We start from the raw sequence: 56,151 nt of genomic DNA, 5'->3' as shown, positions 1-56,151 counted from the left end.
AGGTGTATTTGGCCGCTTACTCAGCATCCGTGTCTCAATGTAACTGAGAAAATGCACAGTGGAGAATGCAGGCGTCGATCCTGCTACCTCTCGCATGCTAAGCAAGCGCTCTACCATTTGAGCTAATTCCCCTTGGTATGTATCTCTCTTCTGCAGCATCTAACACAGATGCTCTGTTGTCATTTGTAACATTCAGAAGTTGTATTTGGCCCCTTACTCAACATCCGTGTCTCAATGTAACTGAGAAAATGTACATTGGAGAATGCAGGCGTCGATCCAGCTACCTCTCGCATGCTAAGCGAGCGCTCTACCATTTGAGCTAATTCCCCTTGCTACGTATCTTTCTTCTACAGTATCTAACACACATGCTCTGTTGTCATTTGTAACATCTTTAAAAGGTGTATTTGGCCCCTTACTCAGCATCCGGGTCTCAATGTAACTGAGAAAATGTACATTGGAGAATGCAGGCGTCGATCCTGCTACCTCTCGCATGCTAAGCAAGCGCTCTACCATTTGAGCTAATTCCCCTTGCTTCATAGCTCTCTTCTGCAGTATCTAACACACATGCTCTGTTATTTGTAACACCTTTAAAAGGTGTATTTGGCCCCTTACTCAGCATCCGGGTCTCAATGTAACTGAGAAAATGTACATTGGAGAATGCAGGCGTCGATCCAGCTACTTCTCGCATGCTAAGCGAACACTCTACCATTTGAGCTAATTCCCCTTGCAATGTATCTCTCTTCTGCAGTATCTAACACAGATGCTCTGTTGTAATTTTTAACATTTAGAAGGTGTATTTGGCCCCTTACTTAACATCCGTGTCTCAATGTAACTGAGAAAATGTACATTGGAGAATGCAGGCGTCGATCCAGCTACCTCTCGCATGCTAAGCGAGCGCTCTACCATTTGAGCTAATTCCCCTTGCTCACTACATCAGTTTTGCAGTATCTAACAAACATGCTCTGGAGTCCTTAAAGTACTTCAAAATAGTATTTGGCCACTAACTCAACATCCGTGTCTCAATGTAACTGAGAAAATGTACATTGGAGAATGCAGGCGTCGATCCAGCTACCTCTCGCATGCTAAGCAAGCGCTCTACCATTTGAGCTAATTCCCCTTGCTACGTATCTTTCTTCTACAGTATCTAACACACATGCTCTGTTGTCATTTGTAACATCTTTAAAAGGTGTATTTGGCCGCTTACTCAGCATCCGTGTCTCAATGTAACTGAGAAAATGCACATTGGAGAATGCAGGCGTCGATCCTGCTACCTCTCGCATGCTAAGCAAGCGCTCTACCATTTGAGCTAATTCCCCTTGGTATGTATCTCTCTTCTGCAGCATCTAACACAGATGCTCTGTTGTCATTTGTAACATTCAGAAGTTGTATTTGGCCCCTTACTCAACATCCGTGTCTCAATGTAACTGAGAAAATGTACATTGGAGAATGCAGGCGTCGATCCAGCTACCTCTCGCATGCTAAGCGAGCGCTCTACCATTTGAGCTAATTCCCCTTGCTACGTATCTTTCTTCTACAGTATCTAACACACATGCTCTGTTGTCATTTGTAACATCTTTAAAAGGTGTATTTGGCCGCTTACTCAGCATCCGTGTCTCAATGTAACTGAGAAAATGCACATTGGAGAATGCAGGTGTCGATCCTGCTACCTCTCGCATGCTAAGCAAGCGCTCTACCATTTGAGCTAATTCCCCTTGCAATGTATCTCTCTTCTGCAGTATCTAACACAGATGCTCTGTTGTAATTTTTAACATATTTAGAAGGTGTATTTGACCCCTTACTTAACATCCGTGTCTCAATGTAACTGAGAAAATGTACATTGGAGAATGCAGGCGTCGATCCAGCTACCTCTCCCATGCTAAGCGAGCGCTTACCATTTGAGCTAATTCCCCTTGCTCACTACATCAGTTTTGCAGTATCTAACAAACATGCTCTGGAGTCCTTAAAGTACTTCAAAATAGTATTTGGCCACTAACTCAACATCCGTGTCTCAATGTAACTGAGAAAATGTACATTGGAGAATGCAGGCGTCGATCCAGCTACCTCTCGCATGCTAAGCAAGTGCTCTACCATTTGAGCTAATTCCCCTTGCTACGTATCTTTCTTCTACAGTATCTAACACACATGCTCTGTTGTCATTTGTAACATCTTTAAAAGGTGTATTTGGCCGCTTACTCAGCATCCGTGTCTCAATGTAACTGAGAAAATGCACATTGGAGAATGCAGGCGTCGATCCAGCTACTTCTCGCATGCTAAGCGAACACTCTACCATTTGAGCTAATTCCCCTTGCAATGTATCTCTCTTCTGCAGCATCTAACACAGATGCTCTGTTGTCATTTGTAACATTCAGAAGTTGTATTTGGCCCCTTACTCAACATCCGTGTCTCAATGTAACTGAGAAAATGTACATTGGAGAATGCAGGCGTCGATCCAGCTACCTCTCGCATGCTAAGCAAGCGCTCTACCATTTGAGCTAATTCCCCTTGCTACGTATCTTTCTTCTACAGTATCTAACACACATGCTCTGTTGTCATTTGTAACATCTTTAAAAGGTGTATTTGGCCGCTTACTCAGCATCCGTGTCTCAATGTAACTGAGAAAATGCACATTGGAGAATGCAGGCGTCGATGCAGCTACCTCTCGCATGCTCAGCAAGCGCTCTACCATTTGAGCTAATTCCCCTTGCTACGTATCTTTCTTCTACAGTATCTAACACACATGCTCTGTTGTCATTTGTAACATTCAGAAGTTGTATTTGGCCCCTTACTCAACATCCGTGTCTCAATGTAACTGAGAAAATGTACATTGGAGAATGCAGGCGTCGATGCAGCTACCTCTCGCATGCTAAGCGAACACTCTACCATTTGAGCTAATTCCCCTTGCTCACTACATCAGTTTTGCAGTATCTAACAAACATGCTCTGGAGTCCTTAAAGTACTTCAAAATAGTATTTGGCCACTAACTCAACATCCGTGTCTCAATGTAACTGAGAAAATGTACATTGGAGAATGCAGGCGTCGATCCAGCTACCTCTCGCATGCTAAGCGAGCGCTCTACTATTTGAGCTAATTCCCCTTGCTATGTATCTTTCTTCTGCAGTATCTAACACAGATGCTCTGTTGTCATTTGTAACATCTTTAAAAGGTGTATTTGGCCCCTTACTCAGCATCCGTGTCTCAATGTAACTGAGAAAATGTACATTGGAGAATGCAGGCGTCGATCCTGCTACCTCTCGCATGCTAAGCGAGCGCTCTACCATTTGAGCTAATTCCCCTTGCTACGCATCACTCTTCTGCAGTATCTAACACAGATGCTCTGTTGTCATTTGTAACATATTTAGAAGGTGTATTTGGCCCCTTACTCAACATCCGTGTCTCAATGTAACTGAGAAAATGTACATTGGAGAATGCAGGCGTCGATCCAGCTACCTCTCGCATGCTGAGCGAGCGCTCTACCATTTGAGCTAACTCCCCTTGCTTCAAAGGTCTCTTCTGCAGTATCTAACACACATGCTCTGTTGTCATTTGTAACATCTTTAAAAGGTGTATTTGGACCCTTACTCAGCATCCGGGTCTCAATGTAACTGAGAAAATGTACATTGGAGAATGCAGGCGTCGATCCAGCTACCTCTCGCATGCTAAGCGAGCGCTCTACCGTTTGAGCTAATTCCCCTTGCTCACTACATCAGTTTTGCAGTATCTAACAAACATGCTCTGGAGTCCTTAAAGTACTTCAAAATAGTATTTGGCCACTTACTCAACATCCGTGTCTCAATGTAACTGAGAAAATGTACATTGGAGAATGCAGGCGTCGATCCAGCTACCTCTCGCATGCTAAGCGAGCACTCTACCATTTGAGCTAATTCCCCTTGCTCGCTACATTAGTCCTGCAGTATCTAACAAACATGCTCTGGAGTCATTTGTAAATGCTTTCAAAAGAGTATTTGGCCACTTACTCAACATCCGTGTCTCAAAGTAAATGAAAAAACGTACATTGGAGAATGCAGGCGTCGATGCAGCTACCTCTCGCATGCTCAGCAAGCGCTCTACCATTTGAGCTAATTCCCCTTGCTACGTATCTTTCTTCTACAGTATCTAACACACATGCTCTGTTGTCATTTGTAACATTCAGAAGTTGTATTTGGCCCCTTACTCAACATCCGTGTCTCAATGTAACTGAGAAAATGTACATTGGAGAATGCAGGCGTCGATCCAGCTACCTCTCGCATGCTGAGCGAGCGCTCTACCATTTGAGCTAACTCCCCTTGCTTCAAAGGTCTCTTCTGCAGTATCTAACACACATGCTCTGTTGTCATTTGTAACATCTTTAAAAGGTGTATTTGGACCCTTACTCAGCATCCGGGTCTCAATGTAACTGAGAAAATGTACATTGGAGAATGCAGGCGTCGATCCAGCTACCTCTCGCATGCTAAGCGAGCGCTCTACCGTTTGAGCTAATTCCCCTTGCTCACTACATCAGTTTTGCAGTATCTAACAAACATGCTCTGGAGTCCTTAAAGTACTTCAAAATAGTATTTGGCCACTTACTCAACATCCGTGTCTCAATGTAACTGAGAAAATGTACATTGGAGAATGCAGGCGTCGATCCAGCTACCTCTCGCATGCTAAGCGAGCACTCTACCATTTGAGCTAATTCCCCTTGCTCGCTACATTAGTCCTGCAGTATCTAACAAACATGCTCTGGAGTCATTTGTAAATGCTTTCAAAAGAGTATTTGGCCACTTACTCAACATCCGTGTCTCAAAGTAAATGAAAAAACGTACATTGGAGAATGCAGGCGTCGATCCAGCTACCTCTCGCATGCTAAGCGAGCGCTCTACCATTTGAGCTAATTCCCCTTGCTAAGTATCTTTCTTCTGCAGTATCTAACACACATGCTCTGTTATTTGTAACTAGAAGGTGTACTTGGCCCCTTACTGAACATCTGCGTCTCAATGTAACTGAGAAAATTTACATTGGAGAATGCAGGCGTCGATCCAGCTACCTCTCACATGCTAAGCGAGCGCTCTACCATTTGAGCTAATTCCCCTTGCTACGTATCTTTCTTCTGCAGTATCTAACACACATGCTCTGTTATTTGTAAACTAAAAGGTGTATTTGGCCCCTTACTCAACATCCGTGTCTCAATGTAACTGAGAAAATGTACATTGGAGAATGCAGGCGTCGATCCAGCTACCTCTCGCATGCTAAGCGAGCACTCTACCATTTGAGCTAATTCCCCTTGCTCGCTACATTAGTCTTGCAGTATCTAACAAACATGCTCTGGAGTCATTTGTAAATGCTTTCAAAAGAGTATTTGGCCACTTACTCAACATCCGTGTCTCAAAGTAAATGAAAAAACGTACATTGGAGAATGCAGGCGTCGATCCAGCTACCTCTCGCATGCTAAGCGAGCGCTCTACCATTTGAGCTAATTCCCCTTGCTACGTATCTTTCTTCTGCAGTATCTAACACACATGCTCTGTTATTTGTAAACTAAAAGGTGTATTTGGCCCCTTACTCAACATCCGTGTCTCAATGTAACTGAGAAAATGTACATTGGAGAATGCAGGCGTCGATCCAGTTACCTCTCGCATGCTAAGCGAGCGCTCTACCATTTGAGATACTTCCCCTTGCTTGCTACAGCAGTTTTGCACTATCACTTCTGCAGTAACTAACACACGCTATAGAGTCATTTGTAACATCTTTCAGGAGAGTATTTGGAACATCTTTCAGGAGAGTATTTGGCCCCTTACTCAGCATCCGTGTCTCAATATAACTGACAAAATATACATTGGAGAATGCAGGCGTCGATCCCGCTACCTCTCGCATGCTAAGTTAGCGCTCTACCATTTGAGAGCGCTTCCCCTTCCCCTTGCTCTCTACATCACCTCTGCAGTATCTATCACACATGCTATGGAGTTATTCGTAACTGAAAAGAGTATTTGGGCCCTTATTCAACATCCACAACTGAAGAAAAAAGCTCTTTGGAGAATGCGGGTATCGATCCCGCTACCTCTCGCATGCTAAGCGAGCGCTCTACCATTTGAGCTAATTCCCCTTGCTCACTATGTCACTTCTGCAGTATCTAACACACATGCTCTGGAGTCATTAAGCGCTTCCAAATGAGCATTTGGTCACACCTTCAACATCTGTGTCTCAAGATAACTGGCAAAATCTGCATTGGAGAATGCAGGTATCGATCCCGCTACTTCTGGCATGCTAAGCGAGCGCTCTACCATTTGACCTAATTCCCCTTGCTCTCTAGGTGTCTTCTGCAGTACCTAACACATATGCTCTGGAGTCAGTAAGCCAGTATTAGGCCCTTGTGTCTCAATGTAACTGACAAAAAGTGCATTGGAGAATGCGGGCATCGACCCCGCTACCTCTCGCATGCTAAGCGAGCGATCTACCATTTGAGAGCGCTACCCCTTCCACTTGCTCTCTACATCACCTCTGCAGTATCTAGCACACATGCTATGGAGTTATTCGTAACTGAAAAGAGTATTTGGCCCCTTATTCAACATCCACAACTGAAGAAAAAAAAAGCATTGGAGAATGCGGGCATCGATCCCGCTACCTCTCGCATGCTAAGCGAGCGCTCTACCATTTGAGCTAATTCCCCTTGCTTGCCACACCACTTCTGTAGTATCTAACAGACATGCTCTGGAGTCATTTGTAAATGCTGTCAAATGAGCACTTGGCCACACCTTCAACATCTGCGTCTCAAGATAACTGGCAAAATGTGCATTGGAGCATGCGTGCATCGATCCCACTAGCGCTCTACCTTTTGAGCTAATTCCCCTTGCTTTATATGTTTCTTCTGCAGTATGTAACAAGCTCTGAGTCAGTAAGCCGCCATGTGAGCAGTTGGCCCTTGTGTCTCAATGTAACTGACAAAAAGTGCATTGGAGAATGCGGGCATCGATCCCGCTACCTCTCGCATGCTAAGCGAGCGCTCTACCATTTGAGCTAATTCCCCTTACTCTCTATGTCTCTTCTGGAGTCGTTCACAGCCTTTCACACTCAACATACCTCGAGACCTGCGAGAGAAGCAATATGCAACAGTAGAAAACATTCGATCAAGTCACATGTCACAACTACTCCTCAAGTCAATTTTAAAGCACTTTTGTCTTGTGCTCGTGTAACCATGTAAACTAGGGCATGCTGTTGTGCGCATGATTTCGCCGGCCTGTGCCTTTAAGAGCCTGCTGCCCCCACCCTTCGCTTTACACTGCTGCTGCTCTGCTCCTGGAGCACGCCGTACTCTCCGTGGCTCGGATTAGTTAGGACCATTGTTTGAAATGTTTAAACTACCACAAAGGGGATTGATCATTTACAACAGTTTCAAAGTAACCCTGCTGAGAATTTAGTAAAGTCTCTACTCACCGGTGAGTTGGTCAAACCTTGTTGTTCGCGCGATAGTACCGTTTGTTTATGTCACTCATTCATACACTATTGCAGATTGACTCTCAATAAACTACTGGACTCTTTTGTTTTACCTTTCGACATCCCTGAACACATCAGTGAGTCAAAAGCAATCTGTGATTTCATGGAGTTTGCCTGTGTTTTGTGTGTATTTTGCTTGTGTTTAGTGTTGCGGGCATCATTATCCCCACAGCTAAAGTTAAAGCTAGCTTTAGCCTAATGAAATCATGGTCAGTACAGCCAGTAACGTCCTCATATATTTGATGGCAAAGCCGAATGGTCCACAACATGGTATTGTATTATACTAAGTAATACTTTACATTTGACTTTTTTTCTTCTAACCATTTATCACATTTTTTTTTTACTTTTTGAACATAATGCCAATACAGCTTTGGATTTTTGATTTGGCTTCAAGCTACTTATTTATAACCCTGTTTTGCAACATTATTTTGGAACTTTTTTTTTTAAATTAAATTTTAGTGCACTTTATATTTGGAATTCTAACATTTCGAAATTTAATTAAGATGCTATTAATCTTAATTCTGCTACAAATTGTAGTTTTTATTGCTGTTTATTTTATGACAGCGGTAAACTGTTTAAACTAAGGCTGACCAATTTTGTTTATTTTACTAATTGCAATTTCTTTGGCCTTGTTTTAGGTCCGTTTTTTTCCCTCCTCTGGATGTCAACAATTCTATGGCGAGCTACCCAACCACTGCTACAACTCTGTACTTTTGAACTGATATACAACAAATGGAAAAACCCTTAAACATTCAACTGAACTTTCAAAGCTTTGAATTGCAATTGTTTTTTTCGCACTGCTGTAATATCTTTTTTCATTTGTTTGTCAATTATATCTGATTTATAGCAAATTTCCTATTATAAATTCAACATATACAGCTTTATAGATAGTATATACATCGCTCTATACTTATTTACAGCTTTATAGACTCACTCGATTTTTGTAATTCTCATTTTGTATGATACTACTTGAAAATGTTTTCAATATATTTTTATGAAACTTGTTTCTGTTGTCCTGTGCAATTATTCACTCCATGGTTCCATAGTTGTACCAATTCTGTGCACCTCACATTAAAAAACAACTTAGCGGTAGTCAGTCCTATTAGCCATCGCCCACTAGCATTACATATACCGACCGTCAGGAGGAGCCTCATTGTGCGCATTAGTTTGAGTCCAGTGTTTAATTTTTTTGTTTGTTTAATAATCAACTGTGGAATGTGTTGCGCAATCCAGTTTGAACATATTACACTCAATTTTGATCTCTGCCGTAACAAACACTAATTCCGATAAAGAAATTCTTGATTTATTGCGTTGAGTATGGTGTTGGAAACCATGTTGACAATTTCTGATTCAAAAGTATTTTTTACAAAAACAAATCGATGACTTTGAAGAGCATTTCAAGCTCTAAAATCGCTTGTTGGCTCAACTCGGCAACTGTTTTCGGAGCGTGTGTGTTTACTAAGCTTCTGTTTAGCGTGCTTGCTCGGTCACCAAATTTTCCTCGTCATCTTAACGGTGACCGTTTTGACAATCTAAGAATATTATTTCCACAAACGTCAGTCTTGTCAACCCCAAAGCATTTACAGACGACGTGGACCCGCGCCTTGCTATGAACCCCCGCTGGACCATCCTAAAGGTTGAAGCTGCGTTGCCATATTAGCGCATCCCTCTGGGAACTTATTCTTGAAAAAAATAATTTTGGGTTGACTTCCGCTTTAAGTGTGAAAGTGCACACGATTCAGCAATATCCCATTTTGCTGGGCTCTGTATTAGAGACATAGGTGAATAATTTCAGTCTCTTCTGTTAAGCCCTTAGTGTGTTTTAGCGACCAATAAATTACTCTTTCAGCTGGTTTAATACGTTGCGTCTGTCCAAGGCAATTTAACCAAAATGTACATAAAAACGTTCAAGATATTCCAAACGGCCACAGTACTAATACTGTACAGGGTAGATAGATAACTAAAATGTGTGTAATAAACTATACATCAGTTCTGCTTTCTCTAGGTGTCAGTACTCCACCTCTGTGCTACTGCTAACATTTAGATAAATAGGCTAGCATTACACTTGTGTCGTGTTATGAGAACAACACAATAGCAAGACTGGCACAAATCGCAACAAAAACCAGCAGAAAATTATCTTGGGCCTGAAACTTACCTTGATCGACGGCACTGAAAATAAGTGGCAGCATCAACAGGTTGACGAGTTTGCCGCCGTGGCTGAAGACTCCTGCTCGTCTGCTGGTGGAGTGGGAGCACAATGTGTACTGTGAAGAACTCACTTGCTAAATTGTTTTTTTTTTTAACTTAAACAGGGACGTGGATTGGATCTGTGAGGACACTGCCTTTTAAGTGGCACTTTTAACATTTATCTTTTGCACTTTCCCTGATGCACACTGCGTGCGCTGTTCTGGTCGCCATAGCGCATGCGCAATCAAAGTCGTGACGAATAAGGTCGTTTTTACTTTTTACAAAGAGGTGTTTTTGCAAAAAATTTTGAAAAAATATATGGATAGGTTTGCTTCTAAATTGTATTCCCTCGAAATCATTTGAGAAATGTTGTGGAATAGATACTTAATTAAGGTGTGATTTTTGTGTTTTTAATCCCCACTCCGTCAATTTTTTTCATTCGAATTTTGTGGATTTAGAATATTTTTTTTTTAAATTTAAAATAAATACGGCTGGCATAGCTGTACATCTTGTTGTACATCTCACGTTGTTTCCCTCAAATAAATGTTGGTTTCCATATTGTATGATCCTTAGTTTGTTTGAATTGTAATGATCAACAAGTCTTTTGAGCATGACTATACCTGATATATTCAAGAATATTTTTGTTAACTATCTGAAGTAAAATGCACATCAGTGTTTCACGATTGGGTTAAGCCTTCCAAGCAGGCCAATATACAGTAACGGAATAAATTGCTTTCCTGGTGCTAGACAGAGATTTCAAACAGAAAACATTGCTAAAGAAAAAGCAATTCTAAGAATTCTACAAACACCAAATTAGCTACAGAACACATTCCTCTCTTTAAAAAAAAGAAAGAAAAGGTTTGTCCAATATGTTGTGCGTCATTAAGTCAGCAATTCTGACTTGTGCGTGAGTGATTGTTCATGCTGCACAATCCAGTCTGATGACTGAGATCAGTCGAGAGAAGTGAAAGAGGACCATTAGTATGTCTGATACTAGTTATATCCTCATAAAGTAGGGAAACATGTATTAGGAATACTGTCTGATACTAGTTATATCCTCATAAAGTAGGGAAACATGTATTAGGAATACTGTATATTTGAATTCTCTGTATGAACATGTGCAGTACTCATTTATACTGTCAGAATAATTACTATCATGTGAATAAAACAGATGAGCCATTGTTCCTTTTATAGGAAAATTTTAATAGTTATTCAATGTTCTACATTTTACAGTAAATATACAATTACAAACTTGGCTTAGTTATAGTACGAAGATCACTAACTGATCTTACAAAAAATAACCCAACATAAAAAAACATTAAAATAAAAAACAAAACAAAACAAAACAGATTTACACTTCATATCACAAGCCTGACGCAGGTCCTTCACTCTGGACCAAATAGCTAACAAACAATTCACTTCTCTCAACGCTTATCAGACGTTGGGCTTCGGTTTCCAAACACAATCTTACGGTAAATACCATAGCATGTGCAAACTGGGTACCAAACAAAAACTTCCAAAAGTTGGATTGTTCCTAATACTTGATCCGAGAGGGATGGATGCAAGTATGCTTTCTTTCTTTCTTTTTTTGGAAGACAAGGAATTCCACTTTTTGCATCACATTTAGTGTCAAATTGAACCGAGTTTTATCGCTGACAAGTTGAAATTAAAATGCTGCAGCAGAACATCCAAGATACTACTCACTGTGATAGTAGTGTAATTTGTATTCAAGAATAAAATAAGACTTAGCAACTGCAAGGCAAAACAAAGAAGAAAGAAGTGGTGAAAATGGAAGGAGAGAGATTCTCTGAATGGTTTGGTCGCACTTTCACTGTCAAAGTGGGGGATGGGGGGTGGGGGAAATCGTCAGGGAAAAGAGACCAGTAAACTGTTTTTCCATACAACGCTCAGGACAGAATAAAGAAGGGAAGTACAACTACACTTCCCCCGAAACACATCTAAGTGTTTAACTGTCCATTTTTAATTTAAGTGCAAATTGAAATCAACGAGAGGCAAGGAATGGAATCTAATGAGGAAGCATCGCCATGGAAAACAACTGCTTTGAGCTAATTGTTTTGGGTAATGATCTAAATCAGCAAAGCAGATCTGCCTCGCGAGCTTCCACATTAAAAGAGGCAATGTGTAAGCACCACAACAATTTTTTGTCTTAAAACTTTTTTTTTTTTTTTTTAATATATATATATATAATGGCAACAAGGCCAATCATCTAACTACTGTTCATCACTTGTTAACTGTCACTGGTGACACCGGCTGTCTTCATTTGTTCTGTGGTGTATTTATTAAAAATACTAAAACATGGTGAATTTAGTACAAAGTATGAGTGCCACACACCACAAAGTTTACTTTTTTTTTTTTCTCATGACCGTTCTCGTAAAATTACAAATTCTCTTTTTGTAAGTATCTTTCTGTATTCAGCTTTTTTCAACACAAAAATTAAGACTTGTGAGATTTGTGCGGTTTTTTTTCCCTTCTCACTGTGGCCATGTGAGCATTTCATTGTGACAATTTGAGAGGTGATGGTTCGAACGAAAGAAAGAGTGGTCATGGAAGGGATGTGGCAGCATTTTGCCTCCCTTTTATGCAAGAGAATAATTTTTCTGTTGTTTAAACGGGGTGACAAAATGGCCACTCAATTCATTTGTGGCATGGATTTAAAAAAAATAAAAAAAATTAAAAAAAAGACAGACGGCAAGAAAACCAGCAAGACAGGTAAAAATTTTGACAGGCAATATGCATCAACAACGGTGTGAGAAAAGAGGACAGTCATAAGAAAACAAGATTCACAAGAAGCAAGACTTAACAAGAGTTCACCAGTTACTTAGGAGAAGAAAAAGTTACCCGACAACAGTGACGTATGGCACAAAAGCGCGTGGAGGCTGAGGACCGAGCCGTCGGCCCGTCAAACCAATCATGCGCGTTCACCTCAGTCAATCGCCCCTCCACACAGTCGAGGCGCGAATTAACAAAGGAAGCGACATGGAGGCTTTCAACGACAGTATGTCGCAGGTGAGTTAAAACCTCGCCTCCGGAGTCACAGCCTCATTTACGCACCCCGTCTCCTCCCCCTTAGATACTGTCGAGGACAAATACACAGTAGAGGAGATGGAGTTCAAATAAAATATCAAAAGCACAAGCAATAGCTGCCACACGGATGCAACCATGCTTAGCTAGAAATGCGTTACTGTACCACTTGCTGTATAAATATACTGCATTTTTCTTTTTTAACTTTAAACCGATGCTATAGTTTGACACCTGAATATTACGCATACCCATTATTCGGAATTAACCAGAGTGAACAAGTGAAGAAATACTGTAGGTTAAAAAAAAAAAAATCTGTAAAACAAAGTTACTTGAGTCGCAAAAAAAAAATTAAAAAAAAATCCCCAAATCTATTTTTTTCCTGTTGGATTAAAATGTTCTTGTTTTAATTGCTTTTTTTTTTGCAAACACCTAAATTACAATTATAAACAAAACAAAAAAGAAAAGAAAAACATAAGGCATTTTTTTTTGACAGCAGCTTTATGTAATATTTCTTAAGAATTCACGCTGTAGTGTACAAACATTTGTGGACTAAGAATACCTCAAATACTCAACGTTGTCTTATTTTAATTACAATATAGTGTCTTACACACTCTTGCAGTAAAAAGCCTATAGGTACCTGGTTACTTAGCATTGAATTATAGTGCTATCATTTCTTTATTTTGTCTAATTTTATTCAATAGCTCCTCACAAAGTGATTCAATACCCAAATTGTTGATATGTCCTTCTCGTCTTATTAATGGTCGCTATTAAGGCTGCACACTTTTTTTTTTTTTTTTTTTTTAAAGATAACGTCCTTTTTTCTCAATTAAATTTAAAATAGAATGATAATCACTGTTTACAATCATGAAGCATTTTCTCTTATTTTATTGCATTATCAAGCCACCTCATCGACTAACCTTTGTAAATGCTCTTTAATACGTTTTTCCTCTACAAGTTGAAGCTGTTAAATTATTTTTGTGCACGTGTGAATCCTGAAAATGCCACGGACCAAAATTTTACACCCTCTGCCTGCCTTTCCTCAAGGTAAGAACCAATAACCAAAGAATTTATTGACAAAAGTCAAATTGTCACAGTCCAATGAAAAGCGTGCATGCAATAAGTGTTTTTTGTTTTATTAAATCTTTTTTTTTTTTGTTTAAAACAAATGGGATTCTTTTTTTGTGCAGATTATGTACGCGCTTGTCACTAGACGGCAATGCTTTATTACATTTTAAAGGTTAGACTACACCAATCTTTTTACTACAAGCAATTCTTCCCCAAAATGATCCTACCTAGGACACATTTTGAGTTACACTCCATGAGCCTCTTTGGGCTTACATATTTGTGCAAGTCAGACGCTCTTGCAGAATTCAGCACTGGCTACAGTGAATGTAATGTAGCTACCTTTAAAAGACAAGTACTTAAAAACAGAGGCGGCGTTTGAAATGAATTAAAATCATGAGAAGTTCTTTTTAAGTCTGATTTGCGCTAGAGTCACTTTCAGTGGTAGCGTTGCTCTTTTTAAAATCAAAAGCCGTAGATGATGTCGAATGATCCGAGTATGGTTTTGCTATTGCTGGGTGTTTGGTTATTGGTCCTCGTTTGGGCGCGTTGGTGAGAAAATATGTACTCTTAGTGCAAAACAGCCAGATATTTGCGCAGTCCTTTGCAGGTAAAATTCCCCAAACCCAAAAATGTCTCGCACTGTGAATGGCCACTTGCCAACACAATCCCTTTAGACTCCCTTTGTCCGCCTTGGGTTTCCTTGTGTTGATCAGTAACGTAACAACTCGCAGTACTGTGCATTAAGTGCCACAAGGCGGTCGTGTTTTCCCCCCAAACAGGAGCCCGTGTTAGTGACTGTGTTGCATGACCACCCTTGCTGTTTACACAGTTATTGTAAATATTTTAGCCTCTGCTGACCGTATTGACCGACATCAAACCATTTAACGACAACAATAACTAAATGTGACCAAAAAATGCTCTCTAGCGCTATTAATCGACAGTGTCGCAACATACTGGGCTGCATATAGTTTGTATGCATGAAGTAGGCGATGTTTTTTGCGTACACTACAAACGATGCTTGTACACTGCTGAAAGCGGTACGCGACGCACGTGGAGACGTACAGACGAGGCGACACACTCACAACAAGACGGTGAGGCGTTGGAAGACAAGCGAGGTTGGACTGAAAGTGAGACAAAGTTGATGAGGAAAAATGGTGAAAAGGAACTTCTGGTGGAAACACAAAAGTCAAAAACAATGGGGAAATTGGATGGAAAAGGCAAAGGAATAGAAAACAATTTCAAAACCTGCATGCAACTAAATGAAATTGGGCATTTAAAGCCTGTGCTGATCTCTAGTTTCTAGAAAATTTGGCAGCATAGGTCAATAGGTCTAGTATTTGCAATGACTGAGGGAAATTATATTGAGGAATAAGTGCGCTATACTTTCCAGCCAACTGAGTAGCAGGCAGGACGACATACATCCACGTTAAGACCCCCACCCACCCCACACTAACACTCACAGGAACAACACTTGTGATTGGTCTGCGTCCTTCTGGAGTTTCAACGACAAACAGAAAAAGAAAGGTGGGGGCGAAAAGAAATCCTAAAAATTATAATAATTAAAAAAAAAACATCTAAACACCGTATTGACTGGTTGGCAAATGAACTGATTAAAAAAATAAAAAAAAAAAAAGCAAATAAAAGCAGCTTTTGTAAAAATGTTAGAGAATGATATTAAAGTGGCTGTTGCACTTTAGTTTTGTTCTGCAGACATGGTGCCGAGTTCCCAGGGTTACCGGGAGTCTGGGTCAGATTTGAGCAGTTGCATATGATGGCGGACTCCAGATCTGGAGAAGGCAAAAAAAAAAAAAAAGAAAAAGCAGGTACAGGTTGGTGATGCATTTAATATCAACGCATTACATTTCGGAGGAATGAACGTGGGGAGGCGAAATGTGACGCAGCTTGGTTGCCAAGGAGACTAAAGGGGATCCACGGAAGGAATGCGCGTGGAAAGGGAAAGTGGGCAAAGAAGAGAGGGTGGGTGAACACTTACATCAAGTGGTTGACTCTACCAGTGAGGTGGAACATAGCTGTACCCAGGTGTGCCCTGGGGCCTGTAGGTGGGCACAGTAACGGGGTGTGCTCCAATAGGGGCATGCTGGGGCGTTGTCAGCAGTGTCCCTTCAGAAAAATAAGACAGAATGTCAAAAGGGCTCTTGAACTTTGCCGGTATGGTTACACTTATTCAGTACCAGACGTTTTCAGACCTTCTGTGAAATGGCGTAAATATCTCATAGGGATAGAATGACTTCTAATGAAAGTGTTGTGTTAATGCTTGCGTTAGTTTGACCTCTGCAACAGATTCACAATCGGTGGTAGACTAATGCCCCACAATGGCTACGGTATTGATACAATTCTGATCCTACTATAATGTAACAGATGAAGTCAAGTAATAAAAAAAATAGCAACAACAATAACAGTAAACAGTAGGTCCCATCAAGCGCTGTAATTGCAGTTAAAATCTTGAGAAAAGATACTCTATTGCTGCAGCGCAAAGCAAGGAGAAGCTCTCCTCATCGTTCCCAAATAAGGAGAAAATTACATGGTGATAGTGAACTACAACAGCACAATCACGCTGTCAATTATCCAGCCTTACACTTTTCAGTCGCTAATCAAAGCTGCTGACCACTGGCATAAATCAACGAGTACATTCACAGCTTTGCCTTTTATCTTGAAAAAAGGCCTCTAAGTTATATATAGAAATATGCATAGATTTAGATATAGTGTACTACACATGTCCATGTGTCTCAAGCGTGGTCCCACCTGCACTCATGGCCATGGTTGTCCCGGCTACCATCCCCATGGCGGCCATGCCGTTGTTACGAGGAGTGGGTACAGGGACGGGGGCCGGGTAGAGAGCCGTGGAGGGAATGCTGTTTGGTTGTACCACAGTGGTGTGATGGATCACATGTGGCTGGGCTGCATACACCGGTTGGGTATAATATGCACCCTGGGGAGGAAGATAAGAAATTAGACAGTCAATATGGCACTACAAGGACTTACACTTTACCAGGGCTAGCAACTAAATTAACACAAAAATGTAAACATCCAAACATGTTTATATTTATCATTCACAGAAAAATACTTTGGACCAAGCATTTTACATGTTCTTCCCTTACCTGTGTGTACAGGTTCTGCTGTGGGTAGGCACTGCGGATGGGGTACATAGCTGTAGGGTATGGTGTCGGGGTTGGGGTATAGGGAGGAGGTGCTCCATTTGACTGAGTCGGTGACACTTTGTATGGGGTGCCCGCTGCAGTGTATCCTGAGGTGGAGGGGGGCATAGCATTAACATAAATTCAATTTGAGTGAACTTTTTCTAGCTGCATGAGCGAAAGAAAAACAAAGTGCTGACACTGTCGGCCCCTCTTTATTGTAAGACGAATGACTTCCCCCAACAACAAAAACCTGCTGTCAAATAAGCACAATAAGCGCCACTCATTCTGATTTTCTAAACATCTTATGCGGGTGTTGTGGTCAATACAAGTGGCCTTGTAAAAATGTGCATGCCCATTTTACAGTATTTCTAAATAAAATTTGAGACAGTGGAATCAAGCTTTTCAATCAACTTGCACATGTGCGACCAGTAAATTTGCTCATTTTAATTACTGAGCATTTTTTTGTTTCTCCACACTTCAGCCCATTTATCAGAAATGAGTGGACATGTCAATATTTACTTTGCAAGTCATTTATAGTGTGCACCCCTAAATTTTCAGGCTAGGGGGCGGAAAAAAAGAGAGAGAGACTGGAGCCCTGTATTAATAAAAGGCAAGCAGGCAACCTTTAAAATAGGGCAATCTCATTGGAAGAAAAATAATGAAATGAAGTGTATTTCCATAAGAAACCTCCAGAAGGTGCACTAGTGCTGTTGTTGATGGTGGAGCCCACATGCCATTGATGCCATATTTAAACACATTTGAAGATGGCCCAAAAGTCGTCCATACAGCACTGAGGAAAGTCATTAGGCATGAGTAATAGTTTACTAACAGGTGCCAGATGACAGTCTGCAAAGTGTATATTCATTTATCTGCTATTGATTGCAGTACCTATGAATGGCCACCCGGAGGAAGACTGAAGGTCAAACATGCTACTAGCAAGCGCTGCACTGCTTATGAAAGCAAGCTTCCCTTGCACAAGGACAAGGGAACAAAGAGATGAAGGAGCTCCTCTCGCCCTTCCTCCCACCCTCCCTCCCTCCCTCCCTCCCTCCGTGTGTGCAGGTGCGTTTGTGCGCGTGTTTCTAAAAGAGAGTATGTATTTGTACATGCTAATAAACTTATGCATGCATGGTATGAGTGATGATATTTTTAATTAATTATGTGACAAATATTCCGACATATGAGTTATTAACATAAAAAAAATAACAGGAGCACATTTTTTTTCATTTCAAGCACACACATTTGACATTCATTTAGATTCAATGGTGTAAGTGTTGCAAAACAATACCTGACAATTAAGTAGACGTCAAATTATTGATAAAGCCCAGAGAGTTTAAAGCTGTTCAATGCCGTTTCGTGGAATAACATGCAATTTATGTTATATATGTCAGTGGATATTTCATCCATTGTTACCGGGTATATTTTATTCATCAACAATTTTCTATACCGCTGGCCCTCATAAGGGTTGCGGGTGACCTGGAGCCTATCCCAGGTGACTTTAGGCGAGAGGAGAGGTACACCCTGGACTGGTTATCAGTCAATTGGAGGGCACATGTAGACAAACAACCATTTACACTCACAGTCAATGAACAATTTAGAGTCTTGAATTAACATAGCACGTATGTTTTTAGAATGTGGAATTGAGGAGTACCCGCAGAAAATACCTGACAATTGTAAGTCCGGTGTTCTAAGTACACCACACCATATTTCCTATTGGGCAGAGGTGGGCATTTTACAAATTTTTGCTGGTTTGTCATTCGTCATCCGTCAGTGGCCAGGGTATCCGTCCGTCCTTTTTCGTGATCCGCCAGTTAAGTCCGTTGGTCCAGCAGTCAGCCTCCCCCAAAATACGTCAGAAAATGGCCGTCCCCTAGTGACGGACTAACGGTCCACTAGTGACGGATGACGATTACACTGACGGATGAAAACCACCACCTTCCGTCATTCGTCAGTCCGTCTATTTCAAAAGGTATCCCGTCATTCGTCAGCAAAACGGGCATCCGTCAGTGACGGACTGACGGTCCGGTCCGTTGGGCCTCAGAGTCGACTTGTTGAAGTCGCACGAGAACGGCTCTGAGGGGCTGTCTTCCATGCTTCACATGCTCTTATACAAGGCTTGGGTCACTAATGACGTTTGTTGCTACGCATTCGAACTGCACGTGCGCAAAGGGACTTGAGGTGTGTTCAAGAACCGGCAGCAAAATAGGACATTTCAAAAATCTGATGGAAAAAAAAAAACACTATCAATGAAATAAACATGATGACAACAAGCATGTAAAAATGAAATTTACATTTGAATGTATTTTAGCTTTTACATTTTAGGAGTAATGGTAATATCCATTCATTCAATTTAATTATGTTGAAGGTGATTTTTTTTTCTCTTTCGTGATTTTGTGAACACTCCCTGGAGATTGCAGCGCTCTTGCCTACATTACCTATTTGGTGAGCCGGTTCTAATGACAATCCAGGGATTCATTTTAAGGAAAAATATTTCAAGAATTACCTTGTTTTTTTCAGTTATGTCTATCTGTAATTGTTAGAATTCAGAATTATGTTACAGTGCTTTTGGACAGTCAGAAGAGTAAAGTGTTTCGGCATATGATCCCAGCCATCTTTGTGGAGTTTGTGGGAATATGTTTAAACAGGAAAAAAAAAAAAAATCATCCGTTTGGATATATGTCAGACAGACTACTCACCAGGTGGATACCCGGGGCTTCCCGTTTGATATAGGTTTGGCGTATATGTGGGTGCCGTCGTGGGATACCCCCCTGGATAGCCTGCTGGACATTAGAGAGAGACAGAGATTAAAGAAAGGAAACGAGCAGGGAAACGACACACAAACACACATAGGGGTAGTGTTTGGATTGGAGAGAGGTGCACACAGATGGTGCTCATTAAAAAATGGCTGAATTAGAAATAATGTCAGCTAGACACAGCCAATATGCACCAACCTAGTCAATGAGACACTTGACAGTAAGATGTAAGAGAAGACCAGAAATGCGTATGAGTGTTTAAACACACGTAAATGCATATGCCTCGCTATATACTGTCGTGTAAATCAAGGGAAATAGCAGTAATCATGTATTTACAATTTAAAAATACCCAAGAGGTTTTCTACCCAACACTCTCATGCACATGGCTCACTGAGGTTACAAAGGTCATCACAATGTAAAGTGTACATGAACATGGTGTGCTCCAGTTGTCTTAGGACCACACCAGAAATTATGATTTGTATGTCCTTTTCCCATATAAACTATGAAGCGCTTGCCTTGCACTGCAAACTTTTGGTATCAAATTATTATATTATGTTCTGTAAATGAACTTGAATATGGCAGAGCTGTAATACATTGACAGGTGGTGGTGTGTTGGACCCCTGATTAAAAGTTTTAAGCTTCAGAGGGAGTCCATTTTTCACAATGTAAATCAATATTGTGTTTCTGATTTAACGTTGTGGAAATAAACTTAAAACAAAACGAAACTGTTCAAATGTCCAGCAGGAACTTTACATCCCATACGCACTCAGTAGGACAAAATGCTGTCCTGGTGTTGGTGTACTGTCGCATCAGGTATACAACTTGTGTAATTTGGTGGTATATAAAGATGATTTGAATGCGATCGTCTTACCTGCAAAGGCCATGTTCTTGGGGTTCCCATAGGGGGTTCCAGGTTGAACAGGGCTGTAGACTGGATTCATGGCTGAAGACAACCTGTTTTTGCTTAAACAGCGTGAAACAGAGAAAAATGTGACATAAGGAAAGATGAGGTCAGAGTAAAAGACAGGGAAAAGTAGATGGGAAAGAAAGGGACATGAAAATTACAAATACATGGACACAAAGATTTACACACGCAAACAAATCCCAACCAAAAATTCTTATTTAGCCAAACATCCAGCCAAAGGATTTTGCCAGTATTCTGTAATCGAAATCGCCCCTCAATTTTCCCACATCAAGAAAGCTCAACAAAAGCATCTATTTTAACGCAAAGAGAGAAAGTCTGAGGCCCACTGGATATAGAGTACTAATGTCCTGTGTGGTGACGAAGACAGACGACAGGCTTCTTTGTACAGTACTTACCTTCCGTAAAGACAACATCAGCATGGGCAAGTGTGTGTTAGTGTGTGCGAGCGTGTAGATGTGTGCCGCGTACCTCTTGTGCGTGTCTGGTTGATACATGAAACTGAATTTGTCTGTGGGATGCCCGCTCGCCATTTCTTGCTGTATGCAAATGAGGAAGGAGTGGAAGTGGATATGCAAATCTGAAATTAAAACAGTGAGAGTTCATGATTACAACGAACACAAGACAAGGGGAAACTAAAATGCAAGGCAAAGAAAACAGCAACAAAAAAAAACAAAAAAAATAGCAAGCATCAATGCTAACAGCAAACGGTTAGTGATAGCAGCGGGGGAGGCGGTCGTGCATCTAGCGTGTCTGAGTGAGTGAGTGAGTGAATGAGTGAGTGCAAGTGTGGTGGTCACTGCTGTCTTTTACAGCACCAAAACAGCATTCGTGAACTGTGTTAGAAGTGACAAAACTGCCCCTAACCCCATTTTAGGACCCCACTAAACCATCATTGATTTACCGGTACATTCGGTAAATATTGCACCCGATAGATACCCAACAAAATCATGGGAAAAAATTTGGGCAGACGCTGGCCCATTGCCTGCTGCTACCTCAGACATAGTTGGTTTAAGAAGAATGGTTGAAAATTGTGATTTGTGGGGAGTTAAGTAATCATGTTTTTGTTCGTTTTTAAAGGGTCATATAGAATAGGCGACGGAAGACAAAAGAACATAAGAACAATCTGATTTAAGATTGTTCGGCCACCTTACAAGATACAAAGCTTTTTTTTTTTTTTTTTTTTTACGAACAAAAAAACAACAGGCAAACAAAAATCATGAAACGTTTACGCATGTACACTCTTGGGCACAGCTGAGTGCAATTAAGTGAAGGAACTAGGGAAGGGAGGGGAACCGGGTGTATGGGACAAGTGAACCTTGTGCCAGTGCGCTGTCTGGATTGATTAGATGCGGAACAAATCCAACCAGGTAGTGTACATAAAATAAAAATAGATACAATTAAAAAAAAGGAAATTCTTCCCTTTAGGAAGTGAGCACATATGCCATCTTAATTCAGTAACATGATTGTGATGTCGAAACAAGGATTCTTGAAAAGATGATTTTGTATTCTTAGATTTGTACAAATAAAGCTTTCCATAATCTAGACCGGCCGTAGAGAATGACCTGGCCATTACATGAGGAAATACAATGTAGTATTTGGTGCAGTGTGCAGTGGACCCCACAAACCTGTGGTTCGGCACCTGTGGGTTCACCTATACAAGGATTTTTTTTTCTAATTTCCTATTCACATCCACTTACTGGCTGGGAGTATCGTGAGTGAATTTAATTGTTTACAACTGTATAAGTGTCAACCAAGATAGCATTTAGCTGCCAACACTACCACCGTCGGTCACCAGACTAGGGGACATCACAAGAATATTTAAGATTGCAATATAACACAATACTATTGCGTTTTATTGCAAAATCTTTTTGCAAAAAAGATTTTGAAACCAACTGTCCTGCCTGTTGTGTGCTTTTGCTTGCGCGTGTACGTGTGTCTGTCTGGGATTGAGAGCATTCAACAAAAGCAGTGAATTCACAAACCAAACAATGTAAAAAAAAAAAGCACAAGGTCCGAGCAGACAACTCAAGAAAATTAACAGCGCGCAAACATTTAAACTGCAACATGAATATGTACAGCACTATACATAAATGAAAAAAATAAAGCCATGAGCGCCTAAGGGGTGTAATTAGGAATTCAGACTGTGATATGGCACCCTATAACGTGTATGTGTAAATGTATGTACTATTTGTTGTAGAATTCTGTAATACGGAAAACGCATATTGATAAATTTAAGGTTCTTGCCCCACAGCTAGTCAAATCTGTTTCATTATTCCATTGTAGTTATAATGCCCTAATTAGACAACAAAAACTACACAAAAAAATAAAAAATAAACAAGACAGTCATAAACAGAACACTTACAAATCAAAAACACCTTTCAAAATATGGCATCATTCGCACAAGCTTTAATGTGCAAAAGCCCACAGGAGTGGGGACACTGCCCATTAACACAGGCAGCTAAGCTAACCCTGAGATCATACCCACAAATTACAGATCATGTCAATGGGCTAAGGTGATGTGGAGTGAATGGACGAAAGCAAAAGCGGAGCCCAATTGTGTCTAATGAACATCTGCGTGTGTGCGTGTGACTGCAAACACATGCATAGTGCTGGATGTCTGGTAAGTGTCCAACTCCAATTGTCTTTGTTTCGCTCCGTGACCAGTCGATCGCCTTCTAATGAGAAGATGCTCTATTCAACAATCACTAATCAAGTATTTGCCCAAAGTGGGGTTGTGCCCGTCAATCAGCTGAATATTTCCACGAATAAGCAACTCAAGTGAGGTTTTGTGTTCAGTGATGCCTTGACTTGCGAGTTTAATACTGTGCGTTATGTTTTTACTTGGCATGCGTAACTCAAAAATGACTTCCCACAAAACTTGATTAGGGTGGTGTGGTATGAGTCAAAGAAGATAACCTTTCATTTAGATGCAAATCCAGAAATGTCCCTATCATTGTCCAAAAAGAGCAACCTACGTATAAGTTCTTTGTGAGACGCTTTCGCACAGGACTGGAGTGTTAACTTTTATCCTGTCTTTACAGGGGAACAATATAACAAATGGCTCGGCCTTCTTAGGCGTACTGCTTTGTTTCTTATGCATGCAATATTAAACTCACCCCTAAGCTAGGAAGGACGAATCTGCCATTATCTGGCACTATTGACTGGCGTTGGCAGAAGTCTGCACTCTATGCTCTTTTGCTAGTGTGGAAAAAGATGAGAGATGAGTCTCCTCGTCTCTTCTGTGGATTGGAAGCATTTTTGGCATCTGTCACTTGGCTTGGATGTTGAAAACACATTTGTGCTTGCCTAAAGATAAACAGCCAGGATTTTTATGTTGTATTGATTTGTTTCACCATTAGGAAACAATCCAAATGTGCGGGGGAAGTTCACACATTTATGATACCAATATAACGAATAATTTGTGTAATCTCTAAAGCTGAATATCATTGGGGTCTTATCATTCAAATTTCAACCAAAATAGCCATCATCAAAAACATGCCTCGAAGTAAAATTGCACACACCGCCGTCATGTTAGGACTGTATATCACTCGATACCTCAGTTCAAACATCAAAGGATTAACCATCCATTTGCTGTTTGCAAAAGACACGCATACCAAAAGAAGGATTGCCTTTAATAAAGAGTGGTAAGAGAAGAATGTGCAACGACAAGATTATACTGTGCACTGGAAGTTAGTGAGGTGGGTGTCATTAAAGGTAAGCGTCACCAATATGCTGAAGGGCCATCATGTCAAAGCCAAACAATAAGCACATCTGCAGCGTTAGCATAAAGTAACAGTAGCTACCAGTGGCTACATTAACATGGACACATTTATTCGGATTAAAAGCCTGATCGGAATACAAATGATTCATGTACACACCCTATCCGGAATATTCTGACCCAGATCAAGGCCATTCCGATCAAGATTTTATTCTGAACGAGAGGGGTGGTTTATGTCAATTGATAATTCGGTCGGCGCGCATGAAAACACTTATTCAGAAATTTCGGAACAAACTGTCTTTACTGCGCATGTCTGTGACATCAGTATACGCGTTTCTGCTGTTCCCGAAAGCCACACAGTAGAAGCAGAGCGAGCAAAAGACATGGCGGGCGCAAGACTGAACTGGTCATTAGGAAGTGTTAACTCGACATAACAGCGCAAACGGAAGAAATAGGCAAAATGACACTAACGTTTAATTTAGAAATGGACGGAGCGACGTTTTGTTGACACGGCAGTCGCTCCGGCTTCTTCTCCTACTACGACTATTTCTGGCATATTTGGTCAATCTGCATGTCAAAATAATTTGTTCCGATCCAAACTGTGATGCATGAACACGCAAGTCCTAATGGGATCAATATTTTTAGTGTCCAGGAAAACAGTGCATCCGATCCTAATTTTAATCCGAACTCTGATTCAAGAAATTTTGTCCATGTAGACGTAGCCGGTGTTACCAGCATTAACTGAATAATGTTTACATAATAATGGTTGGCTATGTTGTCAGTGTGTGGGGGGGATGTATTTGTATTTGCTGATGTCACGCCCCATCGCAAGACAAATTGACAAGTGTAATTTAGCAGCTTGGTGTGGCGACTATATTAAGTGTTGATGATTGCACAGCAAGCAGCCGGCTGCCGCGAACAACTACCGCCGAGCGAGGCGCGAGAAATGGCGCATGAGATTCAGCCTATTGGTTGTCAATCTAATCGAACAAAAGCCAGGTTCGCTGTTAGCAAAGAAGCGTGATGAGGTCTTACTCATTTAATGGAGATGGCCAGCCGTTGAAATGACTCACTTAAGGTTTTTTCAAAGTTTTGCTGCAGTCAACGTTACACAATTACGAAGCCGAATGATTCATATCCCAGACTTGAATCATCTTTGACTTTCACATTTGTCCTTATAGTTAAGAGTGTTCATGTTTGTTTACACTTGCATCAAAGTAATGACTATACCATTATGTGTAAAAAAAAAAAAAGAAATGTGGATTTTTTTATTTTACACCTTAGAAATTATTCAGTATCTAGACAACGAGAACTTTAATGAAAGTTTTTTTTTTTAGTATAACTGTACCATGTTGGTCACACCAAAGTAAATTATGAATATTGCAGTATTGCAGTAACCATTACTTCAGTGTTGGTTCAAACAACTGAATCAGTCACATTTGGTTCTTCAACAACCAGTCCTATTCATTATTTAAAAAATTACCAATCTATCAGTTTATCTGCTACTGCTACCGATCTGACTAAGATAAAACATACTTATAGAATTGGCATTGCACTGATGCTGCAACAATCCAACAAGGATGATGCACGCCCAAGTTGGCGATGCAAGAAATTCTGACTGGGTCGGGCTCAGTTCGACTTCTGGGGGGGTGGCTTTTCATTCGAATATAGATGATAATGATGCAGTCAGACTTGGTAATATGCAGGTTTCATTGACAATGAAAAGGACCAGTGCTACCTTTTTGAATCACTTAGTTGCTGGCGTTCACAATGAGCCCCACCTGCTGCCAGCTTAACCTTAAATCTTCCTCAGAATTTAGTTCAGCGTAAACTCTATTAGTGGGACTTCATTTGGGCTGAACCCATAAGATGTGGCCTCAAGTCATGAGTCAAACACAGCTAGCTAGCCTTCATGCTAACACAGCTGGGGTTTTGTGCCGTGTGTTTGGCAATGCTGCTCATCAAAGCCTTGAGAGGTTTCCAAGTAGTTTATTCACATATGTTAATAAACTGGTTGTGAAAAAAACCCCATAATTATGAGGATTCCACCCCATAAAAGGGAGGTCCTTGTAGCTTTTTTCCTTTCACAATATTTCACTTGGCTCCCCTCTCCTCATTATTAACCCGCCTCGTCTCGTCCCTCTGAATAAACCTCATACACGCATACACAGGGAGCAGCAACCATTCCTGGTGAGCGTGTATGATACAACACAACCCCCATGCTGATCTTCCCACATAATACATCACCAGGCATCTATTCTTACAGCAACAAATCAGAAGCAGTGGGCGTTATCACACTTTCACGCAGGAGATAATAGAACACACCAGTTTCAACAACCCAAAACAAAGAAACATTCTCTAGACTGCATGACAACAAGTAGAGCTGGGCGATACGGGAAAAAAACATCATCAATTATGATATAAGCAATGATGTACTGTATCATGATTATGATATATCATAATATCGATATTTTCTATTATTCTATTACAAAAATATGCAACACACCATGACTGTTTAACTTTTCTCACTTTATTTTGAAGTGACATTAAACATACCTGTAGAAAATAAGCAATGCATCCAGTAGTGCTGCTATATAAAGAAATTAAATGTAAACAAAAGAAGCACAGTAGCTTACATATTTTATCACAAATGTCAAGATCAATCTAAATAAGAGGCCTTAAAAATGTTTCAGACAGATAGTTTAAAAATAATGAGATCTTCTGTCATGTAGTTTTGAGAACATTTATCGTGCATTTCTCAAAAGTCAAAATTAAACTTCAGAGCGATATTGTGAAAACAAATCACATTAGTGATATAAGTACGGTATTCAATATAATTTATCCATCCATCTTTCTCAGAACCGCTTATCCTCAGTAATAATGTACTTTTAATTAGCGATGCGCGATAATTATCGCATCGGACTGATATTGGGAAATAAATTACGTCACTTGTATATTGGAATATTGGATATTGGAAGTTGCCTCAAATGCACTAACGGTCCGGTTAATTAATTCGCTGCCAGACATTTTCAGACCCTCTTTTATCAGAACGTTTGAACATTTTTGAAAAAAAATATAAATAAGTTCCTGCGATTGAATGGCTGGACTGTGAAAAGACAAGTCAATTCATCAATGGCAGTGAATGAGTTAAGAGTCCAAGCCTCTGCTGCATGACGTAGGCACCGCTGCGCACGACTTCAAAAGTATCAGTGAGCCATTTGTCAACATGGCTTTAATTTTCCCAGAGCGCTTTATTTGAACCAGGGCTCTAGGCTGCGCCCAAATTTCCCAATGCGGCGACTGAAAAAAATTACAGGCTGTACACGTACAACCAGCTAAAGTCTCCTCGACTGTAAAAAACATATTTATTATAAACATTGATGCTTGCGGTAAAAATGTTCACAAGCACACTTGAATGAGAGCGACACCAATGCAACCTCGGTGTCACCCTGCCCGACAGCTGCGGCTCCGCCCCTGTGCCTTTTCCTTTTAAACTGTACTTTTTACCTTTGATACTGGATAATAAAATCGCGTGGACCTAATCGACATTGGATTACCAGAGATGGGAAATCCAGGTCCAGAAAGTGAAAAACCCTGCCACCGTTTGGCTTTAGCCACAGGTGCTTCTACTCAACCAGCAGGTAAACGAGCTCAGTTGATTTTAAGCACCTGTGGCTCAAGCCAAACAGTGGCAGGGCTTTTACTTTCTGGACCTGAATTTCCCATCTCTCTGGATTACAGTACAAATTGATGAGTTCTTGCGACTTTTCACTGCACTTTCAACATACCGGACAAGATAGCTGACCGTGGATAGTCATTGGGTCCGGCAGGCGCTCGAGGCAGCGGGGGCAAGCAACGTAAACAAAAGCGGGTTAACCGAGCCGAGCTATGGCTAAACTAATGGCTAATAGTGAGGATGAGTGGTTCAGAAAATGGATGGATGGAGAGAAAACGCACTGCATTTGAGTTCTGCTATACTTGATTGGAATAAAAATGGCATCAACTCTTTGAAGTGCAGATATGGTTTCGATATTTTGAATCAGTTCTTTTTATTTTGGTCCGTTATTTATGTTGGTTTGACAGGAAAAATAGCAAAAGCCTATTTGACCAATCTATAAACTTCCTAAAAAAAAAAAGAAAAGAAAACAGGCATCGTGATAGCCAACAACTATGTCTGCTGCTTCTGGTACAATGGCCCAAGAGAAGAAAAATAAACTTAATGTTACAATGTTCAGGTGCAGGTGATGGTATCGAAGGTTGCTTCTTGCTGCCTGAACAATATAACCTGACTTGCAGCAAGGGGCTCCAAACACAGCTCTTGGCTATTTTAGATCTAGGACACCGTTAAGACACATGTTCCATTCTCACTGTGCTGCCTTCTACCTAACTCACCATTCTTCTCTCCAAAGGCAGCTCATCAGTCACACACCTCTAGGGCCCACATCCCTTTCATTATGATCATGATTTCTAGCTCGCTGAAATGTGAACCCACCAACACAGTGACTTGAATCTCCATTTAGGACACTACAGTCTTTCCAAGAGAGGGCATAAATATTCATAAAACGTACTGTTCCATTCTAGACATTATCTCTTTGACATATACCAGAGAATTCCAGGTAAGGCGCTATGGAGGTGGATAACCTTATTTGGGCTCAAATAAATTCAAAATTAAAATTATTAAATCAAACTATATGTTTCTAGTAGACGGGTTCAAATGAATCGATTAATAGAAAAATGATTGATGTGACTGACTGACTAACCCCAATACCAAATAAACAATAAGTTAATGAACAGTAGGGGTGTTACGGTACGCTAAATCACATTTCGGTTCGGTCTATTTTCGGTACAAAAACACAGGTTTGATAAAGGTCACCATTTAAGGATACACAGTAAATTTACATTTGACAAAAACATATGACAGGCTGGTATTGGTTTTCGTAGAATAGGAGCATTTTTACACGTCAGCACTGATGTATCGGTATTGGTGCATCCATAGACGGGTATGCCACCTCTGCCTCAGTTTGGACCAGGAAAAGCACTGCATCACATTAAAAAAAAATACCATAACTTACGATAAGCAAATAAATGCAACAAATTCAGCCACATCACTTTTTCTTACAATATACAGTAATAAAATACAACTTTATTTGAATATGTATTGCATAACAGCTACTGCTGTAACAAAACACTTTACAATAACAAAATATCAATAATATAACAAGTATAAGCAATAAATAACACAAAATACTACATACGGGTGGTCAACTGGTTAGAATGTGTGCCTCACAATGCAGAGGTCATGGGTTCGAATCCGGCCCCAGCCTTCCTGTGAGGAGTTTGCATGTTCTCCCCGTGCCTGTGTGGGTTTTCTCCGGGTACTCCGGTTTCCTCCCACATTCCAAAAACATGCATGGTAGGTTGATTGAACACTCTAAATTGCCCCTAGGTGTGATTGTGAGTTTGAATGTTTGTTTGTCTCTTGTGTGCCCTGCGATTGGCTGGCAACCGATTCGGGGTGTGCCCTGCCTATTGACAGCTGGGATAGGCTCCAGCACTCCCGCCCGTGTGCCTTGTGAGGATAAGCGGTATAGATAATGGATGGATGGATGAATACTAAATACACAGAAAACCGAAAGTTGCATTGAATTGTAACTTAACATCCTCAACCCTCATCATCTCCACACAGGTATTTGTTTATTCTGATAAAACAATATCTTAAATACTGCAACAACTTTAATACTAACCTTAAGTAAGTTTATCCATACACATTTAGAACCTTTTTCTTACCGTATGGAAAGGCAGGTTTGGATCGTATTACGTATTTGTGGTTGAAATACGGCGTAATTTTTTTGTTGCTAACACCAGGAAGCCACGACACTCTATTACACAAAGCTTTTGTTTGCATCACGGATGACCCGAATTACCACTACTGTGTATGCGTTCCTGACTGGCATACAGCCAGCAGAACAAAAAGCAATGCGCCAAAAAAAGAAAAATATGAATAAACGACTTGTCGACTATTAAATTAATTGTCGACAGTTGCGATCGTCGTCATGATCAGTCAACTAATCTTGGCAGCTCTACTCGGCACACTGGTTGGGAATCACTACTCTAATCTACGAAGAACAACTCACTGAGTGCTTGAACCACATGAGAATGAAGTGGTGCTCAAACAGTCTGTTATGGGACCAGACTCTCGTGTCATTAAGAGACTCCAGCTTTCTAGTCTTGACAGTTTTACAGTCACTTTGTACAGCCCACCATTCATACACATGAGGCTGCACTCAATGCCCGCCCCCTCAAAGATAAAATTAAAAAACAGCACAATATGTCCCACCCATTGCCTATTTGCCTCCTCCAGAAAGAGAGGGTCATCTTAGATTGAAGGTAAAATTAAATGAGCCTCTCATACTTTGACAAATGTTTAGGACAGCTCAGCATGAGCAGAATTCAACTGGATGAAACGAATCACATAGCCAACATACTAATCACATGGATTTCCGCAAAGTAGCCCTTGAATTTAACAGAACTGATTTGCCCAGCCGCACTATTAATAAATTTCACCTACTGACTTTGAATATATATTTTTTTTAAAAACAACAACAACACTATTGTTTGGTATATTTTTAACTTCTGACTTGATGTAGCTTTCTTTCCCATAGCTGACATCATTCTGCTTAAGAAAGAAGCAAACTACAGGCGTCTGCTCAGTTTGTGCACTCCATTTTACCACAATTTCTTTTCAGTTATCAATAAACTATTAATCACACACAATGAGCAAATTCAATTGTTAACGATTGATTAAACTATTCTTATCCATAATTATCAATCAAATTGAAAGAAAGGACTATAAATGAACGAAATTGCATGTGACAAAAGACTCAACACCATAATTTGTAGTTTAAAAGAATTGAACCTTATTTCTGTGAGGTTGGTACTAGGAATCAATATTCTAGCGAATCAAGTACTTGGACAAAAATTATAATTTGTCTAATTTCAATCACTTAGCCCAGCTGAAAAGGTAAATTGATGATAAAAAAAAAAAGTTTTAAATTGCAGCCCCAACCGCACTACACTATCTCAGATCAAGTTGTAGCATTAATTGGGCCATTAAGAGTAAACAAAAACAGTGTGATAAATCCATCATATGTAATGGATCCAAGAGTGAATGAGATGTGTACGCGATAGCAGTTTGCTACCGTTTAAAACAGCGGAACAGAAACAAAACAAACAGTCGACAGTATTTCTCATCATACTGGCCCGCGTTTTTCTTATTACATCCCTATCGCGGGTTAATATTTTTTTTTCCTTTCTTATCTACCTCAACGTTGCACGCACTGGCAGTGCGAGTGCGTCACATTCCAAAGATAGCAAGCTACGCCAAAACAGCCTTTGCTGGACAAAAAAAAAATGGTCACACTCAAACAAGCTCAATACACCATTTTGAATATCAAGTCGGAGATGCCATCTTGCCAATTATCACTACGTTAGCAACATTGTGCACGCATGGCTTTATCCTTCCATTCTGTGGCAGTCCGTGCAGGAATCTGCACGGAACTCACTCATAATAATGCGAAAGTTAGCTTAGCTTGCGTGCTACAAACTGCAAAGCGCCGTAGCATCCCTGCATCTTTCCTTCGGCACGAGTTCTTCAAATAGCTTATCAAGCGAGTTAGCTGGAATAAGATTAGCAGATGACTAATAAGAGGGAGGGGGCAACCGCAGTGGGCCACGCCGGACCAGACCAGAAGAACAAATTTTAACGCCCCGTCGACAAACTTCTCCCACTAAAAGCCGCAGCGATACTCCCAACTACTTTCCCTTCCATTCTGTTGTTTCAGCTAGCCTGCTTAGCCGAGCTAGCACGCTAGTTCCCAAAACAGCCAACGCGAAGGACAATCGGGGGTATACGAGGGGAAGAAAGAGCCTCAAAACAAACAACACGGACATAGGTGTCTCCCCCCCTACGCGACAACGACGACACTTACCAACGTCACTCGGTCGAAGAAAACGAGATTTATTGTTTCCCTCCCGCGTGTGCTGTCGACTAGTGTGATCGCCTTTCTCTCGCGTGGACTTCTGCCTCGGCTCGGTGCGGGTTGTCTGAGCTCGAGCTGCGTTTGACTGGGCCCAGTAGCGCTGCTACAGACACGGTCGACGAGTGGGGGATGGGGGATGCACTGCCAGGAGGGAGGGGGATGAAGGAGGGAGGGATGGTGAGATGGATGCAGGGATGCAGGAAGGAGGGTAACCGACCATGGTTAAAAAAATCCGAATGGTGAAAAGAGCCGACAAAAGAGCACGGCATTTCATTAACGCGAGTGACTGTTTACTGTGATATGCTTGCAGGTATTGGGTGCTCTCGTTGGATGAATAACTCTGAAAAGTCCAGTGAATAATGATTTGATTTAAAATCGACACTAGTGCACACCGCTGCACGTTATTTATTCGGTTTGTCAGATTCAGTTGCCTTGCATATCGCCAACCCAAACACACATTGGGATTTACGGTAAGAAAGCGACACCAAGCGGCGCCAAATTGCGCTGCGCCACAATGCAATTTCAATAATATCGAGCTCAGTCATCAGTTATAATGGTAACTTGCAAGATTTGAATTTCCTTTTATCCCCAAAAGCCTCTTAAGTTACGGTATACATTTTAGGTGTGGAGTTTCCCAATCAGGGTTCACAACAAATTTCCAGAGGCTTTTACTCAAGGCGCGGTTCTATTTGTTGCCAAGTCGCTAAATGTGTAAATTTAAACGAGATTGTTTGTTATAACACATATTTATTGGAGAAATGTAATACAACCACAACGCATACGTGTATTCATCTTTACCTTGGATATATGTATGTTTGGTTTTAGTTGTGGTTGTTGAACTATTTAAATGTATCATACATTTAGCACGAAAAAAAAACTGGAACACTTATCAATCTCTTTCAATCAAATGCTAACATTTTTGCATGACTAGTTTGATTTCTTTCATCTGAAAGAATGTCCATTGACTGCCCCGATCTTTTTCACCTTTGCTGACATCACATCCTCCAATTACCAGGTCAACATCGCACTGCAGCTTTTTGTGTCATTTAGAGGGAAAATGCATGCGTCTCTCCTAACAAATTTTGAAAGTAGTTAAATTTGTTGATAGGTGGGTGTCTGAAAAGAACTTTGCTCAATCTAGAAAATAAATAAGTAAAATAAAGTAAGTGATGATTTGGCATCAGTGTCTCTTATTTACGTCACTATTGTGTGTACTTCTCTGGGTGTTCACATTGGGGTTGCTATCGTTGTTGCCAGGTTTGGCTGGTGAATGACCATTTTGCATAACGACCAGATGTGAGCAACCAGTGAACACCAAACCAAACTCCACAGTGAGGAGGCCTTTCGAATTGAAGTCTTCAACAACCAAGAAGTGGCCATTTGCATTGAATCCTCTGTTGTGGATTGCATGACCTGCTTGCACATTTATACCAAATACTGTAGGCAAATAAAATATACATAGATACTGTTTATGGAATAGTTTTTGTTCATTGTAATATGCTATTCATAAATGTGCAAAGGTCAAAATAGAATCGGGGTCACATGAGCAGCCCGTGGACATCTACGATGGGACATTGTGATTTCGTAGGATTGTTGAAGAAATAAAAAAAAAATTAAAAAATAAATAAATGCAAGTACAAACAGAGATTTAAGAAATAAAGTGTTGCATATTGATATTTATCGGTTTACTTTCTTGTTAAATCATGGTTGATAATTATGTTATCAACTTGATCAGTGTCTTCACATGGGTTAGTAACACATGATTAAATGTAAATTGAGCACGTTTTATTTCAGAACTGGTAGCCAAGAAGTAACTCTCAGTATAGAAAGGTTGACCCCAATGTAGAATATATGATGCCGTTCGTTAATATCCCAACATAAAAAGCTCACCACCATCCAAAAGTACTTCTATATATGTACTTTATAAATGTCTCTGTGCCTGACACTTTTGATGAATATATATTTCACTAATACTATTTTTGTAGTTTTATACAACTCTGTTAGTGCTTGGAGTATTCGGATGAATATTGTTGTTGAATGTTGTACACGACTTCCGTTTTTTAAGTCAACCCGGTAGAACTACAATTCCCATCAATTGTTGCGCTTACTTCCGTCTAAAACAAAAGCATACGTGTCCGGATATAACCAAAATCTTTAAAACTTGAGGGACTTCTAGTAAATATGATAAGCTTATAACATTAAGAATGATATTAGCGTGTGGTATTGCGTAGTGACAAGCAAATCACAATATTATTTCCGAGTTCTCGTGGGATTTCACGTTTCCGGGAAGAACGAAAGCGCTATCCATGGTCCTGCTACTGTAAGTAGAACCGATGTTACCTGTATTAATTTAAACGTTTGACAGCGACATGTTACTGGATATACAATAAAACGTTCATATAGAGAGTTTCTATGCCGATATGTGCATGCAGTGGTCACAGTTTCAGTGCTTCTGTTTGGCTAGTGTATTTATTGAAGAGAAGTATTGTTTACTATGTAAATAATATACAACATTGACATATTTACTTGTTCACGAATCCCATCTGTTTTATTTTATTTTTGTGATCAAGATGGCTGAGCAGAAAGAGCTTTGCAGCGAGATCCGAGAACGTCATACGCTGCTGCAGGTATCCAACTCACATGGACTTGAGTTGCTGGCTGTGCTCAGGTCTTTTCGAGAGCGAGGCCTACTATTTGACTTTACCATAAAAGTCCAGGAACACAGTTTTCCCTGTCACCGCTGTGTTCTTGCAGCATGCAGTGATTTCTTCAGGTCTTGATCTCTTTCGACCTGTACATTTTTGCTTAAAAGTTCATGCACAATGGTGGCTATCTATTGTGTAACCTTTCTTTTTTTAGGGCAATGTTTGAGGCGGCTATGCGAGAACGTGATGATGGTTCAGTAACATTGTGTAACCAGTTTCCAGCTGTGGTGGACTCCTTCCTGGATTTTGCCTACTCTGGCGAGATTCTCATCACAGAACAAAACGTAGACTCGCTGTTTCAGCTTGCCTCCTTTTTGCAGGTAGAAACACATGACTCTGCAGCCACAGATGATCTATTCCAGTCTTATTCCTCTCAAATGTGCCTCTAAAGCTCTCAAGACTAAGCGAACAACTCAATAACAATATTTGATAACATACTTGAAGTGCGTCATACAACCCAAGGTTACACAGCCGTTGCCAAGTTACAGATTTCAAATAAATGCTTTGTGTGAGTCTTCATTTCAGTTCAGAACAAATAGTACCAGTACACGTTTAGTGTGTTCACATGTGAAAAAGAATGCTGCACTTTTACATATTATTGTATCATATAACTTACCAAGGGTGGCACGGTGACCCCGGTGGCTAGCATGTCTTCCTCACTTTTCTGAGGTTTGGAGTTTGAATTCCAGAAATGTTCTCCAGTTCCTGCAGTGCTTGGCTGGGTTTTCTAACCCACCTGCCCAAAATTGTCTGGGATTGGCTCCAGCTCGTGACCTTAATGAGTAACAGCACTCAAGAAAAAACAAAAGGAGATCTTATTGACTTGATTGTACCTGATACGGTATATAAAGATAAACAGATATGTTTTCTTACCAGGTGTTGTTGTGTCTTCAGGTGTCAGTTCTTTCCAGAGCCTGCAGTGACTTCTTGTTAGAAACGATAGAGCTTGGTAACTGCCTGTCACTATTGGCCCTTGCTGAAGCGTATGGCTCATCCTCCCTGCTCCAAAGTGCCACGGACTTTGTGATTCAAAACTTCCAAGATCTTTCCAACACACAAGACTTCCTGGACATGCAGGTGCCAGTCGACCGTAAACCCACTCTAACCCTGACCTTTCCAAGACACAAAACTTGAACTCTAATCGTCATCCAATACTGATTTTACTCGACCTCTACCCTAACGTCCCCTCAACCTTAACTAACGCAAAAGCCTAACTCTAACCTAAACCTATTTATTCATTCAATGATTTTGCAGAGAATGCACGTACAAGTAAACAATGACCTTTTTAATGGAAGCTTCTAAAAACATTTCTAATCATTGTAGGTGAATGTGTTGGAGGAATGCCTCCGGTCAGATGTCCTCTGTGTGCCCAGTGAGGAGGCTGTGGTCAGGTCACTTCTAAAGTGGATCCGCCAAGACATTCCAGGAAGACAGAAGCTGCTGCCCACATTGTTATCTCTAACGAGACTTCACCAGCTACCTCCACATGCGCTTAAGGTATTCACACATTCAAGATCCGGTGCAAAAAGATTTTTTTTTTCCACTTTATTGCTGACAATGTTATATTAAATTTGGATCTCCAGCTCACCATGTGGATTATCAACTTTTTACTCAACATGTCACAGAGGGTGCAGGCTTCTCACAGGGATGTGTCCTTTCGCTTCTGTTTTACATCCTCTACAGCAGGGATGGGAAAGTTAAACGCTGGAAGGGGCCACAATTTTCCATTGGTGCTACTTGGGGAACACATAGGGCCATGCACTTGCTAATCAGATGTATACAAAAAATGGAAAAATATGAAATAAATGTGAAAGATATATGGACATAATACATGCATACATGCAAAATATGTTGCCTTTTAAATCACTGTGGACAAATACGTTTTTTTGGGGAATAAATTCATCCTCAAATGTCTTCTTTTGTTTCTAAGACTCTTCATGCTTCAGATCTGCTGAGCAGCAATCCTTCCTGTATGGCTCTGATTTCAGCGGCTCAGAGCAGACAGAGTCAGCACAGTGGACTTTTCACCGATGCCAGGCCTGCCACCACGCAGAGCTACATTTATATCCACAAGACGGAGGAGAACGGAGTGATCCACCACTCTTTCTGCTACTGTCTGAAAACAGACCAGTGGAAGGAGCTTGGAATGGACCAGGGGGATGGAATGAGCACGGTGCCAGACCTGCCAGGCTCCCATTTGACGAGCTATGCCGAGAAGGTATGTGATCGCGGGAATAATGAATGTGCACTGCCACAATGCAAAATTTAATTAAATCCAATAATGGGGTTGCAGTACTTTTACCTTAAAAATATGCTGGGCTCCAATCAACTAAGTTGTTGTTTTTAATTACAATATATCTTCCTTTGACAACGTTAGAAACTGCACAGATACCGTAAGACATGATGCATAGTCAAACTTAAACAGCTCCATGTGCATTTGATGCCGGGCAGAGTTCATGGTCAACTAACATAATGGCATACAAAAAAAATGTAAATGAAATTTAAAAAAAATGTCCCTCTTCCCTTTATTGATGTTTATAAGATGTTTATCACTGGAGGTTGCCGTGGAAACTGTTGCCGGGCAGTACGAATCCACGTGGCAGAACCTTTCCACGATGCTACCGATGAGGTGTGGTGCGTCTCCCCTGTAACAAGAACCTGCACACCTGCTCCGGCGATGCTGAAACCCCGAACCATGCACACTGCAGTGGTCGGTCTGGACCGAGTGTATGTCATCGGGGGACGGACGAAGGGATCCAGAGGGGCTGCTCCCAGTCTGCTAGAGGTGCTTTTACATACTTTTTTTTTGTATGAGCGTATCTAACTATGGGATCCAGTATCAGAACATTTATTGGCCGTACAACACGTTATATGTTTAGGTGGAGTATTACGACCCATTGGCCAAGAGCTGGTTCTCAGTCAGTCCTCTGCCTGCTGCAATCTTCTATCCCGAGGCCAGTGCTTGCGGCAGCATTATCTACACACTGGGATCAGAGGTGGAGATAACAGACTCCTTCAATCCCTCACTGGACTGTTTCTTCAGCTATGACGCCCAACAGGACCAGTGGTGCCGCCTTGTGGCAGAGTTTGGCCATTTTTTCCATGCGACGCTGGTCAAGGCCGTGTCAATTCATAAAACACTGCACCTCTGTGACCTGTCCACTTACAAGGTAGGATTTATTGTGTTTGATGTAGGATTTTCTTGCTCACACATAACACATATGTTTCATCCCGCAGGTGTACAGTTTCTGCCCAGAGACATGTGTGTGGAAGGGAGAGGGGTCATTTGAGTGTGCAGGGTTCAACGCTGGAGCAGTTGGTATAAGAGACAAAATTTACATTTTAGGTGGAGACTATTCCCCTGATGAGATTACAGATGAAGTCCAGGTAAAATCCTTAATGTTTCATGTACAGATGGTCAAAATGGCCTCTGGTCATGTTCTCAAAAAGGTGTGAAATAGAGTTTGGGGACCTTGCAAATATGTCTGTTTGTTGGGTAGAGAGTATCCATAGTCTATGATTGGTTGTTGCTCTACATAGGTGTACCACAGTGACAGGAGTCAATGGGAGGAAGTGGCACCCATGCCCAGAGCCCTGACTGAATTCCACTGCCAGCTCATCAGCTTTAACAGGCACACAAACCCATGGTGTGACATAGAATGATGCACACGGGGGACAAGCAGACTGTACAAGCATGTAAAAAGCATGTTGTTCTTCATTGGTGATGTAAGCAAATTGTTTGTTTACTAACTCTCCCTAACACCACATCCACTCCCAAAGATCATCTTCCCATGTCGCTCCTGAGATAATATTATCTATTTATTTATTAAAATAAAAAAATTAAAAAATTGAAATCCCTTGGTATATGCACCATAAACATGAGACATTGTTCCTCCTATGGAGGAGCAAAATATGCATAAACCTGTATATGAAATTCCATACTTCCTGACTTGTATTTGTCTCATAATCATATTTCATAATTTCATCCATCGATTTTCTATACCGCTTATCCTCACTTGGGACGAAGGTGAGCTGGAGCCATCTCAGCAGACTTTCCGGCGAGAGGTTTGGTACACTCTGAACTAGTTGCCAGCTAATCACAGGCCACACATAGACAAAAAAAATCATTCACATTCATTTTCACACCTATGGACAACTTACAGTCTTCATTGAACCAAACATGCGTTTTCTTGGAATGTGGGAGCCAGCCGTATGTCCTGGAAAAAAAAACACAAGCACGGGGAGAACCTGCAAGCTACACACGGCCTGAGCCCAAACTTGAACCAGTAACCACAGAGGTGTAAAACCAATGTGCAAATTCCTTGGCAACCAGGCCGCCATAGAAGATCTCATTGTATATAAATAATTCCGACCCAAATGTATAATAAAGACGTTGCTATGAGACTATACAGATGGAATAAATCTGCAACATTTTATCCAGTTGTGTGCTCTTGGAAAGTGTCTTCCAACTGCATTTTTTCCAGATTCAATCAACAAAATAGTAGTAGATGGACACATTTTTCATAATTGTATTTTTTTAAGTCTCACAGAGGCTGAAAGGAAATACTTTGGTGTGCAAAAAAAAAAACAGCTAGAGTCAATCAAATAGAGAATTTATTCTGGAAGAAATCAGCAGTAATTTACATGTTTGATTCTTTTTTTTTTTTTAACGGACACACATATCACTTAAAAACAGATTTATAATAGCATACAGACTCAGACATAACAGCGTGCGAGTGCATAAAATATCATCGAGTTTTTGATGACATTACATTATTTGAAAACAGACATTGTGGAGATTTGCACAGTGTTTGGTTTCTGGATTTTTGTTAACCTTCCCCTTTGTTCTGGGAATCCCCTTTTGGGCTTTCATACCTGAGCAAGGTCTCATACAAAAGCAGCTCTGCAGGCATCTCACAATTAGAGTACTTTATGTTTGATATGGTACTGCATCAAAATCACAGTTTCCACCGATGAAAACATGACATGTGAAATCTGATCTAAAATAGCAGCAGAAACCATGCAGACTCCATAAAATGTCTCCCATCTCCTCTCATAGGAGATGGGAGGAATGCTAATGCTCCACATGTTAGTCCTGATATGTTTTTACCAGCAGCCACATCAAGAGAACGGTGATTAAGACGATCATGAAGTTGAGGAAGAGTTCCTGCGCCGAGCGATCCATGGCAGCTTTCCAAACAGGCAGTGCAGGAGACAATGTCGAGGAGGCAGCAGCTGCCGAAGGAGGTACACGCAGCTCGGATGGCAAAAAGGAAGATTTGGAAGTCGTTTTGTTGTCCAGTCGCACACCTGAGAGAAGCAAATAAGCAAATTTGCATGCAGAGTATAAGGCAAGGCAAGGCATCTTCATTTATTTGGCGCATTTCATACACACAGAAACTCAATTTATATCATTAAAAGTACAACATGTGAAAGCATTAACAAGCAAAAGAACTAAAGGCATCTAAAAACAAAGTACAGGAATAAAAGGTATTTTATTATACTGCAAGAGTGTATGCAAGTGTTTCATATTCTGTAGATTAGCATAAATCATGGTCACCAGTTGTCACTTTTAACAAATCCAGATATAATCTACTCGACATAACGAGAGAGAAAAAAAGAAATAAATCATATAGCATGAATTCAGGCCTCAAGTGGATTATTACCTTTTCCCTCTGAGCTCACTAAACAGGAAGTTATGTGCTCCAGTAGAGTATTTGCTTGTCTTGATTCCCAAAAATGCAGCTTATTGTCTATAGTCTGAAAACGTCTATCCGGCCACTTCTTTAATTTTCTTCCCTCTGTGTCTATGTTCAACTTTCTGCTCTCACCGGGGGCCGGGCCTGCCTCTAAAGTAGTCAACCTCAGTGGACCGCCCATGGTTCACATGCAAACAAAATGATGTCACCCACACTTTTAAGCGAACAACCAATCAAGTGTTTTATTTTCCATAATCTGGTCCACTGGAGTCTCTCTTACACGTAACCATAGAGAGTCTCAGTCTCTCTCTGTCTGAGTTATTTATAACACATTATTGCCATTACGAGGTGGATTACAATTGCTCCAAATACAATGCATGCATCGTCTGATGGATCGAGGAATGTGTAACAGTATCGGGGGTGAGGCTATGCACAAGATGAATAATGCAGTCAGCTTTTCAAAGTGTAACTTTGAGAGCTCAGATTCAAGTCCAACTGAAGCTGCGATTTATCATTTTGACATGTCCTGTTTGGCCACGACACCAAACTTTCACTCCGCAGTGTTGTTCTTATATCATGTTGGAACTGCAATGTGAAATGTGAACAGTGCACAAAAGGGTTGAAACAATCATAGTCCAATTAAAAAAAAAATGTAGTCCTTATTTAATAAATCAGAGAATGTTTTAACACTGAGGAAATCAAGATTTGCCCTGATTTGGTTTTGTGTTTTCTGTTCTCTTAAGACTGCCTCTTCGATTCATTTTGCCTTGATCATGTCATTATTTACCATGTTTAGAACATTTTTCATGATATTTCATTATAACTGCTGTTCCCATGGGAGTTGTCCCTAGCTGGTTGAACACAGCTCAAATCAGACCAGGCAGCATGTCTGAGTTTACCAATTGGATTCTTTCATAAACCCCCAATGGGTAAAAATAGGTTTAACCAAATACAGAGTGTTGAATTTGGTTCATGAAAAACATATCCTTATCAACAATATTAGAATACAGTATAAAATCAAATGTTCACAGAGAGTCGTAGCTGAGTCAAAAGTTAAATTTGAAGAGTCCTGTTGTTAACATACTGTATTACAATCTTAAAATGGAAATCAACCCAAACACTTTTTTTTCAAGAATATGTTCCTAGTAGGCCCAATAAGCCCACATGGCACTCTGATTAATATTATGTTTGTGGAATATGAGTTAAGCAGAAAAATCCATCCCATTTTAGCCATCTCAGGGGGTGGCCATTTTGTCACTTCTGTCGACTGAAAATGACATCAAAACTGCTCAGGGCTCAGGTAACGACCAATCACGGCTCAGCTTCAGAAAACAGGTCAGCCGTGATTGGTCGTTACCTGAGCCCTGTTATGATGTCATTTTCAGTCGACGGAAGTGACAAAATGGCCGCCCCCAGAGATGGCTTAAAACGGGTGGATTAACTCTTATTCCACAAACGCAATATTTATCAGAATGCATTGTTTGAACTAGTCGGCCTGCATAGAACATATTCTTGAAAAAAATATGTTTTGGTTGATTTCCGCTTTAAGCATTTGGGTCGCTTATAGAGGCAACCCTTCCCCCCCCCCCCCCCAAAAACTGATTGGCCAGATCATGTTGAAATGTGGATGTGGGATGCATTGTTGCGTTTTGTGTGACTGACCCCCCCCCCCCCCAAGCCCCCCCCCCCGAAAAACCCACCTGATCTGACTTTATTTGGAGTTTCTTTACAGCGTGCATTGTGATCACATATCCCAAGTGATACTCTTGTGGTTGTTTATTTTCCACTTCTGCATTTCTCCTCTTCTGTGCCATGCTGGTCCCAAGAAAGAATCTGACCGTCAGCCAGCAATCCTCTCTGCTCATCTCACACTTGACAGCTGCTTAGATTGGCATTATCTCCGAACTGGTGCTAAACCCCGTGACACACACACCTTCTCCTGCGCACACGTCGGGGTCACGGCAGGACAAAGTGTGTTTGAGTAGGTTTATCTCGAACCTTTCTATCACAGGGCATTCCCAAGGGATTGAGCAGATCAAAATGGCTGTCGTAAGTGTCATTGTATCGCGTAGAATACTGCCAATGTTGGACAAGTAGCTGTTTGACCCAGGGATTCCCATTGTCATGAGATCCAGTGCGGCTGTGATTGGATATAAAACGGGCTGAAGTGTGCAGACAGGACAGACCACAGAGCAACCTGACAGCTGTGTATGTGTGTGTATTAGATAGAAAAGTGCTGGCAAGGTTGCCTACTAAAGCAGTAGAGACAGAAGTGTCAACAGGACCTCAGAGACACCATTCCATACATTCTGGGACATGCTGTATAAGTACATGTGTGCAGAGTATGTGCATGTACTGTATAGCCATCTTACGTTTATACACCACTTAAACAGCAAATGGTATCAAGTATTAACATAAGCGATACAATTTTATTAAACAGTAGAGACAGAAGAGAAAGAAAAATAGCTTCTTGTCATAATAAATAAAAAGCTGAATTTTAAAAGCACTCCAAAATACAAAAGATGTGACATTTGCATATCGTCGCTGTCCTGTGATAAACACTTATCTCCAATTTTGGAAATAATTTTATTTTTCACCTTAATGTGATCTCTGTAATGCAGAAACATGATTCATGTGAAAATAAGAAAATGAAAAAAAATGGAGATAAGTGTTTTTCACATGACAGCGACGATATGTAATCTTGCATGAAAACAGTCTGCTTTATTTGATAAAGAAAATACATTTTCATTAATATCCATTCTTTCAAACAGTACAAAGTTATGAACACATGTTGTAGAAATGTTGCATGGGAATTTGAGTGGAGAAAGAATTTGGGAAATAATTCAGTTCACACTGTTCATTGCTCTTTTTTGGGGGTAAAATATTACAGAACATATATAAATATACTGAATGGGGGGAGTGTAAACCTTTCATCTATCCATTTTCCACCATTTCCTGGAATTTGGTGACATTATTTATGAATGACACATTTAAATATTAAAGCTAATTCTTTAATCAAAATTTGTTATTTCCATACAATTGAAAGTTGTTGAGTTTGCTCCACTACACACATATTACTGACTACTTAATAAATAATTTGCTCATCTAAACTAAAATAAATTGAATGGCAAAGTAAATTGGGGGGGGAAACAGACACATGATCTGATGACAAAAATACATCACTGAATGTTTGTTTCAATATACGTGCTAATTACACCTGCAAGTAGGCCAATAAATTACTAGCAATGAAAAGTTTATTGCAGGGCAGTTGTGATTGGGCAAGAGACAGGAATTCACCCCAGCTAAAGGCCAACTCGACAAAGACCATGTACTGTATGTGTGACCAAAGTTAGAAACTCACCTTTGTATCATGTTCCATAACCATTTTTTTGTGTGTTTTTGCTGACACCATCCATCCATCATCCATCCATCCATCCATCCATCATCCATCCATCCATCCATCCATCCATTATTCAAACCACTTAGGTCTATACAATTGTACTATTTTACAACAAACAAACATTACAGTTTTGAAAAAAAAAAAATCTTTCCTTTTTAAACTGTATTTGAATTCCGGCTTGTTTTGAAATTGAATTTCAAATTATTTGCACTAACACTAAGTTTTACAACTGCAACCCCCCCCCCGCTTGGTAAGACAGTTTTTGAATTTCACTCCAGTACTTTAATAACTTCTATACTTGAGTACAGCACCTTACATAAAGTTCTAATCTGATTTTCCTTTGTACAAAAATAAACCCAGCTGGTTTAGATTGATTTCATATCTTTTACCTTGCTGTTTCATCACCTTGGTTTTTATATGATTCATCTTCCTCCAAATACAGGCTGGTCAGTTAACACCCAATCCCTTTGGACGAGTAAGGAAGGGAACCACTATTTTAAAAACCCAGATCTGGTTTCTCCATTTACCCATATCCATCCCACAGTCCACAGCTAATTAGAATACAAAGATGCCTTCGGCAAAGGTTTGGTGGTCTGGCTCCCAGCCTATTGCATTTCAAAGAGAGATGCTGTGCCTCAGGGTAGACACACCGTCCCACTGAAGTTCGCCGTGTTTCACTGCTCAGTTGCTGTGTTGAAGGTCAAAGAATCATTAATGCTTCACTTTAAAGTAAATATGAGCAAGGGGACCTTAACAAATACCGTAAAAGGTTTCTGAACACATTTAGACCACAGAATATACAATGTAAACCACCAAAACGAATGAGTTAAGACTGTACAATTTGGAATTCAACACAAATATCTCGGAAATACACCACATTTGAAGAAGGCAGCCATTCAAGTCTAGGTACTTTTCCTCAGGCTGTCCTCAACAATACGTTTACAATGATGGAAGAGTAAGAATAGAATGCACAATAAAAAATTAGCTACTTGTATCCAATGCCATTTTCATTTTCCCTCCTGCTCCACAATCACTGTGTTTGGCAGATGTCATTAAAGTGTGAGTATAAAATTTGTTTTTCCCCATTATTATTATTATTGTTAATATAATCTCCTGCTTAATAGTGGTTAACTTATTTTACATTTATATTACGGTTTAAAATGTGACAATGATACTTAAAACATTACATGTAAGGGGTTTACAGCGACACAGAACAGACTGTAGTCCACTTTGAAAGTTTGACTTTAGTTTGACCCTGCTAACCAATGAATTGGCTGTATTTTTTTTAGGTAGAAACAGATCATTCTCTATTCATAAAAGCAATAACAGTTTCAAGTGCTTTAAAAATAGGGCATCGTTATCATGTAGGAAGGATCAGTCATGTGCTTCCCTTTCTGACCAGCTGTTGTTTTGTAGACTAAACTGACGGCGAAGGGGTCCCACTGGCAAACCCAGTCTGCATGGTGCTACAATTACCGCACTTAGATGACTAAAGACAGGTGATTCCTACATTACACACGCACGCACACATACTTCTAGTGCAAGTTATTGGCGCAAGGATCCACATCGGCAATGGTTCGTGAAAAACAGCAAACACAAAGAGTTACAGAAACAGATTCATAACTAGAGACAAGTTATGCAGGAATCCTGCTAAACTGTGAATTCTTTGGCAAAGGCTCCCCAAGCCAGGAGAGTCACCCTATATTGTTATATTTTATCCCTTCGTATTAAGTTAGCGATGACTAGAGAATGATCCCTGGAGGAATTTGACTATCATTTGATGGAAGATTAAGGAGGCATTAAGTATGGCATTGCCATCATTGTTTGGGTCATATATAATATGGCCACATGTGAAAGCACAAAGTGTACCTCCACTTTGACCACCGCTTTGAATGACAGAAAAGATTTAAGAATATTTTTTTATTGTTGTGTTTGCAGTTTTTTGAGACTCTCACACAACGTGATGTTTTGCAGTTCTGCCCTACTGCAAACTACAACCACAACTAATAAACATATACTGCATCCCTCTGACGGCGTCAATCAAAGTCTCTCGACTGTAAGGCAGACATCCAAACAGCTAATTGACTCTGCAGCCTAAAAACATCCATCCATCCATCCCTTCATCCAGTTTCTATACCACTCATTCTCATTGGGGTTCCAGGTGAGCTGGAAACAATATGCCAACTGACTTAGGGCGAAAGGTAGGGTACACCTTGGACCAGTCAAGAGTGAAACTCCTATGAAAATGTACTCTTCAATGAACACATATCTTTTTTTGGAATGTATAGGTGGAAGCACACACACAAAAAAAAAATCAATGACAGCACAGTAAGAACATGCAAACTCCACACAAGAAGTCCAGAGCTTGCATTCAAATCCCCAACCTTTGAACTGTGCAGCGGATGTGCAAACCACTCGTCCGCTGTCGCTCCCTATTGTAAATAAACGAATCAAACTAACTTGTAAAATGAAGATGTTGCCACGATACTATATATATACAAATTGAATAAATACATAATGTTTTCTCCAGAGACGAGGTAGACTACATCCTGGACTGGTTGCCAGCCAATTGCAGGGCACATGCAGTATAATGTAGACCACCAACCTGTTTGAATTTAGAGTGTCCAATTAACCTACTATACATGTTTTAGGAATGTGGGAGGAAACCAGACTACCCGGCACGGGGAGAACATGCAAACTCCACACAGGAAGGCCGAGGCCAGATTCAAACCAACAACCTCTGCACTGTGCGGCAGACGTGCTAACCAGTAGTCCACCGTGCCGCCCCCATTTTAACAAGTCACACTTTTAAAAAAAAATATATATATATCAGCCAGTGTTCATATTTTCAAATGACCACTTGCACAAAATCACACAGTCCCATCACTGGTGAGCTGTTTTTAGAACACTACTGTACTTAGTACTCATGTAGTTCACGGGGACAATGTTGGCGACCCCTGCTGTAGGCAAACTGCATTCACATGCACACACATTATTTCAAACGGATCTTTGGTAATGGGCTGTCACTTACATAGCGCTTTTCTACCTTGGGTACTCAAAGCGCTTTACACTGTACCTCATCTACCTACTGATGACGCAGCATCAGGAGCAACTGGGGGTTCAGTATCTTGCTCAAGGATACTTCAATATGGTCACAATGGCCGGGGATCGACCCCACTGAGCCATGCCGCCCCACAGCTTTGATTCAAACCCCGAAACTCAGAAGTGTGAGGCACACATGCTGACCGTGCTGCCCATCATAACCATACAAGTAGTAGCAGTTGCGGTGCGAATTCTGTAATTCAAAATCCGAACTCGCTCTAGGAACCTTCAGTGTCTCATCGATGTTTCTCCCGGACAAACCAAAAAAGACGCACAATGGACGCAAATGTGGAAAACAAGTTAAAGGCTTCCCGAAGGAGTAAAGTAGACAAGAAACTTCTCCGTAAACAGATTAAATCCAGTCACACTTTGCTAAAACACGAAGGAATCAGTACTACGTCGGTGCCCACTAAGGTAACGCTTAAAGTTATTATTATCACCGGATCACGGGAAGTGGACGACACGTACTGTGATTACCCTTGTTTTATTGTTATTATTATTATCATCATTTTTGGGCGGGCTGGGGCATTTAACGCATTAAACATTCAAATGGACCTTGATGTGAATAAATAGCGGCATTGTTTAATTTGTCATGTAAGTGACAGTAAGTGAATATGTACAGTATATATATTTGTATGCTGTATAGATTTATGTCTCTGTGCTGTATATTTATATAGCAAGGGGAAAATCACGTTTATTTGTTATTATGGTTATTTGGTCATGCTTCTTAATCATGAGAAGCGAAGAAATGGAATGTAGCGTCATAACATACAGATGATGTTGAATGGCTGTGTGAGAGATACGACTCCTGTACTGTATGATGTTTTTGTTTCAGCCTGTCCAATGGAAATGTATCTGTGTTTGCTCTGCAGAGTTTGGTGGTGGCTAATGGAGGCCTGGGGAATGGTGTCAGCAGGGAGGAGCTGTCTGCTGTTCTCAAAGAGATGGGAGAGGTGGAAAGCCTCCTCATGCCCCCTCACAAACCCTATGCTTTTGTCACATATGGGTAATATTGGTTATAGAACCCGTTTTTGGAAAGTTTGAATTTGGAAAGTTTGAACATATTTGCCGTCGTGCTCTTTATGCAGATCTGAGGAGAATGCTCGGAAAGCTCACATCCAGCTGAATGGTCAAACACTACAGTGTGGAGAGGAGAACAGTGTGACTCTCTACCTCAGCTTTGTTGGCTCAGGTACTGCAATATTTTGCCATCTGACTTGGCATTGGGGTGCGAGGTTTCAGATTGAGATGATTTGAAATGTACCGTATACAAAAATCTGGAAAATCGGGACTGATTTTTGGAAAGATTCCAGTCTTCCATGGCACTGCAGTCATTGTCTGTCTTTCGGAAGGACTGTTCATTTCCAATCAACATTTATGTGTACGTTTACAGTGCCGTGTGAGCAGCAGGCTTGTGTGCCTTTGCCAGTTGGACTGGTGTTGTTGGAGGACTTTGTTTCCCCAGAGGAAGAAGCTCAACTGCTTGCTGCCATCGAATGGTCATCCACTAGTGATGATGTCACTGGTAAGGAGGAGCCGTGTGATGTGTGATAATGACTGAAGCTTACTTATTAAGTAGTTTGAAGTATTGAAGTTTGACATAAAACTCAATATCAATTTGACTTGCTTTTCATTCTATTTTTTTAAAACAAAGCAAGGATTCACTTTGGGAATCATTTCTGGAGAATCAATTTGTTCCAGAAGCAATTCTTTATTAACTGTATAGGCAATGTTTTCAGCAACATTGTAACATTATTAACTGTCATAGATATGTAAAAATATGTGAACCAAACATTAACCGTTCACCGTGGATATTAACTTCACAAAACTAAAATTAAGTAATACCCTTTACTACTATATAATAATACTCACCTTTTCCAGCGCTTGACAGATATTTCATGGAGAGGAAACAGGAGGGTGTTTGCTGAGCAATTTTATGGGTGTGCTGGAGCCTATCACAGTAAACTTTGGGCGAGAGTTGGGGTACACCCCGAACCGGTTGCAAGCCAATTGCAGGGCATTTTTTCATCTAGTGCTGTTTTATAGTTATTGCTGTAATTAAGTTCTGAAGTGTATAATAGGTGTGCTTTTAGTAAATAAATGAATTTATGTATTTATTATATAGTTATAGTTACATTTTTCTTTGCATGGTGAGATTACAAGTTTTGTTAAAGGGTAAACAATGTATCTTGCATGTAAGTAACTGTGTTTATTGCTTCATACTGTAGGTACATAACCACAGCAATATATTTTATTATGCAGAAGACAAATTGTTTTACTGGTTTTCCCATTCAAATCTAATGTTGTATTACTGTAGCACAAAAAGCTCTGAAGCACAGAAGAGTCAAACATTTTGGCTTTGAATTTCGCTACGACAACAACAATGTGGACAAAGACAAGCCATTAGCTGTAGGTAAGGGCAGTTGCATTTAACTGTAATTATAATTTTAACATATGACTATTTTCACGGCTTTTCACCCGCATAATTAATGGGAAAAACAAATGTGAATGTGTGTGTATCCAGGTCTTCCGGAGGAGTGTCAACCTGTACTAGAAAGAATTATGGAGAATGGACATACAAAGTTCATGCCCGACCAGCTGACTGTGAACCAGTATGAGTCTGGACAGGGTTTGTTTCTGCATTTATATACATTCTATATAGCTAATGGATGGGTGGAAGGATGTAAATGTGTTCATGTCATAGGCAAGTACTGGTATGTCTTTTGTCAGGTTTACAGTCCTTGTCACATTGTTCAGAAAATATTTTATTCTTACCACAAGGTGGCAGCACAGCATTTGCTTACGTCTTTAGTTTAAAGGGACAAAGGTGTAGATGTAGAATGTTTTCAATGATCATTCATTTAAAAAAAACACTATTCATTTCAACAATATGCTAAAAATATGCGCTATCATCGAAATCACATCAGCGTAATTATTTTTATATAATCGTAGGATAGGTAATCTCTTATTATAAGTATTACATACTATTACATATTACATACTTAGTGTTACATTGCACATGCCTCGCCTCCAGGAGGATGCCATCTTTGTGGTACGGATAAAAATATTGATTTGTCACATTTGTAGGCATACCTCCTCATGTGGATACTCACTCTGCCTTTGAGGACACCATCCTTTCACTCAGTTTGGGGGCAAAGGTATGAAGTTACTTTTACTGACCTCAAAGTAACCGTAACCCTCTCTCATTATGAAGTAACCACACTTTTGCAAAGACCTTGATGATGATGATATAGTTCGGTCTTATACTGCGCATGAAAGGAGACAGTATGCAAAATTGACTTTTTATTGCTTGTATACAAATAATCGGGTCTTGCATGGGGAGTGCCTGCCCACTTTTTTTTTCACACTGTCCCGTCCATCCCTTTGTGTGATTCCTTGGGATATTTTGTTGAAAGAATGTCATTCAGACGGGAAAGATTGTGCCAGTGTGCCGACAGATAGGAAGATGTCGAGCCAGGAAAAAAGATCACAGCAACAAATCATCCCGAGCTTGCTTATTTTTATTGTTTGTAATCTTTGTGGTTTCTTCATGTCTTCTTGCAGACTGTGATGGAGTTTCGTCATCCCGACGGCCGTGTAGTAAGCGTGTTTTTACCAGCACGAAGCCTCTTGGTGATGCAAGGAGAGAGCCGGTATCTCTGGACACACGGGTGAGTTCACTGCAGGGGAGTGGGAAGATTGAATTTATCATAAACATCAGTTGGACTCTTCGTGCTTCTCTCCATCCCATTATGTTGAATGCATGGACACTGGATGTACGCCAACCTTTTATTTTGTTTGTTATTTTAAATAACAGAATCACGCCTCGTAAATTTGACATGCTGCCCACCAGCGACCCACAATGCTCGGCTCCTGCAACGTGTGACTTTGGTGCCCTCAACCAACTCACCTTGAGCAAAAGGGGCACTCGAACATCTTTCACTTTCCGCAAGATCAGACATGAACCTTGCTGCTGTGGTGAGCCCCATTCAAGTGCACAATGACACTTTTTAAAATAGATATTTAATAGACCACATCTGCTGGACAATAATATTAGTACAAGATATTCTATTGGCTGCTGGATAACTCATTCAATCCCAAAGACTTTTCACAGTCCAGCCATTCAATCCCAGGAATTTATTTATATTTTATATTATATGTATATTATATTTTCATTTTTTTCCAAACATTAGGGTAAAAGAGGGTCTGAAAATCTCTGGTACTAAATGAGTTAAAGAGGAAGTCAACCCAAACATTTTTTTTCAAGAATACGTTCTTTGCAGGCCCACCAGGTAACAGGTAACGACCAATCACAGCTCACCTGTTTTCTGAAGCTGAGCCATGATTGGTCGTTATCTGAGCCATGAGGGTGTGTGATGTCATTTTCAGTCGACAGAAGTGACAAAATAGCCGCCCCCTGAGATGGCTAAAAATGGGTGGATTTTGCTTCTTAACTCATATTCCACAAACACAATATTAATCAGAATGCCTTGTTTCAACTAGTAGGCCTACATTGAACATATTCTTGAAAAAAAAATTGGGTTGACTTCCCCTGTAAAGAAAAGTTGTCATTTCTGATTATTTTGTTAGCCACTTGAATTGCAGAAGATATTCTGTAACAAGATGCATTGCCACACATGCCAATGTAAACAAGCATAGGTTGTCTTCTAGACGGATAAAATAATAAAAAAACAAAATACTGTAGGTTACATTTACAGTTTTCTTTGCAAGGTCCTGTTTGGATGATTTGTTCTATTCCTACCACATATTTCAGCTTTTCCCTCCGCCTGTGATAGTCAAGGAGCTCCCTCTGCACCTTCCCCCCCCTCGCTTCCTCGAGGCCACGGTGATGCAGCCCGTCTGGAGGAAGAGTATGTTCACCGGGTGTACGACGCGATCGCTCCCCATTTCAGCAGCACGCGACACTCCCCTTGGCCGCGTGTGTGCCACTTCTTGTCCTCGCTCTCGCCTGGAAACGTGCTGGCCGATATTGGCTGCGGAAATGGAAAGTATCTGGGTGTCAACCCGGAGGTCATTAGTGTGAGTACCATTTTATTTGTCGTACTATTATTATTTTCTTCTTTTTGTTTGATTCTATTGTCACTTTTTTTTTTTTTTTTTTAAATAATATCTTAAACTGATAACGACATCACAAACGGCAGGGCTCAGATAATGGCCAATCACAGCTCACCTGTTTTCTGAAGCTGAGCCATGATTGGTCGTTATATGAGCCCTGAGCGTTTGTGGTGTGATTTTCAGTGGTCTTAAGTGACAAAATGGCCGCCCCCTGAGATGGCTAAAAACGTGTGGCTTTTGCTGCTTAACTCTTATTCCATAAACACAATATTAATCAGAGTGCCATGTTTCAACTAGTGGGCCTACATATAACATATTACTGAAAAAAATATGTTTGGGTTACTTCCACTTTAAGTAGTTCATGGATGCATGCACAGCTGAGGAAATGTTTTTACTTGAGACAAATCCTCAATCGCTTCAGCATTAAAACCTCTTGGACTTGCTGTTTTTTCATGTTTTTCTTTTTGTAGAACCCTTAGTATTTAACTATTGTGCTGAGTGGTAAGCACGTCCCCAGCCCATTCCCAACCAGCATCCCCCCCGCCCCCCAGTTCTGAGGTTTGGCGTTCTAATTAAGGCCTTCGTGTGTGCAGTTTGCATGTTCTCCTTACGACAGTTTTCCAGCTTCTTTCCACATTCCAAAAGCTTGCATGATAGGTTCATCGCAAACTAAAAATTGTCCATGGATGGGAATGTGAGTGTGAATAGTTGTCTAAAACTTTTTTTTTTTTAACAGAGATCATAACATTATTGTGTGTTTGTCCCTTGCATACCAGGTGGGCTGTGACAGAAGTAGCGCCCTTACCCAAATTTGTGCCGAGCGAGGTTTCCAGGCACTTGTTTCTGATGCCCTCTGTGTCCCACTTCGAACGGCTACTTGTGATGCCTGCATCTCTATAGCTGTCATACACCACTTTTCCACACAAGTATGTATAGTAAACACACACACTCTGACTAAAAGGAAGAGAGTAATATTTTCATATACTATCCGACCAAAATATATTGACAAATTGTGGACAATTTTGTACTTTCAAGTTTTTGGCATAGCTTGGGGGAAATATTGCCAGCTATAGCAAGACTGAACACAACAGAAATTTTAAGCCGATGATGCTCTCATCCAACATCAATGCTCTGTGACTCCTTATTTTTCCACTGTCTTTTCTTTCACTTCCTGTAGGTATAAAGACATGGTTTCCCACAACCTTTGTTGTAATTTAGTATGTTTTGCCTGCCTTTTGTAATAAAACAATTTCACTGCTGATGAGATCAAATCACCCATTATTTAATGTAGCCTGAGTCTGATAGATACCACTGCTTGGATGAGCATATTACATAAAGCTCAGTAAGATATTTGATATTGCAAATAAAGACAAGAGAATCATTTGTTGTATTGACCCAAGTGCTTATTTTTCTTGAAGATTCATTTAAATATTTGTGAATTATTTTGTCGTAGGAGCGTCGCTTGGCAGCTTTGAAGGAACTGGTGAGACTTTTGAAGCCTGGTGGTCATGCTCTCATCTATGTCTGGGCTTTTGAACAAGAGTACAAACAGCAGAAGTCCAAATACCTCAAAGACCACAACTCTCGAAACAACACAGCCGAGGACAACCCTGAGCCTGACAGAAAATCCAGTGTCCCTGCCAGAAGTGACCCTGAAGATAACAAGAAAAGACCTTCTGATGATTATAAAGTGACTGATGACAAACTTAGTGTTCATATTAATCGCACGGCCTTCAACTCTCGGGACCTTCTTGTTCCGTGGCATCTGAAAGAGGGGAAAGTAAAAAGAAGGGAGGGGGATTCAGGAGAGACGAGGACGGATATAGCTAAAACAAAGTGTAAAAAGCTTTCAAAAGACCCTTGTCCAGACTGCCCTGACCCTAGCATTAGATCCCGCAGTAATGTCGACAGTCATCATGAGGCAGAGGGGCAGAGTGGCCTGGCGCCCGTCTTCCACCGTTATTACCATGTGTTCCAGCAGGGGGAGCTGGAGCAGCTGTGTGTGCAAGTGGAGGGAGTCAAAGTGCAGAGTAGCTACCATGACCAGGGCAACTGGTGTGTTATTTTAGAGAAGGATTCCGTAAATTGAAGTCAATTCTAAATTTCTGGAAAAGAATGCAGCGTAGGTAAAGGCACAACCCACGGGCACCAGGGCCAATCACCACATGAATAGCCCACGGGCCCATTCTAAAAGGAGCTAACCAGTGATGGGATATTGTGATTCCCTAGGAATGCTGTAGACCTCTACAATCATTTGAAAATGTTAACACTTGTTTTATAATTAATGTGAGAAATCACCATGATCAGTGTCTTCATATAAATGAATATCATTAATTATCAACAATAAAATTACCCCCAAAAAGTTGTTCATGGTAATTTGAGCAAATTTGCTACTACAGAAATTTCTATCAAACTGACAGCCCTTGCATTAATCATTACCCAAGAACTAGCTCTCAGCTTCGAAAAGTTTGGTAACCACCATAAATTAAACTTGTCACTATTGGAAAACATGAAAATTGGAAATGTGGAATATTCAATGAAATTGATTTCAACATGAAATTATGACGTGTAAAAAATACTACAGAGTGGAGCTATTTGAAGAGAAAAATATATAAAAAATAAAAAGAAATGTAATCAATATAGGAGGGACATTTAATAATAGAAAATAAGATAAAATCACAAGACATTCATTTGCATTTTGGAGGGTAACAGAACTAGAGAAAATAATTTGAAAAGCAAATCCCTTAATTTATTTTCATTGGTATTTTTGCTTGATGCGAAGGAACAGCGAAAGCAGTACTTATTGCAGACAAATAGTTGGCGCTAATGCGCTATGATCTTTTTTGAACCGAGAAGAAGACGAACTATTTCTCGAGGTTGAGGTATGTTTGTCTTCATTAAAAAATAACTCTTTAAATTCTTAACTGATTTTGAAACGTTTTAGATTGTTACGAACATCAGACATGTAGTTTTGCTACAAGACACGAGGTACATTGATTGTCGGGGCTTTCTTTTTTTTTTTCTTTTAAAAAAATTACTTCCCTTGTTTAGTCACCTCGAAGGTACGAAGATGCCCGAGTATTGTGTCGCTCATGGTTGCAGAAATGAGAGAAATGCCGAGATCAAGGCACGGAAAATTACATTTCACAGGTAAGTTTGAACTCTTGTTTTGTCCGCACATGTCAAATTTGATGTATCTCTGTGGTCGTTCACCAGAGTCGAAATGCTAACAGCCGAAGCGGCAAAATGTTCCAAATGGTTACATGCAAAAATGAATTCTTTTGCCCGAAAACCCATGAAATAAACTTAACAATGACACAAAGATCAGTTTGATTGGTTGAAAACGTTATCTAAAGAAAGTCAGGTGAGATAACGATTTTGCAAGGCATATCCCTGTCATTTGGTAAAATCGATAGGCGCGAACGTACCTACTATGCACAAGATATAACGTGTGTACAGGCTGTGATCTATACTGGTTCAACTCTCAAGTTTTACATTTTTTATTACTTTAATTTATACCGCTTTAGGATCCAAACAGGTTAACCCAATTCACCCGAGGGTTACAATACAAACCTGTTACTGTCCTTAGAGGTCCAAAACAAGACTAGTGATCTCAATAATTTCACATGGCATTATTGCTGTGTGGTTCTTTTGTTGCTCGTTAAAAATTAAGACTGTTGATCACAGGCTAAAACCATAATAATTGATGCGTTGAAGGCTTACATCTGTGGCATGTGTTTTATAAAATTCTTTTCATACAGTTTTTTGAATTTTAAATCCTTTGGGTCACTGGTGTAGCAATTGGTAACCCACCC

The 56,151-nt window shown here is 40.4% G+C and overlaps 4 protein-coding genes and 3 non-coding genes across 11 annotated transcripts; 2 read left to right on the top strand and 5 right to left on the bottom strand.

Moving 5' to 3' along the window:
* Positions 1-6,006: 6,006 nt before the first annotated feature.
* Positions 6,007-6,079, bottom strand: trnaa-agc (transfer RNA alanine (anticodon AGC)). Its single transcript has one exon. It is a non-coding gene; the product is annotated as a tRNA-Ala (tRNA).
* A 491-nt stretch (positions 6,080-6,570) lies between these two features.
* trnaa-agc (transfer RNA alanine (anticodon AGC)) lies at positions 6,571-6,643 on the bottom strand. Its single transcript has one exon. It is a non-coding gene; the product is annotated as a tRNA-Ala (tRNA).
* Positions 6,644-6,927: 284 nt separating this feature from the next.
* trnaa-agc (transfer RNA alanine (anticodon AGC)) lies at positions 6,928-7,000 on the bottom strand. The gene has a single exon. It is a non-coding gene; the product is annotated as a tRNA-Ala (tRNA).
* Positions 7,001-10,833: 3,833 nt separating this feature from the next.
* On the bottom strand, positions 10,834-32,499 carry fam168a (family with sequence similarity 168 member A). 4 transcript variants are annotated; one of them, XM_086036092.1, is made up of 8 exons: positions 32,304-32,498; positions 21,066-21,174; positions 20,544-20,635; positions 19,616-19,699; positions 16,881-17,026; positions 16,525-16,711; positions 15,755-15,882; positions 10,834-15,548 (listed from the first exon to the last, which is right to left on the bottom strand). In XM_086036092.1, exons 2-7 carry the CDS (start codon positions 21,125-21,127, stop codon positions 15,770-15,772), a joined length of 684 nt encoding a protein of 227 aa, XP_085892218.1. In that variant the 5' UTR covers positions 21,128-21,174; positions 32,304-32,498; the 3' UTR covers positions 10,834-15,548; positions 15,755-15,769. The 4 variants fall into 4 exon arrangements, with proteins under 4 accessions (XP_085892218.1, XP_085892219.1, XP_085892220.1 ...); XM_086036093.1 differs by having other exon boundaries at positions 19,616-19,696; positions 32,304-32,497; XM_086036094.1 differs by lacking the exon at positions 21,066-21,174 and having other exon boundaries at positions 32,304-32,499.
* Positions 32,500-34,489: 1,990 nt separating this feature from the next.
* On the top strand, positions 34,490-38,913 carry kbtbd3 (kelch repeat and BTB (POZ) domain containing 3). 2 transcript variants are annotated; one of them, XM_086035667.1, is made up of 10 exons: positions 34,490-34,674; positions 34,925-34,981; positions 35,214-35,379; positions 35,954-36,136; positions 36,383-36,556; positions 36,990-37,277; positions 37,602-37,844; positions 37,939-38,229; positions 38,297-38,446; positions 38,600-38,913. In XM_086035667.1, exons 1-10 carry the CDS (start codon positions 34,661-34,663, stop codon positions 38,720-38,722), a joined length of 1,689 nt encoding a protein of 562 aa, XP_085891793.1. In that variant the 5' UTR covers positions 34,490-34,660; the 3' UTR covers positions 38,723-38,913. The 2 variants fall into 2 exon arrangements, with proteins under 2 accessions (XP_085891793.1, XP_085891792.1); XM_086035666.1 differs by having other exon boundaries at positions 34,925-35,127.
* A 742-nt stretch (positions 38,914-39,655) lies between these two features.
* sln (sarcolipin) lies at positions 39,656-40,891 on the bottom strand. Its single transcript, XM_086036877.1, has 2 exons — positions 40,726-40,891; positions 39,656-40,369 (listed from the first exon to the last, which is right to left on the bottom strand). The coding sequence occupies exon 2, from the start codon at positions 40,242-40,244 to the stop codon at positions 40,149-40,151; it is 96 nt and encodes a 31-aa protein (XP_085893003.1). The 5' UTR covers positions 40,245-40,369; positions 40,726-40,891; the 3' UTR covers positions 39,656-40,148.
* A 6,435-nt stretch (positions 40,892-47,326) lies between these two features.
* alkbh8 (alkB homolog 8, tRNA methyltransferase) lies at positions 47,327-54,701 on the top strand. The gene is made up of 12 exons (XM_086036002.1): positions 47,327-47,674; positions 48,133-48,266; positions 48,349-48,452; positions 48,654-48,785; positions 49,578-49,673; positions 49,785-49,889; positions 50,348-50,418; positions 50,825-50,931; positions 51,078-51,238; positions 52,035-52,300; positions 53,113-53,262; positions 53,790-54,701. Exons 1-12 carry the CDS (start codon positions 47,537-47,539, stop codon positions 54,423-54,425), a joined length of 2,100 nt encoding a protein of 699 aa, XP_085892128.1. The 5' UTR covers positions 47,327-47,536; the 3' UTR covers positions 54,426-54,701.
* Positions 54,702-56,151: the final 1,450 nt, after the last annotated feature.

This window comes from Filicampus tigris, chromosome 7, assembly GCF_054856515.1.
Source record: "Filicampus tigris isolate MCC_2025a chromosome 7, RoL_Ftig_1.0, whole genome shotgun sequence".
Classification (NCBI taxonomy): domain Eukaryota; kingdom Metazoa; phylum Chordata; class Actinopteri; order Syngnathiformes; family Syngnathidae; genus Filicampus; species Filicampus tigris.
Note: the sequence above shows the minus strand (reverse complement) of the source record. Positions and strands in the feature narration are given on the sequence as shown.

Excerpts from the sequence above, each read along its gene's own strand:
- fam168a (XM_086036092.1), bottom strand. The coding sequence starts at position 21,127 with ATGGCGAGCGGGCATCCCACAGACAAATTCAGTTTCATGTATCAACCA. Across the intron at positions 20,636-21,065 it reads CAACCAGACACGCACAAGAG|CAAAAACAGGTTGTCTTCAG; the intron begins GTACGCGGCACA and ends ACGCTGTTTAAG. Across the intron at positions 17,027-19,615 it reads AAGCCCCGGGTATCCACCTG|GATACACTGCAGCGGGCACC; the intron begins GTGAGTAGTCTG and ends CCTCCACCTCAG.
- kbtbd3 (XM_086035666.1), top strand. The coding sequence starts at position 34,925 with ATGGCTGAGCAGAAAGAGCTTTGCAGCGAGATCCGAGAACGTCATACG. Across the intron at positions 35,128-35,213 it reads GCATGCAGTGATTTCTTCAG|GGCAATGTTTGAGGCGGCTA; the intron begins GTCTTGATCTCT and ends TTCTTTTTTTAG. Across the intron at positions 38,230-38,296 it reads GTGACCTGTCCACTTACAAG|GTGTACAGTTTCTGCCCAGA; the intron begins GTAGGATTTATT and ends TTCATCCCGCAG.
- sln (XM_086036877.1), bottom strand. The coding sequence starts at position 40,244 with ATGGATCGCTCGGCGCAGGAACTCTTCCTCAACTTCATGATCGTCTTA.
- alkbh8 (XM_086036002.1), top strand. The coding sequence starts at position 47,537 with ATGGACGCAAATGTGGAAAACAAGTTAAAGGCTTCCCGAAGGAGTAAA. Across the intron at positions 47,675-48,132 it reads CTACGTCGGTGCCCACTAAG|AGTTTGGTGGTGGCTAATGG; the intron begins GTAACGCTTAAA and ends TTTGCTCTGCAG. Across the intron at positions 53,263-53,789 it reads TACACCACTTTTCCACACAA|GAGCGTCGCTTGGCAGCTTT; the intron begins GTATGTATAGTA and ends ATTTTGTCGTAG.